The sequence below is a fragment of the Pteronotus mesoamericanus genome, unplaced genomic scaffold (genome assembly GCF_021234165.1).
Source record: "Pteronotus mesoamericanus isolate MK-2021 breed Mesoamerican mustached bat unplaced genomic scaffold, CSHL_Meso_final scaffold_174, whole genome shotgun sequence".
In the NCBI taxonomy this organism is placed as follows: Eukaryota; Metazoa; Chordata; class Mammalia; order Chiroptera; family Mormoopidae; genus Pteronotus; species Pteronotus mesoamericanus.
Genome location: NW_026555309.1, coordinates 15,466,526 through 15,538,614, shown reverse-complemented (window position 1 = coordinate 15,538,614; position 72,089 = coordinate 15,466,526). Strand labels below are relative to the sequence as shown.

At 41.9% G+C, this 72,089-nt stretch overlaps 1 protein-coding gene and 1 pseudogene across 3 annotated transcripts; one reads left to right on the top strand and one right to left on the bottom strand.

Annotated features, from left to right (window-relative positions):
• Window positions 1-30,225: 30,225 nt before the first annotated feature.
• On the top strand, window positions 30,226-31,060 carry LOC129084138 (mitotic spindle assembly checkpoint protein MAD2A-like; annotated as a pseudogene).
• Window positions 31,061-45,412: 14,352 nt separating this feature from the next.
• Window positions 45,413-65,751, bottom strand: PLEKHF2 (pleckstrin homology and FYVE domain containing 2). 3 transcript variants are annotated; one of them, XM_054590286.1, is made up of 3 exons: window positions 65,478-65,751; window positions 64,520-64,658; window positions 45,413-47,970 (listed from the first exon to the last, which is right to left on the bottom strand). In XM_054590286.1, the coding sequence occupies exon 3, from the start codon at window positions 47,954-47,956 to the stop codon at window positions 47,207-47,209; it is 750 nt and encodes a 249-aa protein (XP_054446261.1). In that variant the 5' UTR covers window positions 47,957-47,970; window positions 64,520-64,658; window positions 65,478-65,751; the 3' UTR covers window positions 45,413-47,206. The 3 variants fall into 3 exon arrangements, with proteins under 3 accessions (XP_054446261.1, XP_054446263.1, XP_054446260.1); XM_054590288.1 differs by having other exon boundaries at window positions 64,573-64,658; XM_054590285.1 differs by lacking the exon at window positions 64,520-64,658.
• Between the last annotated feature and the right edge of the window lie 6,338 nt (window positions 65,752-72,089).

The following is a 72,089-nucleotide window of genomic DNA, read 5'->3' as shown; positions in this document are numbered from 1 at the left end:
TACATCTGCAAAGACCCCTTTTCCAAATAAAGTCACATTCATAGGGGCTAGGGGTTAGGATTTGGATGTACTTTGGGAGCGCAGGGCACAATTAAACCCACTGCACTAGCCTTGTACTAAATAAATATCATTGATAATATTCCCCACCCCCTTTGTTCCCTACCTTCCCTACAGGCAAGGAGGAAGGCCACGGGAGACGCAGGCAGAGGTTGGACTTTTGCAGCCACAAGTTCAGGAACGGGGGCTACCAGAGGCTGGAAGAAGCAAGGCAGCCTTTGGAGGGAGCTCAGTCCTTGATATTGGCCCAGTCATGCTAATTTTGGACTTCCGGCCTCCAGAATAAATTCTACCACCATGCAGGGCAGGTATCAATAAACAAGTCCCTCCTCACAGGCTTACTCAGGGGGCCGAGTAGTAATTGTAACTGTGAAGGATTCAGGCCCACAGCTGGCATTTCATAACCTTAAGAATTTTTTCATTGATGAAAAGTGTCTGGCAACACAGCAGGTACATGACAATGTTCACCAAGTATGAGCACATTCCTATCTTTAACCAGCACCTGGGCATCGGTAACTTCTAAATCTCACCTTCCTTCTGCACATCTGATTGCCTGACCTGCATCTCAAAGCACCCACCTGCTTGCTCCTCTTGTAATCTTCATCTGCCCGAAAAACACCACCCAGTCCAAATGCCTAACATTCGTCTCTCCTTTTCCCCCAGATCAGCCTCTAAGGCTCCTGGTTCTTCTTTCTTAAAATTCCTCGACTCCCTCTCCACCTCTGTGTTCACTGGCCTTCACACAATTAAAACCACATCATCTCTCACCTGAAACATTGCCACAATTTCCCTTCTTAGTCTCTTCTTTGCCCAGTTTATGTTGACAAGGCTGATGTTTCTAAGACACAGATCTAATCCCATGCCAGGACTGCACAGAGACTTGGGCCAAAGACCAACCTCCTCGGCGTGGTTCCAGGACCCACATGACCGGCCCCAGCTCCCTCTCCCAGCTGCCTGCCGTGTTCTTACCCTCCCCTAAACCAGAGCCCTGCGGGGCTACTTGCAGTTCCCTACCACCTCCACCCCACCCTCTCTCACTTCTCCATGTCTCTGCATAAGCTGTTGCCTTTTTTGGAAACATGCTTTTACTTATTCCTCACACTTACTAACCCTACTGAACCTTAAGACTCAGCTCCGTAAGAAGGCCTTCCCGCTCCAGGCTCCCACAGCACCTTGTCCTATGTATGTCTCTCACGACGCTTACAAAGTATATCATAAATGACTATTACTTCTCTGTCTACTCCACATGCCGCGCACCCCTACACTCTGCCTCAGACTGTGAGCTCCTTAATGTCTGGGACTTTGTTTCTTTCCTCTGTAGTTCTAGCTAGCACCTGGCACAGTAGCTCTCCACAGTCAGTGTCTTGGCCAACGTTGGCTGCAATGCTGAACACCAAGGACAGAGCAGCATGGTATTAAGAGATCTATCTGGTTGATTCTTTTTAAAATATGATTCTTGTTTGTTTGTTTGTTTGTTTGCTTGTTTTTAGCATTCCACATTGGGAAAAGACATTTCTATGCATGAAAAATGTCATTGTTTTGTAAATCACACAAAAATCCAGAAGAAATCATAAGCTAAAAGAATAACATTAAATACACGTAAACCAAGACCTAAAACCAATGTAAAAGTTAATGGAGAAACCCATTTATGGTCTGTGGCATGCACATACCATCTCTATAAATACATTTAAATATTTTTTAGTTTTTTTCCAGAGAAAATACCAAATTATACAATGAAAAACATTGTGAACTGCATCCTTAATGTTTTATTGGAACATACCAAAGTGTTCTTCATGTGGCCATTTTTTCCAAAGGTTTAACATAAAATCCAATACAGTGAAGGTCTTTTTGCTAGGACAAGGGGCCAATGTAGTCATTTATAGAATTACATTACTTATGTATTTATGGCAGTTACCATAAATACAAGAATCACAGTTGAAGTTATCACACTCTCAGGGAGCCAAGATTTTGATCAGGTCTAGATCAATATCGGTTCAAGATTAAATTTCCTGAGCAGGGCCGACAGTACACACATCCTGTGTGGTTGATTAAAAAAGATACACTTTTGGGGGTAGCAGTAATATCTGTGGAAGGCTGAGCAGTCTATTGAAGAGATGAGGCCTGGCCCATCTCCACCCAGAGTTGGGTCACAACCTCCTCTACATAAACCCTGCTCTCCAGTTATGCTGGACATATTTACTTTCTCCAAATCTATCATATACCTTCCCACATCTCTGCTGTTTTCTCCACCTGCAATGCCTGCCCCCCTAACTCCCACCCAACAGCACTTTACCCATGTGCCAAGGCCAAGTCATTGTGATAGAAATAATGATCCCGTATTATCCTTTTATTCCACATTAAACTTTTGGCTGGACACCTGGCCGCTTGCCTATAGACCACATTTCCCAGCTTCCTTTGTAACTAGATGTGGCCAAAGACCAAGTTCTGGCCAACAGGATAGGTGAACCACTTCCGGGTCTGGGCTTTAAAGCATCTGTTGTATGTTCCTCCATCCTCTCTTCACCCTCCCCCCGCAGGAATGCCAGCACGGCAATGAGCATGCTTTAGCCACACAGATGAAGACAACACCTACTAGGATAGCGGAGCAAAGCAACGGGATAGAGCAGAACTGGATCCCTGAATGATCCTGTGGAGCTGAGCTATCCCACCAGCCTAGACCGCCCCCTACATCTGCGCTCCTACAGGAGAAATAAAATGGTATCTTGGGTTACTTTATATAAACCTCTCTATTTGGAGATCTCTGCGTTCTCAGTTTTGGGGGTTTTTTAGATTTTATTTATTTGTTTTTAGAGAGACAGGAAGGGAGGGAGAAGGAATACTTCTCTTGAAGAAACATACTTGTTTCTTCAACAAACATGACTTCCGTGTACAGGAAGGACACTGTGCTGATCACCCTGGGGGACGTCACAGATGAAATCTCTGTGGGCTTCACCTCAAGGATCTTATCGTTCATTAGTGACAATATGATATGCACAGAGGTTGCTGGAACGGCACAGAAATGCTGCATGAGCATTGCCACTAAAGTCATGACAGGACTTTAGACAGAGCTCTCAGGGAAGCTTCCACAGAGGATATGGTAGATAAATAAACACTTAGAATGCAGCCCTGGCTCTTGTGGCTCAGTGGATTGAGCACCAGCCTGTAAATCAAAGAGTTGCCAGTTCAAATCCTGGTCAGGGCACATGCTTGGGTTGGGGGCCAGGTCCCTGGTTAGGGATGGCGCAAGAGGCAACTTGTTGATGTATCTCTCATACATTAATGTTTCTCTCCCTTTCCTTCTCCCTCCCTTCCTGTCTCTCTAAAAACAAATAAATAAAATCTAAAAAACCCCCAAAACTGAGAACGCAGAGATCTCCAAATAGAGAGGTTTATATAAAGTAACCCAAGATACCATTTTATTTCTCCTGTAGGAGCGCAGATGTAGGGGGCGGTCTAGGCTGGTGGGATAGCTCAGCTCCACAGGATCATTCAGGGATCCAGTTCTGCTCTATCCCGTTGCTTTGCTCCGCTATCCTAGTAGGTGTTGTCTTCATCTGTGTGGCTAAAGCATGCTCATTGCCGTGCTGGCATTCCTGCGGGGGGAGGGTGAAGAGAGGATGGAGGAACATACAACAGATGCTTTAAAGCCCAGACCCGGAAGTGGTTCACCTATCCTGTTGGCCAGAACTTGGTCTTTGGCCACATCTAGTGGTCTCCATTCAAATTCTGTTTTTAGAAAGAAAGCAAACTATGATAACAGCACCAAAGTCGATATGCATCCAGAAACCAGAGAGAATATGACTGACACATAAGAGGTCTGGTGTGTCAAACTAGAAATAATAATTCTCCAAAAATAAATGTTTGTGGTAACAAAGCCTGAAGAGACCTCCCTGAAAAACAAAGATGGCCACAGAAGCCCTGGGGATGGCTCCTTCCAGGGACTGCTTACCCCAAAGGAGACCCTGGCGGAAATGGCTACATGCTCTCAGGACAATCACTTCTGAAGACTGGATCGCCTCCTGCTGACAACTTGTCCATAGAGCGAGGTTGGTAAATACAGAATCTCAGAGGGAGAGAGGCACCCACATTGTTTTCCCAGGCCATGGAAGTATAAGAATGGCACAGCATTTCCCAGGCCACCAGGAAAACACTGTCATAAGGACCTGAGGTCTCGGGCCAGACTGCTAGGTTTGAATCTCAGCCCTGCTGCTTAACAGCTCTGCAACCTTGGAAAAGCAACTCAACCTCTCTGAACCTCCATTTCCTCTCTTGTAAAACAGAATAGTTTTACAATAGTAATAGTAATAGATAATAGTACCTACCCATGAGGTTGTTGTAGGATTGAGTTTATATATTAAGGGACCTAGAACAGTACCTAGCGTGCAGTTTGTGACAGTTGCTGTCATCAGTATATCCTTGTCTTTGTTTTCATCACCTTAGAGGTAGCTTACACCACTGAAACTTTGGTCAATAGGTAGAGCAAATAAAATATCTATTGTCCCAATTAAAAATACTGAGGATCCAAAGGATTACATGACTTGCCAGAGGTGACCGGAAATAGAGGCAGGACTCAGATTCCCCCTCTGGTATCCCAGCTCTAAATCATATGCTAACAGGGAGCTCCACAGCTTTCACCTGGGCACACTTCTGCTCTTTAAGGACTCCTGGGCTTTGTGGTGGCGGGGTTGGGGGCAGGGACGGAGTAGCCCTGGGGCGCTAACAGCTGCGGGAAGGCTGTTACCTCCTCCTCCTGCTGAGTGGCTTTTCAGACTCCTGAGGGGCCGGGCGGGCCTGCCTGCTGACCACCCCCCCCCCACCCCCCACCCCCCCCACCCCGGCAGCCCCCTGATCGCTCTTGGGCCCCCAGGAGCTGAGCTTGGGCCCCCAGGAGCTGAGCTTGGGCCCCCAGGAGCTGAGCTGCCTCTGGCCAGCTCAAGAGATGGGGGAAGGGCACTAGGAAGGTGTTTGGGAGAGAAAAGTAGATGAAGATATGTGAGGGGGCCAGAAAAGCACAAAGTACCTTGAGAGCAAGTATTTATAAAAGGAAGGATGAATGAGAAAATATAAATGAGAAAACTTAAAAAGTGTGCTTGGGCCGTGTCAGAGCACAGGTGCTTCCTGTGACATCCTGGCCCTTTATCCACAGTGATTCAAAGAAAGCCAGGTTCTGTGTGTGTGTGTGTGAGCGTGTCAGAGAGAGAGGGGCACAGACGTGAGTGGTGAGCGGAAAGAGAGACCGGAAGAGTCCAGGGGACATACGCAGAGAACAGAAAGATGGAGGGAGAAGAGAAGAAGGAAGAGGATACAGGGAAGGGAAGAGGGAAAAAAGAAACTGAAAGAGGGGAGAGAGAGCCACACAAACACGCAGAAGCTGTGAGTACATTCACAGTGTCAGATTCTCAAAGTGTCCTCTCAAAAAAACAAACTGAACGGCAACTTTTCCACCAAGGGTTCTTTCAGGAAAGAGCTGGAATGTTCACATTGCTGGGTGCCAACAGCATCCCCAGCCCCCATTCCTAGCTAACTCTCCTCTTCCTTTCTCTCCTTTATTTGATAGGGTCCCCCCTCTCTCCTGAGCTCTGTTTCTTCCATAAAGTTAAGGAAAAGATGCTTCCATGGTCCCCTGTCCACTGACTCGATGAGTCAGGTAGATGGAGTTTTCTGGTCCAGAGTGACAAGAAGAGGTCACATGCATTTCCATCCTCAGGTTGGGAGTATCACCTGCAAACTGAGGGCCAGAAATCCTCAGGCCCAGAGTCAGGGCTGCCCAGCCTGCCCACCAGTAGAGGAGAGGCCCAGAGGCCCCCTGTCCTCCCAGCACATCACTCCGTCCCTTAGGCCGAGCGGGCACAGCTCCAGGTGAGGCCTGGCCCTGCCACTGCAGCAGGCCGGCCCTGAGCGCCCGCACCCGGCACAGCTCTCTGAGCTGCTGGTTCCAGTCCCACGCTCCACTCCAGCTGCAGGCCTCCCAGGCCCCTGGGAGCTTGGCAGCCCCTGCTTCACCCCGCGAACTTCCTTCCGTATCAGGACTCCAGGCTGCGTCCCTGCACCACCCTCGTGACTCCTGGAGAAACCTGAGCCAAACGCCCACCCTCGGGACCAGCGCCTTCCACACATTTGCTCTCTGGCAGGGATGATTTTAGATTCTAGTCCCTTCCTGCCCAGGTGCCTGACCCCTGAGCACAGCCAGCAGGATAGGCCTGGGAGTTTCTGCGTCCCTGAAGCTCCAGCCCACAACCCAGCCTAGAGGAGACTCACCTCAGACTTGACAATGTGAATCCACCCACACCCCATCCCAAGTTTTATTATAGCTATATTCCTAGTAGGTCTACCACACAGCAGGTACATAATAAGGATCCCTGGATGGGTGGCTTTCAACTTTTGATTCCTGGGAGTCTATAAACCATTTTATTAAAATCTTTCAGTTCAACCCCAGTGCAGCTCAGCCTCTCCCTCCATTTCTGCCTCAGGCATAAATACCCTTAGGATCCCCTCCTTGACCTCCCAGATGCAGAGGTCAGAGGACTTTCAGACTCTGAGCCTCCTGGGTCATCCCCCAAACCTGGTTGTGACAGTTTTCAGAGGCTGCCTAACAAGTTGCCATAAACTAGGGCACTTCAAACAGCAGAAATTTACGCTCTCTCACCGTTCTGAAGGCCACAAATCTGAAATCAGTATCCCTGGACCGAAATTGGGGAAGTGGGAGGGCTGCACTCCCTCCGGAGGCTCTGGGAAAGAGAAGAATCCATTTGCTTACCTCTTCCAGTTTCTGGCGGCTGCCGGCATTCCTTGGCTCCTGGCTGCATCACTCCAATCTCTGCTTCTGTAGTTATATCATCTCTTCTGTGTGGGTTATAGCTCCCTCTATCTTCCTTTTATAAGATATGTGTGATTGCTTTTAGGGCCCACGGGGATAATCCAGGATAATCTCCCCATTTGAGATTTTTTAACCACATCTGGTTTAAATTTAATTTAATCACATCTGGATTGTGGTGATGGCCTTTCTTGCCATATAAGATGATATTCACAGGTTCCGGGCATTAAGACTTAGATGCATTTGGGTGGGGGGCGGTGGCATTATTTACTCTAACACACCTGGCCATGTAGAGATTCTGGATCCAGGAAGATCTAAGTCCTCCCCAGCCCTAAATCCATACCCCACGTACCTGAGAGAATCTGTAGCAGCTGAGTGAATGGAGAAAAGGGATGGTAACATAGAAAACAGACAACTGGGTTGAGAGTCCTGGCCTTGAATGTTACTGTACACATTGCTAGATCTGCGACTTGAACAAGTTGCTTAGTTTATCCAAATTTTTTTTTTATTTTTTAAAGATTTTATTTATTTATTTTTAGAGAGAGGGGAAGGCAGGAAGAAAGAAAGGGAGAGAAACATCAATGTGTAAAAGAAACATCGATCAGTTGCCTCTTACACATGACCTAAATGGGTACTGGGCCACAACCCAGGCATGTGCCCTGACCGGGAATCAAACCTCTGAAGCAACTCCTTCTCCATTGGGTTGGCCCCTGCACAGCAGCTCATCTGCTGTAGTCACAGCAGGTCTTCACAGCAAATGTGCCTGGGAGTCAATTCCTCCCACTATCATGCCAATAGTAATCAAGGCTCAACTACAATAGGAGGGTGCACATAGCCCACATGGCGGGCACTCCTGGAGTGCCCAGCTCCAGTCACCAGGGAGGCTGTATCAATGGGACCTACAGCACACCATTCTACCAATGCAAGGAGACATAGCAGCTCTGTGAGTTGCTCATAGGAGCTCAGAGTTCAAAACACTTGATTATAAGGATGCTCAGTGAACTCAAGGGAAGAGTAGATGAACTTAGTAAGAACTTCAACAAAGAGGTAGGAAACATAATTTGTAGGTCAAAAAAATGAAAAAGAACCAGAAACGAAGAATTCATTAACTAAAATAAAGACTATTGATTAGAGAGAATCAACAGTAGATTAGAAGAAACAGAGGACTGAATCAGCAATTTGAAAGGGAAGGTAGCAAAAAACACCCAATCAGGAAAGAAAGAAAAAATTTTTTTAAAAAAATGAGGATAGTATAAGGGATTTCTGAGACAACATCAAGTGTACCAACATTTGCATCATGGGGGTACTGGAAGGCAAAGAACGAGAGCAAGAAATTAAAAATCTACTTGAAAAATTAGTAAGAGAAAAATTCCCTAACTTGGTGAAGGAAATAGATACACAAGGCCAGGAAACCCAAACAATAAGAAACCAAGGAGGCCTACACCAAAACGCATCATGATTAAAATGGCAAAGGTTTAAGGCAAAAAGAGAACCTTAATATCAGCAAGAGGGAAGCAGTTAGTTTACCTACAAGGGACCTCCCATAACTGTCAGCTGATTTCTCAACAGAAACTTTGCAGGCCAAGAGGGAATATTCAAAATGATTAAAAGCAAGGACCTAAAAGGAAGACTACTCTACCCAGCAAAGCTATGATTAGAACTGAAGGACAGATAAAGACTTTCCCAGATAAGAAAAAGCTAAAGGGGTTCATGACCACCAAACCAGTATTATAAAAAATGTTAAAGGGTCTTCTTTAAGAAGGGAAAAAAGATTAAAAATATGAATAATAAAATGGCAATAAGTACATATGAATAATTACTGTAAGTGCAAATAGATTAAATGCTTCAATCAAAAGACACAGGGTGGATGAATGGATGAAACAAAACCATTACATATGCTACCTACAAGAGACTCACCAGATTGAAAGACACACACAGATCATAAGTAAAGGGATGAAAAAAATACTTCATGAAAATTGAAACAAACAAACAAACAAAAAAATCTGGGTAGCAATACTTACACCAGACAAAATAGACTTTAAAACAAAGGTTATAACAAGAGACAAAAAAGGATCCAGAAATTCTATTTCTGGGTATTTATCCAAAGAAACCCAAAACACTCAATCAAAGAGACATGTATCTCTGGCTGGTGTGGCTCAGCAGATTGAGCGCAGATGTTCAAACCAAAAAGTTGCTGGTTCAATTCCCCATCGAGGTACATGCCTGGGTTGTGGACCAGGTCTCCAGCTGGGGGCATACGAGAGGCAACCGATAGGCAATACACAATGGAATATGACTCCACCCTAAAAAGGAACGATAACTTGCCACCCACAACAATATGGATAGACTAGAGGGTATTAGGCTGAGTGAAATAAGCCAGACAGAGAAATGATTTTATGATTTTACGTATGATTTTACTTATATTTGGAATCTGAAAAACAAAACAAACGAACAAGCAGAACAGAAACAGACTCAGATACAGAGAACATTTTGATGGTTGCAGATGAGAGGGATGCTGGGAGCAAGGGTGAAAGGTGAAGGGATTGAGAAGTACAAAATTAGTAGTTACACAATAGTCATGGGGATGTAAAGTACAGCATGGGAAATATAGTCAGTAATATTGTAGTAACTGTGTATGATGTCGGGGGTACTAGATTTATCAGGGTGATCACTTTGCAAGTTATATATATGTCTAACCACTGGGTTGGACACCTGAAACTAAAATAATATTGTCATCAACTGTAATTAAAAAATAAAAAATCATTTTCAAAAAAGACTCCAGAGATGATCTCTCTCCACCACATGAGGACACAGAGAGCAGGCCCTTTGCAGGTCAGGACGAGAGCTCTCAGCAGGACCTGACCAGGCTTGCACCTGACCTCACCTTCCAGCCTCCAGAACTGTGGGAAATAATCTTCTGTTTTTTAAAGCACCCAGTCTGTGATATTTAGGTATAGCAGCCACCTTCTGGTGTATCCCTTCAGGCTCTTCTCTGCAGCAAAAGAATGTGCAGATCCAGCCGCCAAGGGTGACTGCAGTAGAAGGGGAGGGTGAAGGCAGCCTTCCAACCACGACCTCGCCGCCTTCCTCAGCACCGCTGCCCGCCCCTCCTCCCTGAGTGTGTCCAGGAAGCCTGGTCCCCCTCTGAAAGTGCAAGCCCCAGGCCATCCTGCACTGGTGCTGGAACAAACAAAACACAGCTACAAAGTCAGACAGACATAAAGCCACGTGCCACTAAACTAGCTCACCCGGGCTCTTTCAAGAAAGCCACAGAGAGGGACAGAATAAAACCTAGGTTTGGAGATCCAGGCTGGGTCCTTGAGCCAATTCTAATAACCAGAGAGGCCCAGAGTAGCACCCCAGGAGAGGTCCTTGTTGATCAGCCCCTTTCACCCTGTTCCATTTTAGACCAGCAAACAAGCCCAGAGATGCTCTCCTGTCTGCAGACATTTAGGGACTCAGGACAGCAATACACCCGAGACTGCCTGATTCTCCACTAGTTCTTAGTGCTAACAGGGACCGAATCAAATAAAACAGAGCTATGCAAAAATGGATGGAGACTTTGCCCGGGTCTTATCAGAGGCAAAGCTCTGAGGCTCCCGGAGAGGGCGGCCCACCCAGGCAGACACAGCCGAGCCTTCCATGAAGGTAAACGTGAATCTGTGCCTGCCCTACCCCTCACTCCTGCTTCTTCCAGCCGGGTGGTAGCAAGGACCTGAGTGGAGAGGCCCTAGAATTACACTCTGCTTCGTTCTCACCTTTACCTGCAGACTTGCTCTGGGACGTCAGGAATATCTGGCCAAAACAAGGTGAGATGGGGCAATTCTAGAGAAAGTCTGAAGGATAGGGTATAAAATATTTCAATTACTAGAGTCCCTAGAATAATAGCTAAAAAAATTATTCAGAATCATTGGGGGCAGGGACATCTAACAAGAGGGTGACGTGGAGCAGGGGTGAGTATAGATAAACCTGCTAAATTCAGGCACCGTCCCCTGTCTATTTTCTTAGCCTCTTTCCTTCACAGCCTGTCTGGGCACATCTGCAGGAAGCACAGGCAGCAAACCTCACCACTCTGGCTGCACACTTAGTGGGGACAGCCTGGGAGGATTCCTTTTGACCTGACCTTTTTTACCTGGCCTCTGACCTTTCGAAAGAATTTACTATCCTTTATCTGCTTCCCTCACCTACCCACCCAGCAGGGCTGAGTAGCAATTGGGTTGTTGCCAAGAGGAAGTGTGACTAATCCGCACCAACGGAGAAGAGAAGGGCCCCCACAGAGACACCCCAGGAGCCCCAGGACAGGGCCCTCCTCCACTTTTCCAGGCACGTGCCATTGCCACCTGAGGTTCGGGTGCAGGAACCTGCTCTGGGGAGAGTAAGTGTGCGTCTGCTGAGAGCGAAAGGAGGTGGTTGTTCCCAGGTTCTGATGTTTTCCATAGCAGTATAGGCTCCCAAATATGGGCATGGTGACTCTCCTCATGAATTTGCACTGTTCAGGAGTGTGTGTCTCCGGGAGGGACTGCCCAAGCTTTCTTTGTGTTTATAGCCTCTGAACAATGATAGGCTGAGCAATGTCCCCAAAAAGATTTCCCTGTCCTAAGCCGTGTCCTAGTGAGAGCCGTTATGGGGGAGGAACAAACTTGTCTTCACCCTCAATGTTGTTCTGGCTGGTCTGATGATCAAATAGACATGAGGCAGATTAGCAAGGGAACATAACCAAATGTATACATACCTGTATATGGGAACCCCACGTAGGTGAGAAAGTCACAGACCCCACAGGCAGGAGAGATTCAGAGATAAAAAGGAGATCCAGGTATATAAGATGTTCTGAGCTAGAGATAAGATAAGATGTCTTGGGGGCTTCAATGAGTCATTGCAGGATGATAAGAAGAGCAGATGTTTAATAAATGTTTTCCCTGCCATATTAGGTGGGTATGGGCAAGGCCCCTAGTTCAAGTTCTTCTAGGTACTTAAAGGGAAGAGCAGAAGTTTTTGTTGAGCCTGAAGGTAAAATTACTTTTAGCTGAAAACAGTCCTCACACCACAAAAGCAAATCTTCGGGCAGGCGGTTTGTTCTGAGCCCCCACATTACCTTATGTAGAAAAGGGGGGAGGGGACGTTGCAGGTGTGATTAAGGATCTCCAGATGGGAAGATTGTCCTAGATTTCCCAGTGGGCTCCAAATGAATCACATGTGTCCTTATAAATGGGAGGCAGATGGAGGTTTGACACAGAGAGAAGAGGAGATGCAACTCCAGAGGCAGAGATTGAAATGATGTAGCCACAAATGTCCCGGCTCCCAGTGGCTGGAAGAAATAGGACCAGCTTTCCCTGGGGGCCCCCAGAGGGCGTGTGGCCCTGCCGGCACCTTGATTTCAGCCCAGTGATACTGACTTTGCGTTTCTGGCCTCCAGAATTGTGAGAGAACAATTTTTTTTTCCTTAAATTTAAATTTTATAATCCTCACACAAGGTCATGGTTATTGATTTTTAGAGAGGGGAAGGAAAGGAGGGAGAGAAAGAGGGAGAGAAACATCAGTGTGAGACAGAAACATGCATCGGTTGCCTCTGGCATGCACCCGACTGGGGACCAAACCTGCCAGCCAGGCATGCGCCCTGATGGGAATTGAACCCTTGACCTTTCAGTTTACTGGACAATGCTCCAATGGAGCCACCCTGACCAGGACAAGAGAACAAATTTCTGTTGTTTTAAGCCACTCGGCTTCTGGTAATTTGTTACAGAGGCCACAGGAAGTTAACACAGTGAATGACTTCACAGGATTCGTTTTTATCATGTATTCAATAAACAAGTGCTGAGAAGCAGTGCGCACAGGACAAGCAGGTGAGGCCCTGCTCTGCTGCGGTCAGCAGAGGGGAGAGGCCCAGGACATGTCGATGATCAACTGAAAGCGCTTGCTCTGATAATTACGATAGCATTGCAGGTGAGAAGGAGAGAATGGTTGTTTTAAATTATCCTTTTTGAAAGTAGCTTAAAAAACCCACACAGGCCTCCATAAAACAGTGGCAATTTCTGCACAAATTATATACAAGTAAACCTGGGAGCTTGGATGTGCTGTTCAGGACAAACACAAAACTCTCTAGATCCCAGCCACACCCTAGAAAGCCTTCCGTCCCCACAGGGACAGCGTGGATCTAGGGGCCTGGTAGGAGGCCAACGCTCCCTGCACTTACTCCTGCAAAGTAGGCCCACAGAACCAGCCTCGCCCTGGAAGACACTGTGGAAAGGGTCCCTGCGTGTAATTTACACTCAGCTTTAGGGTGAGGTCATGACTTGACTTGCTGCATTTCCATCTTTGCCTAGGGACTCGCTCGGGGAGGTTGGTACTGGCCAAAACAGCAAGGTGAGGGCTTTGGAGACTCCATACCCCAGCAGTGGCTGCTTTCCCACGTGGAATTGGTCACGTGGGGCAGGCAGGGCCCTCATGCAATCACTCCCTGTGGTGCACTCCAGGACAAGGCATCTACAAAGCTTGTTAAGCTCCTAACACCACCCTGGCATTACCAGATGCCTGATTCTGCAAAATTCTGCTGCATGGCCTCAGGACAAACCCAGGAGGAGGCGTGAGGCAGCTCCGGGTGAGGGCGGAGGCCCTAACAGTCCGTATTCTGCCCAACCTCCAGGCCTCCCGCATCTCAGAGGCTTAACAATACCTCTTCTTCCCACCTCTCTTGAGGAGTAAAATAAAACAGATGGAAATACATTTTCAAAAGTGTTAGATGTGAAGCCAAGACCCAGCAATGTGCTTAATCACTGGCATTATTCAGCTGACTCTGGAAATAATAAATCCTATGTTGTCTTTGCAAGGTACGAAAAAATCTCCCTTACACTGTGTTTCAGTAGCTACTACTGTTATGTGTTAGCTGATTCCCAGCCGCCTCCCATCCCACCTCCAAGTGTGAAGCTGCGTGGCTGGGAAGCATCCCACCTAGGGAGGGATCTGGCTTTGCCCTTGGCTCCTGCAAGGTATTCCTAAGCCCTTGGAATGTCCTGCCTGATAAGAGTTTCTCTGAGGGTCTTGAACCACAGTGGAGAGCCTAACAATGTGATTTCTGGTGGGGGCTTCGGCCACATGCTGTTAGCTTGACCTCCAGAAGACCTAAAGTCTAAGATTCAGCCAAGCTGGTGGTCCACTACAGCTACTTGATCAAGCTCCAGGTAAAACTGTGGATACCAAAGCTCAGGTGAGCTTTCCTGGTTGGCAGAACTCCATGTGTATTGTCACACAGCATTGCCGGGGACAGTTGGTGCTATCCACGACTCCCCCGGAAGAGGAGAGCCAGACACTTCACTCTTGGAACTTTGTGCGCCTTGTCTCTCCCTTGACTGATTCACTGCAATAAACTGTAACCGTACATATAACAACATTGAGTAAATTCTGTAAGTCCTTCTAGTAATTTGTCAAAACTGAAGGTGGTCTTGGGGACCCCCAAACTTGCGATTGGCATCAGAAATTAGAGCAGCCTTGAGGACTGCCCCCACACTCTAAGTTGCTACCCTTTTTGTGCTGTGGACCCCTCTGGCAGCTGGTGAGGCCTGTAGGCCTCTTCTCAGGATAATGTCCTTAAATGTATAAAGTAAAATAGAAAATATTCAGAGAAAACCGGTTATGTTGACATGTATCAAAATATGTGTTTCTTTGTTAATACACTAAATAACAAGCTCTAACTGCAGATTTAAAGTCTAGTTTGGAAGTCACAAGAAAGCTCATCCGAGGACCAGGATCCTTTGCAAAGGCAAAGGTGGCAGGGTAGGGCAGAGGCTGGGACAGAGGTAGGAAAAGTACTTAAAACAGGACAAGCCACATGACAGGAAACTGTGTGGCACTCGTGTCCTGTTAGTGAAAATAAAAAATCTAATTTTTTTTGTATCCAAGGTCACGGACCCCATGAATTCTGTCTACAGGCTATGAAAGGATCTGTGGGCCCCGATTAAGAAGCTTGGTCTCTGCCCTATTTTGTCACTGATGGCAGACCCCATGCTGATGGGACACATCTAAGTCCTTTGCTGAGATTGGGTGCAGCTTCAGAATCCTCCTCAACACAGCTACACAGGGAGCTGCAACCAACTGATGGAGCTTGACAGACAGGTTGAAACCTATTCTCCATCAGATCCAGGGATACCAGGAGGAAAGGGGAAATGTTATATACTTGAAATAATAACAAGAAACAAGAATAGCATTTATCTTGTGCCAGTCCCTGTTTTAAACACGTTACGTGTATTCACTCACATTTTCCTCCCTCACAACAATCATCCACCCCATTTTCCATATGAGAAACTTGAGGCACAGATGGGTTAAGTCCCTTCCCCAAGTCACCCAGGGAATAAGGGGTAAAGTTGGAATTTGAATTCAGGCAGTTTGGGCCCCAAACTCACATAATTAAATAATCACTACCTGTGCATGTGCTGGGGGTGTTTTCAGGTAATGATCATAACAAAAAACAGAGATGAAAACAGCTTTACAGTTTTGCACGTCGGATGTCAGTAAAGGTGAGTTACAGCATCTTATAAGATGACTATCTGAAGGCCTTAGGGAGCTGCTTCTGTCACTAAGTGCACCTGGCTCTGGTCCTGCTTCTTAATGTGGCTGATTTCCCCATTTCCACTTCCACAGAGCGGCTCATCCACAGACCCTGGCTGGCCACCTTTGGGACAGATAGCGAGCCCTGCAGGAAGCATGTCTAAGATTTCTGGCTGAGGCTGAGCCTCCTTCCTCACCTAGAGCCTTCCATAGCCTTCTCCCTATATTCCCTGACCCACCTGCTGGCCTAACTACAGATCCTACACAGCCCACCTAGACCTGGGAAGTCCCTGGAAGCCAGGCATTCTGTTAACATCAGGAGCTGAGGAGACCAGATGCAGAGGAAGCCAGCTCTACCTCTGCCCACAGAGGGTGATGAGTCAAATCTCCCTAGAAAACAAACCAGAATCCAAACACGTGACTCTGCCACCATGTCACACCCTCTCTTTGCACAAATGGAGCTGAAGGGAGCTTTAAAACAGTGGTACAACCCCAACCTCCGCCACGGAAAAGGCCCATACGTGTCCTCGTAGGGAGCTGTTCTCAGCAGCAGGAACAAGTGTGTCATCTGAGCTAAATCTGAGGTTACCATCAACACCCCCTCAAGGCCACACATTCAGTGACCGCTGACTAAGGCAGAGGCAGGTGGGCGCCATGGCAGAAACTGGTAGGGGGCTGCCCACTTTGCCACCATTTCCACTCAGCCCCAAAGGGTTCCCACATCTTCGTCAGTGGGTGCAGAGGTAGAAACAGAGACTTTCTCAGAGGCACTAGACAAGCAGCTCTCTGCTCAGTGGTGGCAGTTCTAGTGAACGCCCAGAGGAACCCAGCACCCACTGGGCTCCCACGCCCAAACCCTGACAGGGAGGCAGGTGGGAGAGGCTGGGCAGACGGGAGGGTCTCGGGCTCACCCAGCCGGTCCGAATGACATTAGCATCAGCCATCATTTAGGAGCGACTCTGCCTCCTCTCCTTCTACTCACGAAAAAGGGAAATTTTCAAGAACCTCGTTTAAAAATCTCCAACCACTTTCTTTATCTTTCTTTTACCTTTTTTTGTATTTTTCAATTACAGTCAACATATAATAATATATTAGTTTCAGCTGTATAACTTGTTGCCTGGATATTATATAACTTACTAAGTGATCACCCCGATAAGCCTATTACCCACTTGGCACCGTACATAGTTATTACAATATCATTGACTATTTCCTACGCTATACTTTACATCCTCGTGACTATTCTGTGACTTCCAATTTGCAAGCACTTTTAACAAATTTTGCAGAGCACTTTGCAGTATACAACATTCTTTTACAGGTAATATTTTATTTACTCTTATCTGAAGTCTGAGAGATTTGAAGGGCAGAGTGATCACTATGCCCATTTGGCAGGCAAGGAAACAGGTTGTGGAAGACAGGGTGGAAATCCAACATCACACAGCAAGGAAAACGGCGGGAAAAATCCAGACCCAGAGTTGAGCGTGAAGTCCCAAATCAACCCACTCCACCAAGCCAGCGCCCTGCTGTGCCGGTTCCTCATTGGCAGCCCACTTCATCCTTACACGGTTCCAAGAAGCAGGAGCAGAGTTGGAAAGGGATCCCGGGGGTCCTCATGGCCTCCCCCAGCCTGCCACTCTGGAACCTGCATCCCTCCCCCCCATGTTCTACCCCACTCCCACCTTCCTGCCAATCACTGCTGGAGCAAATAAGTTAGGCCATTAGACACTCACCAACATTTGGTTAGCATTCACCTACCGCTGGCAGGCAGGGAGCAGCTGAAATGAGAGGGTTAGACAGTCCTGTCTATGCCAGGATTACAATGTATAATTCTCTGTACTTTTCTCGAGCTTTTTTGTAGAGAAAGCATTTCACAAATAGGTCAGGCTCGGGGTGAGTCATACAGAAGCCATTTAGGTCTGCTCAGGTCAAGAAAACTCATGTGGAGAGAAATGTTTTGAGCAGATAACCGCAGACAACACAATTGTCGTTACGTGGAATTCTGGTGAGAACCTTGCTCTGGGAAATATAATCTCATCTGCAAAGACCCTTTTGCCATTAAGGTAACATACTCATGGGTTCCAAGATTTCGGATGTGGACATCTTTGAGAGATATTATTTAGCTATTGTCTATAGGGAGGCTCTTTCCCTATCCTTCAAGGAAGCCTTTATTGGGTTCTTTGAAGACGCCCGCCCCCACCCAGTGGGATTCCCCAGTGCTGTCCTTCCTCTGATCCAGGCAACACAGGTAATGCCCTTTTGATCTAACTTTCTATAAATATCCCTCAGCTCCTTCTAGAAGATACAGTCCATAGAGGTACCCTGACGGGGTCTCCTCTCCTGAGCAGGCAGACATCTTGGGTGGAATTCCTTCAGCTGGTCACCTTGGGCCCCAAGGAAATATTCCAGCCCCGGCCCCAACAAATTTTGGAAGTGTATGCCACTCCGAAGAAACAGTTCAATGTAACCACGTGCGGTGACCTGCACGTTCTTTCTCATTAAAGACATCCTTGACTTTCTGAGCAATCTTTACCATTTTCTTAGATATAGGCTGGAGGTAGGTGATATGCCAAGACCAGGAGTTGCAGGACCAGTTTGGATACTTTTTAGCAAGTTCTTCATGGGTGATCTAGCACCTCTCTTTAAAGTATGTGTGTTGGTGGAGGTAAGAGTGGGGGGCAGGGGGAGCTAGAGATTATCTGTTATTCTAAGCTTTGGGTTTCAGACAATATCGCCAGGTGACTTAGGAAAGTCTAGCCTATCCTTCAGACAAAGAAAAAAGTATCCAGAAAATAAGTTTGCAGCAAAATAAGGTGTCACCTATCCCAGAGGCGACGACATTTTAACAGAGGAGAGGGCAACAATTGATTCAAATATGTGCATTGCTAATGGAAAAATGCTCATCAATGGTAACCCTTCACAGGAAGCTTTTCATGCACATGACACTGTCTACCTGACCCCAGCATCAGCCTTCTGCAAGGGGATCTGGGCCCATACATCCACCACTGAAAAAAAGAGCCTGTTATTGTAACTGAACAGAAAGTGGGGTTCGGCTACCTGTCATCACCCATAGGCAAATTCCAGAGACAAAGATTAGGTGAGAAAAAGAAAGAGGTCTTTTATTCAAAAACTGCACATCCTGGGAGGGTGGAAGTCTCCTGCCTCAAAGTCCATCCCTTCTAGAGAACCCAGAGGAAAACCTAGCCACCCCCTGCCAGACCAGTCCTAGGCTGCACCTAGAGTTCCTTCTCCATTCAAAATACTGTCCTTTGGGAACTGCAGGCAACCATTGCACAATCCTCGAAGCAGCTCAGCTTCTTTCCCTGCCACTATTGGGCTTCAGGCTCCCTCTTTTTCAGAGCTGCGATGGGCCATGCGGCTCCCAGGACCGGCAAGGTCCGCAGGCCCCAACCCACATGTCCATGAAGTGGGGCAAGATGGAAAGAGCACATTTCTCCTTTCCTTCCACTTGTGCCTCCTGGCCCAAATTTCTGTGTGCTCCAGGGGGTCTAGTCTCCCCCAGACAATCCCATCCCTTTCCCAGGCTAGACTGACAGGTCAACACCTACCCCTGCAACCATGTTGATTTTTATGGTACACCTGTGGCTATGTATATACTCTGGTCTCACCTTCAGTCAGGGACCAGAGAGGGTAGAAGGGCTTTTCCCTTTGTCAATCACCCTCACTAGCTTCACCCAAGCTCAGCACAATGACTTTCTCCAGCAATGCACTAGCTTGGTTACCCAGATAACATGATGCTGTCCTAACCTCTCTGCTCCTATCGGCCAAGCCACCAGTATCATTATGGCCAATTGGAAAGCATTTTATATAGTTTGAATGCCCACCCAACAGGTTGGCAGTGGCCAGCTGTAGTTGGAAGAGTACTGAGGCCGTCCTAGATTTTCAGAAACAGTGTTACAATCAATGTACGGCATCAGCCATGGCCATGGGGGTTTAGAGCCCACTTGGAGACAGTGAGAAAGTAGCTGCAGAGTTGCTCCTGGGTGTGAATCCTGACTCCTCCACTTACCAATTGTGTAACATTGGGGTTTTTGCCTAACCTCTGGGTGCCCACTTCTATGAATTGATGAAACCTATATATGATATAGTGTTCTTATAAAGATTCAGCGAAGTGATGTTTGCAGATTACCTGGGACCTAGTTGCACCCAGTAAACGTTACTTCCCTTCTTTCCACTTCTAAGAAGCTCTCAGGTCAGCGTTTTTGCGTACCTTTTTTGTATCTATAAATTAGTGGGCACAGAGAAGAGGAGGAGTAGTTAATATTTAGTTCCCATGTCCCACAGATGCAAACCCATCAGGGACTAAGGACAGAGGCACAATTAAGTTAATCATCAGCCCATCCTGGGTATAGAAAAATTCCTTTGGCATTGTCTTCCCTGTGTGACTGCTAGTTGGTATTCTGTAAGGACAGGTTTTCAGTTTTTAAAGATCAGGTGGTTTTACTGTGAGCCCATGGGGTAACCTCACTCCCTCAACATTAAACACACACACACACACACACACACACACACACACACGCACGCATGCACGCACGCACGCACACACACACCTCTTTTCCTGAGGCCAGGGAGAGGGGAGGAGGAGCAGAAACCTACGACATCTGCACAAAGCAAGATGTCATGGAAACTTTTCAGCTTACTCAAGAGAAACCATTCCATCACAACTTCAGAAGGGCCTTCTTCTTCTCTTATTAACAGGAGGTGCTAGACTAAGCTCTTCAGTTGCATCTTTTCATTTTATTTCACAGCAAGTTCATGAGGTTGGCATTTTACTACATGTAATTTGTAGAGAGGGAGCCGGGGCACAAACGCGTGCTAATCTGAGGTGGCAGTGTTTGCACCAGAGCTCCCCTCAGGCCTATGCTACATGACTTCTGTTCTCCCTTCAAGTGTGAGAGCTGTCCAACCAGCCACCTGCAAGCCACCTGACCTGACACAAGTGAATAAAAACCTTCCAGCTTTGTATATTTCTCCTCTCCCTAAGATGACAGATATTTCTCCCTCTCTGTCACACCAAGGCCCCCAAAAGGCAGAAGGAAAGTCCACATACGGATCTGCCCACATCCCATTGTCCCCTGATTCTGGCAGGCAGGTCAACACTTTACCTGCCCTGCTGGGGACACAGCCACAGGGTGAGTATGTCTTTTGGCTTCAGCAGACCAGCAGGGCCCTGGAGGAGCCGGGTGGACAGCACGAGGCCTGGGTGCTGCAGTCTCTCTCCAGGGACACAGGGGACACAGCACAGCACTCAGGGGCACTGACGATAGGGACCAGGCTACCATCTCACCTCTCCCCATACAGTCGTGAAGAACCCAGAAAGGAAGCTTCACTGTAGCACAAGGAAGAGGGTGCCTGCCGTCAGGGGAGCCAAAATAGTTAAGTGCTGACTCAGGGACAGGTGTGAGCCCAGCTCTGGAGGAGTGGGGGAGGGGTGGCTTTCAGAGCCTGGAGGTGCTACTCCTGGCTGTTCCCCTGCCTTGCACAGTGACCCTGCTCTTCCTCTGCACCAGCTGACCTTCCTAGGGAGCCAGAGACAGGTGACAGATACCACAAGACGCTCCTGAAAGAGATCAAATGCCATTCTTTTGGAGTTTCCAGTGCAAAAGGAGCCTGGAAACTGAAGGGCCACTACAACACCAACAGCTCTTGTTTAACCGGAGCGTGACATTTTTCTGGGGCCTTTCACAATAAAAGCCCAACAAGAAGCCTCTGCCTTCACACACCTGTACCTACCCAAGAATACAAGAATAAACTGTGTTTCATGTAGGTTTACAGTTGTAAGTATGTGACACAGAGTTTATTCTTGTATTATTCTTTATTTATTAATTATCGTATTATTTATTATTATTATTAACTTATCTCTTCCCCACCCTGCATACCCCAAATATTTACAGGACACACTTATCTTAAAGCAACTGCTTGCTGCTTAGCTGAAATTCAGATTTAACTAGGATACACACACACACACACACACACACACGCACACGCACACACTCATACCACACACGTGTAGTACCTGCACAATGTATGGAACACTGATGCTTCCAAAAGTTTTTTTAATGATTCTCTTGGTAGTCAATCATACCATCTTCAAATGAAGATAATTTTGCCTTCTTCTCTCCAATATTTAGACATCTTGTTTAATTATTTTGCTCACTGTATTGACAAGCACTTTTAAACAAGGAGAAAACAGTACCACTTGTCTTTCTCTGACTTGAACAGAAATGTGTCCAATTAAGTTTGAGATTTTAAAATTACATTATGAGTTTTTCATGAGACAGATTATACTACTAGATTTCCCAATAATTTGTTATCTGTACATTCCTGGAATGAACTCCCCTTGGTCATGGTACATTCCTTAAAGTACAATTGCTGGATTTTATGTCCAATATTTTATTTGATACTTTCCATCAATGTTTATAAATAAGATTGAAATGTGGGATGTGTATGTGTTCTGTGTGCTCTCTTTTCTGTTTTGCACAATAAGCTTGTGCTGTTTTTTTGTTTGGGAAAATGCTTATATAGTGATGTATATGAAGTGTTTGCCTTTATATGCAGGGCAAAAAACCAAAGGACATCAATAATGGTGGCCCTGGTTATCTAAGTGGTGGGATTGTTAGGTAGGATAGACAGCAAACCAAGGCAGGAAGGAAGAAGGAGACAAGTCTCACCCACTGACTCGGCAGTCCTGAGCCTGGTCCGGTAATACTACCAGGTGTTCCAGCATCACGAGGAACACCATCCTAACACGGGAAGAGGGCAGCCCTTGAAATTCTGTGTATCTGGCCACTATGTGGGGAAGAAAGCCTTTAAAATTGTGCTTTCACCCCAAGACCTGAAAAGAGGGAGAGGGCCCACAGCACCCAAAGGTAGAAGCCTATAAAACAACTATGGTTAATTGCCTACCTCTGGTCGCTATCTGTTTTATGAAGGAGTTCCTAATGCCCATAAATAACTTTGGTTAACTGCCCCAACTTTAATTAACTGCCTCCTCTCATGTATCTGTTTTACAACAGGATGAACAAATGAAGTCTGGAGCAAGATAAGGATTTGGGCTAACAGATCCCCACATGTACCTAAGTTTGGGTAGTCACTTCCCTGCCAGGAAAGCTGGCACCACCTTTACCCATCTATCAATATGTAACTTTTTCACTCCCATCCCGCCAACTATATAAGCCCTCAGAACAAAGAACCCAGCATGTGCTTGTCATCCTGGCCTTTGGCCGCCCATACTTTCACTGCCTTTACCTTACTTTGCCTATGCCTTTCACGTCCCCTTCAACCTTAGCTAGGCCTGTTCTATTCCTTGAGAACATATCACCAATAAACCTTGCTTGCACACTAATAGATTTGCCGATCTGTAATTCTTTACTGTGTCGGCAAAAAGGACCGAGTTTCAATTGTAGCAGGATTGCAGGGTTTTTCCCCATCATTTTCTATAATAATTTAGTATTATTTTTATAACAGAATGTTTTAAATATATGCCATTAAAGGAGAGTGATGAGACTATATTCATATTTATCTCTGGAAGGGGATTGAGAAGTAACTTTTTTCTTCTCTATCCTGCAGTGAACACTCCAACCATCGCTGCCTCTCCCTTTTTGTCCTTGTCCCCCACCCTGATGACCAAGAAATACAAATACACATGTTTACAGAATTACTTTATTAAGTGGTACAAACCAAGACTTAAGTTATAATAAGCCAGTGCAAATAAATCTAAACTATTCTCGGGATAAAATGAACAGGAAATTCTGTGGCTATTAAGTGGGGACAGGATGAAGAAGGCTGCCAGCTGTGAACATCCTACTTTGGAAACTGGAGTCAGATATAAGTTGTTGCCTCTGCTTATACAGTATGAAAGCAGATACTTTGTCTAGGGATCTCAACAAAACTAGGAAGTCTTGCTCCTTTAGAAAGTTAACATTGTAGCTTTAGTGGGACAAGAGGGATTTTCAAAAACTTGCATCCTCACACAATACACCTGCAGCCTCACACGATACAGCAGTACCTCAATATTGGCATCTTTCCTCCAAAGATTTCTAAGCACTGCACCCACTTCCATGAACTTTCTTCAGCTATTAAAAAGAATTGCTGGTGTTGTGTCTTAAAAACATAAATATTACATATTATTTTATTGAATAATCAGGTAAGCCCTCAACTGAAGACAAGGGCAAGGTTTGGACCATCAGGGCTTTCTGGCTCCTGGGGATGTTTCATCAGCCCACTGTCGGGCTGCACTGACCATTAAGACACATTTATTATTTAGTCAGCAAAGGTATTCCTCTTCCTTCCCATCTCTAAAGGATGTCCTAGCTTATTGATTCTTTGTGGTTAGGTCAAATGCAAGCATTATAATACCACTGATAAATCCTGATCCTTAGATCTGCCCTTGTCTCCCTCAAAGATTTGAAGTCCAAGGGTTTAGTCATTGCCCTGAGCAGGAAAATAATAAAACATATTCTTCGTCTAAAAAGGTGGAAGTTCAGATTTTCCAAATCATGGTCACTGTAGAATTTTGAGTTGGCCAGATTAAGGAAGAAACTTGTCAAATTTTCTCTGCATTTTCCAGGCATTAAAAGTGATTTCAATGCCTTTATGAAACATGTTTATTCTTTAAGCATCAACTGCTCTGACATTCACTGAGTACTACCAAACATGGGACTCGGCCATGACAATGTAAAGAAATGAAGAGTTTTTCTTCCCAAGGAACTCAGTCAAAAGGAGAGACAGATGAAAACAAAAAACTACATTGCTATCAGGACCCACTGAAGACAAGCACAGGGCATGCTGGGAACACAGAGAAAGGGTACCTACTGGCCTCCAGGGAAGCTGGTGCTCAGGCTGAAGGGATAACACCGAGGCAGCCAGGCCAAGAAGACCCAAGAATGAGGCCAGGGCCCCCCCTCCTTGGGAGAACCAAGACCACTGTATTTCCTCAGTTCTTACATGTGGATTGTAAAGTAGACTATGGATTTCTCAGCTCTTTAGGAAGAAAAAGTAAACTATATTTAAAATCAGAATGAGTGAGTGAGGTTCCTAGGGCAGAAAATAAGAGGAGGCTTCACTCTCAGGATGCCCCCACACTTGAGTGAAGCTGCGTGAAGACCCTGAGACCGATCCTCTCCTTATATTTGTGTCCCAGGCACCTCACTCCTCACCCTGGTCCTGCTGCAATTATATAATTTTTTCAACTGTCAATAGCTTACATTTATCAAAACACACTTCCTTCTTAAGTATCATAATGAACACTTAAGTGTAAGCCTGCTTTGCATTCAGCATCTGAAGAGCCTTGGGAATCATTCTTGGCCATCAGCAGTGATGCACAGCATCCACAGTGGCATACTGTTTTCCATAACCAGGAATTATGGCCTTGACCTCTATGATACCTTTAAAGTTGACAGTATAATTCCAAGGCCGATGAAAGAAGCCTACGAGTGCTTGCGTTTTCTAGGTCCTCTTGAAGTTTCTTCTTTCCTTCAAGGGGTTCTACCTTATGGGAATTAGATGACTTCTCATGAAAGTCAAACCAGAAGTTTTGACAAACTATCCATGATTCTAACTTCTCTACATTTTGAAAATTCTGATACCTAGTCTAAGGGATTTGGCCATTTCTATTGCCTGGCATGCGCAAACTATCATCTGATCATTGTGTGATCTTCCTGAAGACACTGAGTAATAATTAAGAATCTAAATTTAAGCTAAAAATTGTCATGTGAGGTGCCATCTAAGCAAATAACTCACTGAAATGCATATCTGATAAACAGATGTGTCAGACCAAGTTCTCACATATACACAGAGGCCAAGACATTCATGACAGAGCTTGTCCTCAGCCTGACTGGAAAGTTTATTTTGATAGGATTAAAAGACACAGCCCAGGATTAGCAAACTAGGGCTGAATGCCTGCTCCTATATTGCCCAGGAACCATGAGTGGGCCTTACATTAATAAATGGTTGGAAAAAGTTAAAGAATAATACTTCAAGAACAAAATTTAACCCCAGTTGGGTCTGACTCTAAAGTCCCTTCTCCAGCTACTAGGCTGCCTGGCCTCGCTTGGGTCATGGTTACATGAATGCAGGATCAGACAGCCCAAGGTCCACAGGCAGTGTGGGAGTCAGAGGTCATAGCTATTTCGAGTCAAAAATCTGTTTATATACCACATCACTACCCTATTAAAACATACACCACCAATTCTGAAGTTTTTAGGTAGAGTTTTCAAACTTTTTTTGTGAAAAGTTTTCCTTAGGAAAGTTAGATTATATCCAAAGTACTTGCACAACCAAAATTGCATGATTCTAAGGAAATGTACAGGGACTCAGAATTCTAATAGCAGAGGGTATCCCTTTCATGTAATAAAAGAACAGACTAAGTGAGACTCCACAACTTGCTCAGGGTTGGCGAATGTATTCAATATTTAAAACTCACCAATAGGCCAAACCAGCAGAAAAGAAAAGCCAAGGATGCTGAGATGTACCCCAAACGTATCCATGAGTACAGCGTGGGCTCCTGCCCTGGCGCGTGACCCTAGACAAAGGCTGCAGCAGGCTAGCCCAGCCCTGGCTTCACTCAAAAGGATGATGCTTTGCTTCCTGTCCCCTCTGAGTGGCAGACTGAGTCACACGGAGGGGACTCACTCCGCTGCCCTGCATTACCACTTCCTCCTCCCTGGAACAGGCGTCCCCCACCAAATGGATGTATCTATAAATGCCTCCACCTGCAACTTGCCAGGATCCCCTGGACTGCACATTCTGGAATCACTCACCAAAGCTGGAGTGAGCATTTCCTCCTCAGGGCTCTGGCAGATGACAGGGAAACAATGGCACCCACATGAAATGCACTAAGTCCGAATGAATGACATGAAGAAATTCAACAGTGACAGATCGTGTCATAGTTACAACTCAAAAATAAAACAAGCTCCCTTCCCAGGGTGTCTCGTGCTCCACTTGCTGATGTGATTGCTTTGCAAAGAGAAGCTGGCTCAAGCCACGGAAAGAACACGTGCCACCCCACAAGGCTTCACAACTGGCATGAGGCTCTACATTTGAAGTATTTTGATTTGTCCCTTTTTTTCCTCCAAACAGGGACATCCCAGGGGTCACCAGGGAGCCAAAGTATGTGCAGAAAGAATAGAAGGATTCAAAACTCTTTCTCATTTTTCTCCTCCTTTGAGTGCAGAGTTGGTTCATGTATTGGCTCCAGCAACAAGTCTAAAATTACATTTGGGTAAATAGAGGAGGACTAAGCCAGTGCAGAAAACATATCTCAAACTTCTAGAAAAAGAACTAGCAGCTTGAACTTATTTCCAGCAATAAATCAATGGGAGAGGAACACCCCACATGCAGCCCTTCCACCCCTGAATGACCCTGTGCTACCGTGGGGCTTGGCCAGGTTAAGGGTCCAAAGCAGAGCCACTCAGCCCTGGCTAAATGTTAGCTTAACCAGGGAAGCTATTAAATTCTGATGTCTAAACTCACCAGCCAATTAAATCAGAATCTTGAGAGTAAGGGCTGGGCCCTGGTTATTTTTACAGAAGCTGTCCATCCCCACCCACCCCGATCCCTGGTGTGCAGTGGGGACTGAGAGCCTAAAGGCTAGGAGGGGGAGGCCCAGCAAACCAGAGCACCCACCGCAGCCACTGTAACGTTCAGACACAAAATACGTATCAGCATCCCCGAGCCACAGACCCCAGCCTATGAAATCGTGTTCCTAGCGTGTGGTTGGTTTCATGTTGCTTCGCTCCCCACCTGCCCCTTGAGGCTAGGTGCAGTGTGATGGTGGGCATCTGCTGCTTTTGGAGACAAATACCTGCATGCTTCTTTGGGGGCAGTCCTACTGGGACTATCCATCCAGGTCCCCACCTCCTGGCTGAGGGAGGGGGAGAGGACCCAAACTAAGCCCCCCATCCAACCCTCTCTCCCAGAAATCGGACTCTTGGGTGGAGCAACATAGGAGCACAAGATGGTTGAAGCTGAGATAGGCTAGAATCAGACCATGAATATCTAAGAGCCTTAGAGCTGCCCTGACATCTAAGACCTGGATGTTCCTGCAAGTCTGTGAGCTGACCAAGTATCCAGCCAGTCTCTTTTTGCTTGAATTCACCAGAATTGGTGTCTACTACTTGAAATCAAAGAGCTCTAAATGATAACTTTATTGATCAGAATAGGTCAGGTTATGGCAGCATAGTCCACTGGAGCTCGGCTCTGAGCTATCCCCTTGCCAAGGAGGCCCCAGGCGTACGGAACAGCCATCCCTGGGATATTGCCAGGCACTATGACAAAGGGGAGAAATCACCTTGGAGGGTCTCACACTGTCCATTAGATGCTCTGTCCTGGGTAACACAGGCCATTGCTTACAGCTCATTGGCCAGAATCAACCAGAATTCCCATGGCCCCGCCCAACTGTTAAGTGCAACCCTGCAGTGCAATACAGTTTGCCCTCTGTATCCATTGCTTTTGCATTGGAGGATTCAACCACCTGTGGAATGAAAATATTGAGGGAAAAAATCACGGATAGTTCCAAAAAGCGGAACTTGAATTTGCCACACACCTAGCACTGCGCTGGATCCACATGAATGAAATGTTGTAACCGAAACAGAGATCAGGCTGCTGGCCACTATGAAAGCCAATACTCGAGAAGCAAGTGGCGATGTGCAGGAAAGTGGTTTATTTGCAGATGCCAGCCATCCAGACGATGGGGACTCACGCCTCAAAACCCATCTCCCCATCTCAGTGGAGGCAGAGGTTTTTATAAGGAGAGAGGGGAACAGAACAAAGAGATCGAGGGGAGGGTTTTGAAAAGTCCTCTACTTGCAGACGAGCACGGTCCATTCCGATAAGGCAAGCGATGGTCCGGTGGGCGTCACCCTGGTTTCGTCATCCCGGCTTCACGTCATCCTGGTGCCATGGCTGAGGGTTAGCAAATCTCCCTTAACTGGGATGCTTGAAGGTCGGGGTCTGTATCTTTTGAAGTTAGTTCCTAGGATTCTTATACAAACATGCTGTTTGTCTGCAAGCTACATATTAGGGTCAACACTTAAAGAAAAAATGTGAAAAGAATGGTGGGGTGGGTTACAATTTCGCACCATTACAATTTTCCACTGTTACAATGTGTAGCCTGCTGTAGCCTATATGCAAATATAGGTTATATGTAAATACTGTGCCATTTTATCTAAGGAACTTGAGCATTTGGGTGTCTGAGGGGGTCATGGAACCAATCAATCCCCCCCCCCCCAGATTCTGAGGAATGGCTGTAGTTGGCAAACACCAACAGTCTTCAGCTACATTAATCCAACATTTAAATATACTGAAGACAATCACTATATTGTCATTTCAGTAAGTTTTTCAAGTGAGTAACTTGAAAACTCAATGGCTATTCAAAGCAGCGATCCTATAAGAAAACACGTGCCAAGCTTCAAGTAGCAGTCTTATAAAGTAAGGTGGAGTGCAATCTGTCCGTAAATTGGGCTTCCTAATAACTGTAGACACATGGCCCCAGACTCTGACAGGCGGGACTGACTCATTCAGCCATAGCCATGGCAACCACCGCTGGCTGCAGAGTTCTGCCGCCCAGCTGTGGGGCCCCTTATCCATAAGGCAAGAAAAAGGGGTCATAAAGGGTACCAAAATATAAAGCTTTTTCTTTTCTTCCATGGTTACTTGGTATTTAATATTGTTGTCACTAAAGAAAAAGTAAATTTCAAAGTAGTAGCATGAAATGTAGTGTTCATCTTTATATTATGCAACGCCGGTTTTAAATGCAAATATAAGAGTATTTTACAGGGGCGCCTACCGTTGGCACCTTGTCCTCTCTTTAATTAGGGCAGAGCTTCATTTGAAAGTTAATGCTTAGCCTAATCTTCCTGCTGGGTTCCCCAAGCCAGTCCCCGCAGGCTGGCCGGAGGAGTGGCTGGCGTTGGGCCGGGCCCGCGGAGGAAACAGTAACTGGAGACTGGGGCCTTGCACACCCCGCCAGGTTTAGTCCCAGATCATGCAGAATGAGGGCTGGCGGACCTCGCTACTAACTCACCCCTCCGCCGGAACCCGGTCTGAATGACCTCGGCTGTTACTATTTGTTGGCAGGTTCCGCCTGCGTCCCTTCAGCGTAAGCACTGGCATCTCTGAAGCTGGCTTTGTCTCCCACCCCATTGTTCCGGGCGGGCTGTGTTTCTGCATTTCGAGGCCCTTAAGGACTTCATGAAGTAGAAGGGACAAGAAAGGGGGCAGTCAGACAGGACACACTGGTTGTACTATGCTCACTAGCCCATCCCGTTCCAAGAAGCTCCTGCATCTTGAATAGATAATGAAAGGCTAAGGCGCAGCTGGGCCCCCTTGACCTGCTACCTTGTCCTAACAAGCTGGACAAAGGCAGTCCTTGGGCAGGCTCCCGGAACACAGGGACGAACCACTCTAAGGAACAATTTATACTTGCAAGTATTATGTTAAAAAAAAAAGAAAAAGAAAGAAAGAAAGAAAGAAAGAAAAGAAAAAACGTCAATGTAGGTTCATCGATAGTAACAAAGGTACCACTGTGGGGCTGGGCGTTGCTGCTGCGGGAGGTTTGCGTGGGAGGAGAAGGGGGCCTGTGCCAACTCTCCCTACTTCCCACTCAGTGTTACTGTGAACGTCAAATACTTTTAAAAATACGATTCATTAAAGACCAAGGAAATGTAAAGCTATGAGGAGAGCTCCCTATTCAAAGTCGTTTTCATAGTTCAACCATTACCGTGTTCACATCTCCTGTGGGGATGAAATAAACGAAAACTAACAATGAACATATTCTTTATCTTTCAGCTGCAGCTATTTGCATGTGTAATTTGAAAGATAAGTATTATATTAAAGAACTGGAAGCCAACGGAGGGCGGGGGGCGGGGGCGGGGAGCTGCTGTGGAGCCCCGAGGTCACGCTCTGCGGGGAGGCAGCGGAGGGGGCGTGCGCCGGGGCTGTGGGCCTGGCTGGCGCGATCTCCACGCGCCCCCAGCCGCCCGCCCCCAGCCGCCCGCCCCCAGCAGGCGTCTGCGCCGAGAGCCGAAGTTGTGGCCGAATTCTTCTCATTTGGCATCAACAGATCCACAGAATTTTATATCAGCGTGGCATATATCCGTTTGAAACCTTTACTCAAGTATGGAAACAGGGCCTCCCCTCGCTTGTAACTACTGGTCTAGAGCTCGTGAAATGCCTAATGGGACGGGTCGACTCCAAGTTCCGTTCAGAAACCGGCGGTAGTCATCCTGAATCCTGAAAGGGGTGAGGTCCTTCAAAGGTGGCCATGTCACGCTGCGTGTGGCAAGACTGCCAAAGGTGACAGTATACCCAGGAAAAGTCTCAGAAAGCTAGCCGCGGTGAAACCTGCTCGGTGGTCCGACAGGTCGCCCCTGCAGGGACACTTCTGGTGCTGCTGGAAGTTTCTCGGTCGTTTGATCTGCCGATTTATACAGACAAGGTTTGGGTGTACCTGAAAAGTGGGAAGAGCGGGAGCCACAGCTCATTACCAGTTCGGAGCAAGTCCGCCGGTGCGCTCCTGCACCGCTGCAGCCCGCAAAGGAGAGGGCAGGCGGCCTACAAACCCCCTGTCCACCACCGAAGACGCGAGCAATCATAGAGCTCTCAAACACACTTTTCCTGAAACCGAGTCAACTATAGTTCATATGTTTGACTTCACTCGTTAGTTTTTACGTGGGAAAAACTTTACATACTTTACAGAGTTGTGCGTGTTGTTGTTTCATTTTTGGTAACTGTTTGGTTTTCCACGGGTTGATGTAATGTTTTTGCATTCTGTTCAAAAGGAAACCAGCAGATTACATCAGCACCATAATAGCAATTCCTTTGAAGACGGTAACTGTAGTTTGAAAATCTTCTGCTATAAAACTAAGTGCCTTCCTGTATCAGCTGTTTTGCTCAAGTAGTTTGACTCAGAATATAGGTAGGGAGGTATTTAAATGTGAAACACAGCAAAAGAAATATGAATATTCAGAATCTTTGTTTAAGTCCTAAAATAACAGATAATCCACAAATGAAAAAATGTTGCTATTGGATCCTTTTATCATTTATTTCATTTGTATAGTTTCCAAGTTGAAAAAAATCTCCAATTATTTGATTTTATGTAATAACTTAGTGTTACTACTGTTTTGAGTGTTACAGAACTCTTAAAAATGTCTTTGTGTTTTATAAAATCAAACTTTAAATGACAATGATAAATAAAATTAAGTGTGTATGTTTAAAAAACTGAAACTCTTAGTAGTTAAAATTAATGAAACATATACTGTACCTGAGTTAAGCACTTTAATTATCTCATGGATTTGGGGAAAACAACTCTATCAGGAAAGTGCTATGATTATCCCTGTTTCACAGAAGAGGAAACAGGTTTAAGCAGGTTAAGAAAATTATATCAAGTCACAGCAGCCAGTAAATGACTGGCTGGGAGATTAGTAGCAACTGAAGAAAGAGGAAATTAGAGGAAAGAGGAAGTTATCAAATATTTTTTGCCTAAAAATAAACAAAATTAACCTGTAAAAAGCTTTTTTAATTGAAAGGAAAAAGAAAACAAACCCCTACTCAACCAGGGGAACAAACCTTAGTTGAGAAGCTTGGCAGCCCGGACAGACGAGAGTAAATAATGGGACACAGAATCATTTTCTAAGCAATACACAGTGGGGGAAGGGTTAAAAGAACTCTGCCAGGAAAAAAAAATAGAAGCTAAGTTTGGAGAAAGAATAAACTGGGGGGAAGGAAGGGTATAAGAAGAAAGAAAGGAGTATGTCAATGGGTGGGACAATTCCATTTATGTGACTTTCATGTTGGAATTAATTGATATCAACAAAATGATAGTTTATGATGCCATCAAACGTGCCAATATGCTTTTAAATTATTTAAATCCAATTACACGACTAAATTAAAAATATTTAAAGAGCTTTTAGTTTTTGTTTAGTTGCACACGCCACACCCGCCCTCTCCCCCTCAGTTGGAGTCTGCACCATCTCCTCAGCTAGTCCCACAGGGCTCTCACCTGGTGAGCATTCTACTTCTCACCACCTAAAGATAGGTGTTTGAGGTTCACCATGGCCCGCATGCAAGCCAGTGACCTCAGCTGGAGCTCCAATGAAGAAACAGTCACCTGTTCAGTGCTGGAGCAAACACAAGCTGTTTGTCTTACTGAGAGACCAGGCAGGCCTCTTCCTAAAGGGTTTTCAGAAGGAGCCATAGTTTGATTGGATTTTTGCTTCATGTGCTATTGTAGAAGGTAACCCCCATGTACGGATGGACACAAGAAACATCTGTCCTTCTACTCCTCACCCAGGTGTGCCCAAGCATTAGAACCATCCAGGACTGTGAGATGAGCCATTATGAGAAGCCACGGTCAATATCAATGAGTGCTCCCTTCCCTGTTCTCTTCCTTAGAACATTTATTTTAAAGGATACATCAACATTTCAGTAATGTTTATCAAAATTACACCACTGCCTCAGTTATGACGATTAATAAATGGCGCCGAGCAACTAGAAAAGGAGGAAACTTGGGTTCTTCGCAGGCCTCCGTCTCACGGCCCCTGCATGAGCTCAGGGAAGTCACCAGCCCCGGCCACGGATTCCTCACCAGGACAGGGAGAGTGGCTCAGAAGACCTATAGTCCATCCAGCTAAATACTTCTTTCGCCTCAAAGCAAGTGAAAGCTGGAGTTAAAAAGAACTTGAAATCTCAAATTCTGACCAGCGTATTAACCTTGGATATTCTCCCAAAGACTGACCATTCACGCTTACACATAAGAACATACACACTTGCTCACGTACACACATGTATTCAGCCACTACCCCATACTTCATATGCATGATGATCTAATCAACTGGGCTAATTGGCCAGGGCCAACCCCTTCCTGTTCTTACTTTTTCTATCAAATCCAGACTCCATGACATATCATGTCAATCACTGCCTTACAAACAACCTCAGCTCCACTGCAAAGTTCACTGTCTTGTCATTAGACTCACCTGACAAAAATCCCCAAATCTGGATAGCTCCAGCCCCACACCCCTATTCCCCCAACCCCACTTCTAAACCCAGGCTTCAAAGGGAACCTGCAGAAATGTCCCTTAACCTTGCGGTCGGGCCACTACAGCTCATGGTCTCCAATGGCAACTGGACCTCCAGGCCAGTCCAGCAATCCTTCCAGATTCTCTGCCAGTCTCCATGGCAGCCAATTCAACTTCTTCATTCCTTAAAACTCCTACCCAACCACTTCTCCCCAACCTCTACCCTTTCCAAAGAATAGCTCACCCTGAACTTCACAAAGAGAAGTCATCAGAAGAGAGTTGGCCAGGCCACCTACAAACTCATCTGCCTCTGCACCATGGTTTGCCTCCTCCCTCCAGGCCCAGTGGAAGGGTTTTCTGCCTCTTTGGCTAGAAAATCCATTAGTTACTCTGCATTTCAACCCCTCTCTTTCACTGGCTCCTTCCTGTCTGCAGTTAAACAGGCTCAACTGCTCCCAAGTTAGAGCAAAAATAGAACTCTCACCTCCAAGGTGTCCTCTGGCAAGTGCCCTTCCTTCTCTAGATGAAAAAGGGGCCCCATACTAAACCTGGCAAGGTCAGCAGAGGTCTGTGTAGCGACCTTGCACACTCAGAGACTTACAGTAACATGGGATTGTCTGAAATTAAAACTCCTTATTTAAAGTGAATGATGGCCAGTAGTCCTGGGCTAGACTGGTATCTTCCTTGACAAAAGTCCATTTTTACCATAACTGAGCCTGTGTATTGTCTTTTTGCATCTACTATAACATCTCTTTGTCATGTCAGAGTGATCGTCCTTTTTTTTAAAGATTTTATTTATTTTTAGGGAGGGGAAGAGAGGGAGAAAGAGAGGGAGAAAAACATCAATATGTGGTTGCATTTCCCGCACCCCCAGCTGGGGACCTGGCCTGCCACCCAGGCATGTGCCCTACACTGGGAATCGAACCGGCAACCCTTTTGTTCATAGGCCTGTGCTCAATCCACTGAGCCACAACAGCTAGGGTATCCTGTCAGAGTGATTCCCTTTTTTTCCAGACCCCTCAGGGCACAATCTCTCACCAGAACACAGGCCACAGAACCCTCTCATTGTTATCTTGTTCTTCCCCCTACCATCTTTCTGTGCTGTAAATGTTAACTATCCTGTACCTACCAATGTGAAAGATGTATTTGTTTTCTTCATTTTTTTATCCAATCTCAGAGATTTTCCCACTTTGCTTTCTCCCGCCTCCCTAATCTGCCACCTCCTTACGCCTCCTCCTATGAAACTAACATATAAAATAAGGTGCAAAACTGCCATTCTCCAAGCTTTTTCTCAATCTGTTGAGATTTTGCTTCCAGGAAGTCGTCTTCTGTTTGGCTCAACTAAACTCATAAAAACTCATAAAAATTTTGTACGGGTCTGTCCATTTCTTACGTTGACACTTCCTAGCCAAACCTGATGCAAGAGTTATTCACACGTCTGCTCGCCCTGCCCTCTCCAGCCCTGGCACCCAAGCGCTCCTTAAAGGAGCTCTGAACCAAGTGATTCGACGGGCACTTCTGATGCTGCCTCTCTTGACTGCTCACTTTCCCATCCATAAAATACTCTCCACCCTCGGCTTCAGGAACACTCTCATTTCCCTCCAAGAGTCTCCTCCTTTCTAGGACGTCTTTTGCCTTTCCCTTCAAAGTTCCCTTACAAGTGTTCTTGAGAGCCTCTGTTGGAATCTTCCCAGTCTCCCTCAATAATCTCATATACTCTGATTGGGTATTTCTGGCATTTAATTTCTTTTTCTACATAAGATGCTAAGTCATTTACTTTGCACCCCCCACCCCCAACAGGAGACTATACAGTCTATTTAATTTTTTTAACTAGATAATTAGTTTGACATGGATATAGGTATAAAATAATCCCAAAAGAACAAAATGAAATTTGTTTCTGATGCCATCAATGTTTATAGCATTATTACAATAGTTTCAAAATCATGGTAGCTGCAATGTTTTAAACAGTTACAATGTGTCGAGCATGGCTGTAAGAACTTCCTGGACTCGCACTGAACCTACCCAACAGTTCTGCAAGGTAGGTATTATTGACCCCAATTTTCAAATGAAGAAACTGAGCCTGAGCACGATTATATAACCCACATAACCCGTAGGGTCGTGCTGCTTCTCAGTAACAGGGCTGGAATGTTATCCTGGTTCTGACGGAAACTAAAGCCCATCTCCTTTTCACCCACGTTGCTTCTCCTACGTGGGCATTTCTGTTGCCGTCCAGTTTTGTGATGGGCTTCTTCACAGCGCCAACAGAGAAGTTTGTTATAGCATGCAAACAATATGCAACATTATAACCAACGGCCAACACACCAGAGATCTTTCCTAAAATCAACTTTATAGATGACATCCCTGGAAGAGATTATTCCATGCCTGTGCCATGTATTGTTTAATAGTATAAAGTTTCCTTTATTAAAATGTACTGTATCAAGATTTTGTTTATAAAGCTTTCTTGTTAGGAAATGCTATTAGAAAGTTAGTTCTCAACTTCCTTTTTTTGCCATTAGAAACAATTGTAATACCAAGCCTTATTTTCCTGATCACTATGTTTTGTGAAAAACTTCTAAGATCTTGAATTTTCCTCCAGCCATTGAGCCTGCAATGGAATACCAACGAAAACTTCGGTCGTCACTGGAAGATTGTGCTTCTCTCATGCATATCCCTATAATATGCACATTTTTTGAAGTTGCCAGGTGATCACAGTCCTGTCCTCTGCTGACCTAAAAACCGGCCACAGGCTTCATAGGAGGCAGCTTTGGGTTGTTCACGTCATAGGAAACATAGTAGTAAGTCCTGTAAATGTAAATAAACAGGTTCAAATTATTTCCAGAAGAAAGTTAGTAGAAAAGCTTTTCCTCCTGAGAGGTACTGGGAACGAGTTGGAAGTCTGCCAAAAGTTGAATGTTCTTCCACTAGTTTGAGAAAGGGGGACAAACTGAGCCTCTCGAACACATGGGAATGCTCTTCAGTCCCTTTTTAAAGCCTCTCCTCGATAAATTCAGTTTCCCCTCAGGCACTCCCCAAAGACTCCACTCGGCACCTGCACAGGCTGACACCGCTCACTGCGAGGACCTGGCAAGCCGAGAAACCTACCCCGTGCCTGCACTGAAAACCCAGGCCTGTACAAGCCAGACCCCCGCAGCAGTGGGGGGCATCCTTCCCATCAGCGTGTGTTCCCTTGGTGCATCAAGCATCCGCCCTTCCTCCTTTCCCTCCACTTTGTTTTCAGTAAACCCCTTCTTTTGAATTTGTTTCACCTTCTCTCTTGATTTCTACCCCCCTCACCGGTGACAAAAGGATTTTGAGTAACTAGAGTGGGTAGGAAAGAGATGAGGATGTGTAAAGAGGCATTTCTCACTTTACAAAGCTTTGAAAAGGAAAACCCAGCAGAACCTTTTTTTGCAGATACGTGAAAATCAAGAGAAAGTCCCTGCTGGGCAAAGGCAGAGCACAGAATAGCGATGCAGCATAGACACCTGTCCAAAGGGAAATCCCAGCCACAAACTTGTCCTTCTGGCCCTTGGAACAAGGAGGCAGGGCAAGCTACCCTCCAAGTTAAGTAGGAACGGGCGGCCTGGCGTTCCTGGGCACACTGCACTGCGTGATTTAATCAACAAGCAGCAGCGCTTCACTTAAGTTTTCAACACTTATAGAAAACAATGTGTGTATGCAGACCCAGAAGGCACTGATCTCTCTAAGAGAGGATGCTCACACACTTTGACCACATTCAATTCACATGTCACATGCTCTTGTGAGGTGCTGAGGATAAAAGAATAAACCTGCCCCTAGTGGGTCCCAAACTAGCCTAAGAAACAGGCTCAGATAAAGCAGCTCTAAGGCAACAGGAGCAGGTTAGACTAGCGGGTGGAGGTAGTTGTGTGGGAGGTGGGGTGTGGAGGCGGCCGGGGGCAGGAGGAGGAGAGTGTGGGAAAGTGTCTCAGAAGTGGTCACACTGAGCTGGGCTTTCTCCCTACTTCCAAAGCCAGGAAGCAAATCCCAGTCTTTCAACGTTCATTGGTCTAGGTAGAACTCACGACGACTTGGAAAGAGCTACATTCTTTAAATATGCAACATCCTAATTAGCGGCTGTCCTCTGAAGCCAAACAGGGCAACTGGGTAGCAGACTTCAAAGCCACTCATGCAATGACAGACTGGGACACAGAATGACTTTAAATGAGAGTTAACCCTGGCTGAGCTACATTTCCCTAGCATCCCAATCATCACCATTGCTGGCAAGCCTCATTTATTCCTTCATAAAGGCTTTTTCTCTTTGTCATCCCAAAGCAAGATAAATCTTTCTTCAGCAGTTCTAAAAGTATTCACAAATTCATTAATTAAAAGATGCATATAAACTTGACCCTGAAAACTACCATTCTGTTTGATTTCAGTCGGTGAGCCAGTTCTTGAATCCGAGTCAAATACAGGGTCCGGCAGAAGTATCGCCTGCTTGAATGTGGTTGGTAGGGTAATAATACGGATGTAATAAATTACAGTTTTGATTTGAATATTTCACCTGTCACATGGTGTGCTTGAGTGTGATATTGTTACAGAATTACATGCTTATGATTTTGTAATAAAAGATTTTGTAATGAATAAGGGGCATTATTTGTGCCAGCCCCTTATTTCTTAGCAGGGCGTACCTTCACCTAGGGCCAGAGGCCAACTTTATTTTTAAGCAGATGTTCATTTGCTTAAATATATTACTTAATAATAACAAAATATTAAACAAATGTTCTTCCTCCAGAATGGAATTATAACCTAATAATTGATTCTAGTTTCAAACACTAAATTTCCACCTTGAGCTTAATTTTCATTCATTCCAGCATTTGTGAAGCGCCCACTACCTGCACAATACGGATGGAAACTGAGCTTTCTGCACTATTTTCATCCCAGCACTGGTATACTGCCTGACATTGTATTACAATATACTAGAACAGGAGCTTCACGAGGGTGGGAACTCCAGACTGCTGTGATACCTACTTTAATCCCAGGGCCTAAAACATTGTCTGGTGGAAAGTACTTAATAAGATAGTGTTTGTTCACTCAGGTGAATGAAGGAGCCAGGTATTGGACCATGCAGTTGACATAAAGTTACAGAACACAGTGGCAGCTACATCACTGAAAGCACTGATGGGTGGAAAGCTAGGGATGGAAGGAAGGGATGTGCCTTAACCTGGTTTGTATAGGAAGCACAATGTTTCTATTTAGATTGTGTTGATTTGGGGTGATTTCGTGAGAATATTGATTATGGGAGAGCAGCTAAATTCCTGCCACTAAATGGATAAATGAATAAAAGAGTAAATGTGTTTGAATAAATATCAAAGTTCTAAAATAATACAGGAACCTTTCCCTCAAGAAGTCACATTTAGCAGGGTGGACGCACCACAACAAACATGGTGGATGCACACATACATAAAAAAAGTGTTAGAGAAGCCCCAGAAAACCAACGAAATGAGGAAGACAGGTGGGGACATGTGAGCTGAGGCTTACTCTAAGAGTGGGGACGTGCCAGCATGGCCCATTTGCAAAAAATTTCTGTAGTTCCCTCAAACACACATACAACTTCCCCAACTTTGCATAGCTTCTTAAGGTTAGACATAGGAGCACAAATTCTGAACCAGACTGCCTGGGTTCACCATCCTGAGCCTGCCACTTCCTTACATGTGTGACCTACCTCCTTCTTCCTCTAAGTTACAGATAATAATATTTATACCTACCTCGCAGGATTAACATGAGAATTTATTGACAATAAATGTAGTTAGAACAGGCCCTGTCATGTAGAGTAACATGAAATGTTAGTTGTAATTATTTTTGTCATTGCTTTTAATAAAATAACTATTGTTGTTATTGTCGTTATGAACAGAGGAGCATGCCTAAGGATGAAATAAATTACCAACTATGATTTAAAGGCAGTTTTAGTTTTCACCCTAGGCAGTGAGGTCAGCTCAGCCCATACCATATGGGTGCCAATAACCAGACAGGAGGCCAATTTTAACAGTCCACGTAAATCTTGCCCCAAAACCGCACAGCACAGCTTTTAATGTAAAGGAAAATCTAATTGAATTATTTACACATAGACACCATCAGCTCAGGTAATAGTCAGAATTCACAAAGAAGAGAGGTTCCTGGCAAAATAATAAATTACATTAATTTATAACTTCATCCCAGACTCTACAACTTGTTTTGGTTGGAATTAAGATAATTTAGCGTTTTAGCAACTGTTTAAGTGCAAGCTACTTTTAACATTTTGTCATTGATTCTTTCTGCTTTTAAGACCTTAAGTGCTACTACTAAATATTCTAAATCACAGAAGCTATTTCTAAACCACTAGATGTAAAAATTTCAAATTATCACTGTAAATTTAATGACAGTATTGAGGGTTCCCTATTATGAAATAAAAATTTCAGGAAGTCAGCAAAAATTGTACAAGTCATTTGCTTACATTTATAAATCAAGCATACTTTTTACTGTTTTATTCATGCAAAGCAACAAGGAAAAGTTTGACTTTTATTAGCATAGGTGTTCAGCTTCTATGCCCAGGGATTTAGATAAAATATCCCCCTAAAATGCTTTCCAAAGATAGTAGTCTATAAAATTAAAAGTCATGCCTTATTATACTAAGTTTTCAAAAAAAGAAAGGTATTAAAAAAATTTAATCTTTTAAACTCGTTGCCCTTACTCTAGCAGTTTTTTTTTTTAAAAAAAAGATATTTATTCTTAAAGAGAGAAGAGAGGGAGAGAAAGAAACATCAACGTGTAAGAAATACGTTGATCAGTCACCTCTCATACACCCTCAGTTGAGGACGTGGGCTGCAATCCACGCATGTGCCCTGACTGGGACTCAAACCAGTGACCTTTGGTTTGCAGGCTGGCACTCAATCTACTGAGCCGCACCAGCCAGGGCTACTCCACTTTTTCTATTTCTCAATGGCACATTACTCTATGTAATTAGTCATTTAATTAGCAATATTTCCTTTGTACATGTGAATATCAGTTTCTATTTACATATTTTATTTTTCTGAAATATACCATGATTTACCATATTGGCACAAACACAACTGTACAAGTGTATGTAATAGCTGTCACTTATTTTTCATATCACAGAAATAAATTCCATTTATGAATTCTTCATCCAAATTGAGGTCCTATGTCTCCTTCCTCCTGTTTAGTCTATGGCACTGCTAAAACAAGCTGATTTATTATTCTTAAGTTAGACTAAAGCTCTAAAAATAACACCTTTACTTTCAATCATTCAATAAGAACAACTGGAAATCACTTGAGTTATTTTTGGGCCACCTAGCCCTTGAGTGCTATGACAAATATTTGTCAACTGACTTGGTTTAAAAGCAGTGATTTTCAAATTCCTGTGGCCTTTAGCAAAGTGGAGTCAGGACAAGCACAGGTCTAGCCTGGTTCCTGGCTCTCCAGCCCTCCTTGCAGCCAGAGCAGCTCAGAGCTCTGGTTTTATCTGTCTTATTTGTACGTTACCAGGTGTTTGTTTTAAAAAGATATCTATCCCCTGGCCTTCCCCACCCACAACGTCTTTTTCTAGGAGTGTGTACAGTTCTTCCCTTCTCCACCTCAACAATTTAGTCCTAAAACCATTAGGTGGGCCAGAGCAAGACAAGGGCTCTGTGCATGGAGGTTTAGAACCACAGTGGGGATGCAGGCTAGGCAGCCTGGTGCAGTGCGCCAGGGCCCACAGAGGGCAAGGTGTTCCATTCACCTGGGTCAGTGGCCTGACGTGGGCAGTCGGAGCCTGGGCAGAGGGAGGGGAGGGCATCCTCCCATGTAGGTGGCTCAGCGCACAGTTCTGTATCACAAGCACCAGTGAGGACATCCACACGGGTAAGTTTCAGGGTCTGGTGTCAAAGCTCAAGCCACGTAAGGAGGGTGCTCAGGTACAGGGGTAACTCTGTGAGGAGTCAGAGACCAAGCAAGACAGTGTCCCTGTGTGCGGGTGGCCGAAGGGGTATCACAGGGCATCATCCCCAGAGAGGTGGCCCATTATCTAATGCTGGAGCCCAAGTGAGGTGTGGAGGGTAACCACATGTGAGGGCAGCCCAGAAGGTGCTGAAGGCCAAACAGGATGAGAACATACCAGGAAAAGGCCAGCATGGAGTGTTGGAGCCTAAGTGGGTACGCACGTTACTATTAGCCCAGTTTGAAGTGTCAGAGCCTACAGTGTTGTTGGAACTGGAGCTATCAGTATGAAGTCATAGATTTCAATAGAGACAGATGTAGAAGTTTGAATATGAATGGATGTATATATGTACCTACATATGTTCCCTAGATGTGTCTCTGGACAGGGCCTGGGACTGGTACTTTCCCCAAAGCAACAAGCCAACACCTAGTGCCCACATCTTTGCTTCTAAGTACCACTCTCCAGTAAAAGAAATAAGGGCTCTTTGGAGAAAAGGCTAATTCCTGGGTTGGAGCAGAATTTCAAAATGAGTCTAGAAAACCCTGTTGTAGCAAAGTAGCAAATAAAGGTATCAGTAGGCTACAGAAGCCAGCTTGCCAAAGGCCAAATTAGGGACGATTTGAACACCAAAGTAAATTATAATAACAACAGATAATGAAGTACGGTACCTGGGCCAGCAGCAACAGTATTACCTGAAAACCTGTTAGAAATACAAATCCTTATGTCCCCGGCCCAGTGCTACAGGATCAGAAACTCTGGAAATGAGCCCGCCAACAGATGCTCATGCACACTCACATTTGAGAAACACTGAACTAGAAAACCAAGAGTCCAAAAAAGAAAAAAACAAAAGTTTTATGAAGATTAAGATATCTATACAGTCTCCAAACTACCACCTCACAAAATACTCACTATAAAAAAAAAAATAACAACTTTACAATGAAAAAAGGTCTGGGACACTCCACATTAATCAAGTGATCAGTTACCTGATGTGCTAAGAGGCAAGAAAACATCTAACTTCTGTGATATTTGTGCTGCACATATGCATAACCTGAATTTAATAAGGAAACACCAGACAAACCACTATAGAGGGTCATTCTACAAAACCACTGGCGCACTGTCTTTAAAAATATCCAGGTCATTAAAATTAAGGAAAGAATGAGCTGCTGTTCCAACTCATTCTTCCCAATAGTAGCAGACACATTGAACGTACACAATAAACATGTAGGGAATAAAAAGTTTGCCTTAAGTAGCTCTGGAATTTTGTCGTAAGTCATTTGAATATACCTATAAGAAGGCACGATATACATAAAAAATCTACACTTACAATTTTACCCTATTATTTTGTAATAGATGATCTTAAGTCAAATAGTTTGAGTCATTCTTTCTGACAGTAATTGGACTAAAAAGCCAAGTTATATTAAGGCAGCTCCCAAAAACAATAAACGGTGTGTTCGGCCGATAGCAGAATGTTTGCTTTCTGAGCAGACCCGTGGTACAACCAAGACTATAGTTTTACCCTACTGACCTGAAAGAAAAGGCTGATGTGAACACACTGCTATTTTACTTGACTGGAAATCCACTAATGAACTGCCTAATTCATTAGGAAATAGTTCTGAATTCTAATTCTGGAGGTAATATCTGTTCTGCATAATCAATAACCAAGAGTCCTCAGACTCAGAAGAAAACATGAGTAAATCTTTGTGTTCTTCAGTTCAGAAATAGTTTTCTTAGATATAACAAAAGAAAAAAATTGAATAACTGGACTTCATCAAAATTAAACCTTTGTGCTTCAAACAATGCCATCAAGAAAGTGAAAAGATAATTCATAAAATGAGAGAAAATAGTTGTAAATCATGTATGTGATAAAGGTCTTGTATCTAGGCTAAACAAAGAACTCTTACAATTCAATGATTCAAAAAAACCTCATTTAAAAGTGGGCAAAGGATCATAGTAGACATTTCTCCAAAGACATGCAAATAACCAATTAGCACTTGAAATTATCCTTAATATCATTAGCCATAAGGAAAATGCAAATCAAAACAAGATACCTGACACGTCATAATTAAAAACAGTTAAGTGTTGGGAAAGACGTGGAGAAGTTGGAATCCTCCTACGCTGCTAGAAGAAAAGTAAAATCGTGCAGCCACTTTGAAAAAGCTTGGCAGTTCCCCAAAAGGTTAAGCATAGAGATAACGTAACCACGCAGCAAGTCCACTCCTAGGTGTATGCTCAAGAGAATGAAAACATATCCACACAAAAGTTGTACACAAATGTTTGTAACATTATTCATAATAGCCAAGAAGTGATGAATAAAATGTAGGACATCCATACAATAGAATATTGGCAATAAAAAGAAGTTCTCACACATGCTACATGAATGAACTTTAAAAGCATATTAAGAAGCCAGAAACCAAAGACCACATAGTGAATGATTTCATTTGTAAAATGTCCAGGTAAGGCATATCTATAGAGATAGAAAGTAGTGGATGCCTAGGTACTGGGGACTGGGAAGTGACTGCTGATGGGCGCAAGGTTTCTTCTGGGGTGATGAAAATGTTCTGGCAACAAAACAGTGGTAGTTTTAGGGACTATACTGAAAACCATTGAATTGTACATTTTATATAGGTGAGTTGTATGGTACATGAATTTTAGCTCAAGAAAGCTATTAAATATAAGTGCAAAAGCATGTATTACCTCTAAACATTAAGCTGACAAAAGCATGCAGACACAAAATCTGATTAGAGTGGTGCTTACTACTTTTTTCTTGACCAGCTGTTAAGCTGATACGATAAAACTTTATAGAAATCATTTTAAGTAATTTAAATAATTAAATACAATAATGACTTGGACGATGAAGGTTAAGTGTTAGCAATATTATCACCAACTTTCTCTACCTTTCTATTCTTGATATATTAAACTGATAAAATGATCAAGTCCAGCAATTCTACTGTTACCAATTTGTGTTTGCCTACTAATAAATTTGGAGTGGACACAAAGAGAAATACTGTTGGCTATATGGTTCAAATTCTACTTTCTACTGCTGAAATTTGGTATGTAAGATACATAGCTGTAAAAAATTTTTCAAATACAAAATACCTGAGAAATTTATTTTGATTTAATATTAAGGAATGCCATGGATGATAACCCCTGTAGAAATGTACCTTTAAAAAATTTTAAACACCCAACACCAAAACTATAGAGCCTGACATAACATACCTAATAAATGTCACATGAATCTAAAAGAATTTAGCTCTTTAAGAAAGACTTCAAAACAGCTTCATGCATTTTCATCCTGGACTAGTAATTTCATTTATCTTATACAACATATAGCAATCTAGTACATGGAATATGCTGATAATTGCTACTATACTGTTTAAAGCTACAACAACTATTTGAGATCAAAATTATCATATCCAAGTAAAAGAGACTGCAACTCAAATACTGAACCTTTCAAGAATCATAGGGTATATAATTTAATACTCCCTATTCATAACAATTTCAACATAAAGATGATAAAGATATATAAACAAATGACTTTTTATAACTTACCATTTTATGCACTTGACCCAAAGCATAAAATTCCTGTATTCATGATATACTCAAATGAATACTCTTCTTTGGCATTTACAAAATCTTACTTCCTTTAAACAAGTGGACACCAATTTGGATAAAGTACTGTGGTCCAGTACAGTCCAAGTAAATTCCATTAAGGAGAAAAGGCATGACAAATTGGAATCAAAATCATTTCAGGTATACCTAACTAAGATTTACAAAAGCTTTAAAAGTTACAGAAAAAAAGTCTGGAAGAACACACATCTTGGATTGTATCTGCATGTAAACTCCATAAAAATGAGGGAATTTTTGTTCACCACACTACTCCAAGGGCCAAGAACGATGCCAGCCATGATGAAGGCACTCACCACTGTTAAATGAAGCAGAAAATGCACAGCATTTCCATTACCTTAGTAAAGGGAAAAAATCTTCAGGTCACAATGTGCACAGAACAGAAGGTAAGTTGTAAAGTATTTTTTATTGTAAAAAAGAGTCAAGAGGTTGACAATGCAAATGTTATCACAGAACATTTCCCCTTGGTTCCTGAATCTGCTAAGCTCCAATGTACCAGCAAGTCTCCATTAGCATTTCTCAGGTTTCATGGTCCTATTCAGATGTGTTGATTATATCATATATTACTTGGAAACAAAAGTCCATCCGATATTCAAACAAACAAACAAACAAACATATTGTGCCTTTCTTTCACATTTCCTACAGGGAGATCTACATATCTCAGATGCTTTCACAATTTAAGAGTCAAGTTAGTGCCTTAAACCAACCAAAGAATCCTCTGTCACAAGTTACTGAATCAAATCTCTCATAACATATGTAATATATCCGGATTTAGAGGTTTAAAAACAAAAGAATTTAGAATTTAATACAATCTTTAGGCTGATTTTTCATTATTTGAAAGGCTACAGTTATTTGCAGCACATGAATGGAGAAAGTAGTGCAAGATGCGTCAAGTTTTATATGATAAATACACTTTCAACCTAATGGCTGCCTCAGAGTGAAAAATTACCACTTCTTAAAAGCAATCTAGACTGACTCAGTAAAGTTCACAATTTAGAAAGATCAATTGCTGCTCTAGTCCCATATATTGCAAAATGATTTCAGAAACAGATTAAAAATACAATTGTTTTACAAAAATAGAAATATTGTTTGGGATTTTACAAAACTTCATAAAATATAATACTATATTTGTAAATTCAAGATAGTTTCACACTGAAATAGACAATACTTCCATAAAAGTCTAGTCAAACTTAACTGGTCTGTCTTGACCATTCTTACATATTATTTCTTCCATATCTTAGCCTAAGTAGATCTGTGCTCTATCATAGGATTTTAATCTATTTCCAGGACTTTATGAGACTTTTCATTCTAGAAATGTTAAAACAGAAGAATTTATATCTATAAATGTCCTACTAAATAGAAACTAATGCAATATGACAATTCTATATTGGATAAATTTCAAACCAAAATGCTAAGAATGACCTATTATTTTAAAATTTATGTTTGACAATTACAATTTGGTGCCTATAAAACAAAAATATAATCATAACTATTTTATGGAAAAATATTTATTCACATAGAATGAAGAACCTCTAAATTTAGTTATTTGTAGCTGTCCAATGACAAGTATTTCTAATTACACCCATTCATAAACACTCATTTTATGACCCCAAAGAGCACCAGCGTATTTTTGAAACAAACTAAAAAGTGAGACGGTAGGGCTTTATTTCATGTAACAGTGCTATTATGATAAGGCACCACTTGGTATATGAAAAAGCCAAAGTATTTCCAAATCATGTATGTCTGTTACTGGTGTCTTAACCATTAGACAGAATGGTTAGGAAAAAGCTTGTAATATTATTAACTAACCACATGATATTGCTTTTTCCATCATTCTTTGCTTTTAGTTTTTCCATATAACATAACATATAATAAACACATGTAGAACATGATCTGTTAAACGCCTTTCCCCAATCTCCCAAGAAAATAATCTAAAATTAAACAAGAATAAGAAACCAAAAATTTATCTGCTGTATGTGCAATAGGCTATGTCTGAAGAACAGTGGGGAGTTGGGGAGATAGTGGTGGAGGAGCTGAGGGGAATGATGACAGGACCTATTTTCTATAGAATATATTGAGGCACATAGGTTAAAAGTTTCTCAGGCAAATTCATGGCTACAGCAAAATTGAGAGAGCGCTCAGAATTTTACATTCCCTCCAAAGCTGACTTCTCAGATAGTCATACCCAATTAAATATTTCAAAATATGCTCTCAGTCACTGCTATCATCATCGTCATCATCATCAGATACATCATTTAAAGTAGACTTCAATGACTGACTATAAGAGTCCGATCTAGTAGGCTGGCATGTGGCCATGTCCCCAGTAGAAAGCAGGTCATAGCAGAAGTCACAAATCCGCACAGGCTTAGAGGACTGGGTGGGAAGAAGAAATCTCTTTTCAGAGCAGGGCCCACAGACAACAAAACCACATTTGCGGCAATGGTGACGACGATTAACAGGTGTGAATTTTGCTTTCTGACATCGCATACATACAGTTGCCTCAGAGTCAGGAACCCAGACAGCAGCATGTTCATTACTGGGTGTCTTCCCACTTTTGGACAGTAAATCAGTAACACATTTATTTATGTGATTCATCCATTCTGATTTCTCAGTGGCAGTGGCAGCATAAACTGCAAATGATTTAGTTGGTGTCTTGATAAGCCATCCATTTCTCAAGTCTCCCTCGTCTTTGATGGAATCAATAGTGACATTTTCCAGGGGAATAATATGTTGCTTGTTATATTTTTTCTTCTGGATGACAATATTGCCATATACAAGAATATCATTAAATAAGAAAAACTGCCTTGCTTTGGGCTTTTTTCTGCACAACTTAGTCAATACTCCTTCTCCAATAAGAACCCGTCCGGGTATAGTTAAGGGTTGACCAGCTGCTCCAAAACAGTTTTCTACTATATTTATACGTCTAGTATTTGCTTCACTGTTTGCCAAGCGATCCACCATCTTTTGCTAATAGCCTTAAAAATAAAAAAAGAAAGAAAGAAATTAGCACATAGAGGTTATAAATTCATGTGAGTTAAGAAATTATATAACCTAAATTCATTCTAACAAGTCATTACTTTTACCCAAAAGGCAAAATGTTCCAAAATTATTTCCCTCTAAGATAACCACTAAGCATATCAAAAGGGCTAACATCTCCCAAATTTTATAATCATCAAAAAAGGTAAATAATAATCCCCATATAGCATACCAGTTAGCCAGGTATTTATAAAAATATAAACTTCTGACAGACTTGAAGGAACAGCAAACAATTGGACAACTGTTAGTCATCTCTGCAAAATAATAAACCCAGTTTCATGAAATTTAATCTCAGGGGGATTCTGAATAAGAGGGTCAAATATTATATAAACTAAGAGAAATGACTAACTTTTCCAGTAAAAAATTACCATTGAGCTAAGGCCTTAATTCTCTCACATGGATCATCAGAACTATTTCCCAACAGGTTCCTAAATCAATCTTCAGTTTGTGCCCTGAAAGTTGTTCCGAAGATTAATGTGATAATGCATGACTCCAAACTGTGATGTCTTCTCTTCGTAATTAAGGCAAATCTGCTAGCCAAATACAGGTCTATTATCCTATGCATAAATGCATCACAGAAGAGCAAATAATAATGAAAAGAAGCTCAATTTCATAATTAAAGAAAACATTAGGACATTTTTCACTTATCAGATTAAATTTTTTTTTAAATTTCCAAAACTACACTACTACTGAGGACATAGGGCAACAGGCATCCTCATACACTAGAAAATATGTGTACCCCTGATCTAGGTATTTAATCAAAAGAAATTTCACTCAAGGGCTTAAAAATATATACGAGGATAATCAACACAGTACTGTTTTCACAAACAAAAATTAGAAAAGCTCCAAATGTCCATTAAGAAGAATTGACTGAACAATTTATGACACACCCTTAATAATATGCTAGATAGCTGTTAAGAGTGATAATGAGGAAATGCTCACGATATTTAGGCAGGGAAAGAATTGAACATTATGATCTCACATTTGTTTAGAATATACTCGGATACCAAATCTAAGATGCTATAGATTTTAAGACACAACCTCATTTTATGTGACACCGAAAAAGAAAAATGTTGCCAATTCAATCATGATGCACCCTTGATTATGTAAATCCCAATTTCAGACATAAAGTATAATAAAATAATGTTCATCTTTAGACTCACTAAAATATGGTGTAAATACATAATCACAGAAACTTGTAAATATGTAATCACACAGAGGAAAAAAAATTAGAAAACTATATATAACAATATCGACAATGGTACTTTATCTCTGAGAAGTACAATTATGGATATTTTTTATACTTTATATTACATTCAAACATTCAGGAAAAAAATATGACACAGGCAAGGTCCCTGCTCTTCAAGGGAAAAAGAGAAAACAAAATCTAGAACCAAGTATTAATTAATGTTGTGATTTTTTAAATGATTTTTAAAAAATCAACTGGAAGCTATTCAGATTGGGTGGTCAGAGAAGGTCTTTCTAAAGTGGTATTATTTTATTTTTTAAACCTCACCCAAGTGTATGTTTTATTGATTATAGAAAGGGAGGGAGGAAGAGGGGGAGGAAAGAAAAAGAGAGAAACATCAATAGGTTGCCTCCTGCATGTACCCTATGTATGTATCCCTGAGAGTTGAACCCACAACCTTTTCGGTGTACAAGATGATAATTCAACGAACTGAGCCACCCAGCCAGGGCAAAGGTGGTATTATTTTCACTGATAAGGAAGAACTAAATAAGTAAGCATTGGGAGTGGGGACAGGGGGAATATTCCAGGCAAAAAGAGTAACTGCAAAAGTCCAAAGGCAGAAAAGAAGGCTAGCACCTTTAAAGAACTGAAAGTATCTATTACCGTTACAATCAACTGCTGATTCTATTTATTTGGACCTAGAGTTACTAATAATTTCATATGCAACGCAAATAGGTTTCCTATTATTGCTATTACTAGAATTAATATCACCACAAATTTATGCAGTACTTTTCACATTTATTATCTTCTGATTTTAACGGTCTCAAACACTTGTGAAGTAACTAGAGAAGTTTTTATTATCTCCCGAAGAAGTACTTAATAATATTAACTGAAATGTGAGCTTAAGGAGAAACTAAGACACAGAAAGATTCCACAATGTAAAAGGTAAACAGCTTGAAATTGACTCACTGGGAGTCAAAGCAAGGAGCTGAGTACTTTGCATTCATTATCGTATTTCCTACAGGGGTAACCTTACTATAATATGGTCTTTACCTCCATTTTATAGATGAGTAAACAGAGACAAAGGAGCTAAGTACCCTGCCCAAGGCTGTCACAGAACTGGGACTCAAATCTGATTCCTCTGCTGTTACCAGTATATTACGGTATGCTAATCATTCCTTAAAGCTCCACTGACTCTACAAAGAACTAAGAAAGCTATTGCTAATCTCTGGACCTTCACTGCAAACCCTAAAAATACTGAAGAAAGGTAAGAGAATACTATCTGGAGTAAATAGCCCTGAAAGAATGGGCTGTCATCACTTATTTAGCCAGTCTCGTGATGTTTCATTGTTCAAATTTTGCAAAAGAGTAAGCTTGACTCTGTTCATGTGTTCATAGATCTTTAAGAATGATGCAACAGAAGTTTGGGGTATTAATTCGTATTTGGCTAGAAAAAGTAGCTTTCAAAGGTTGAGAGTGACCAATAAGAAATGCATCCTACCTGCAAGGAGTTCTTTGGTAAACTGGATTACAATGCTACCCGTCAAGAAGGGTCTCTGCCTTCCCCCAAAGCCCAAATCCAAATTTACCACCAGTACACTGAGGTGCCCCAAGCACTAAGAACCCTTCGAGACTTTGTGAGAGTGTAAGAATACAAGATTACCAGGCCCAGCCAAAAATTTAAGTCCTCTGCATACCTTACTCACTGGAGGACAAAAAAGAACAAGTAGAAGACAACTACAAAACATGGCCCAATAGGAGCTGCCTACTTTTCTGAGGAAGGAATACCAGTAAACATAGGAAGAGCTAGGAAGAACGCTTCCCCATCTGTTGGCAGAGATGACTTCTTTAGGACTGATTCCAAGAAGTAAAATTACTGGGTCAAAAGACATGAATGTTTAAGGCTTTTGCTACCTTTTACAGAAGTTCCATTCTGAAAGGTAACACCACTTTACCAAGCAGCACAATGACTGTACCCATCCTATTTTGTCTCACAGAGAGTTTTCTATTTTTCTTTAAAAATTTTAGCAACTAGGGTTTTAAAAATGGTATCTCATTTTACTTATTTCATTCATTCTGTTTATTCATTCAACAATTATTTATTGAACACTTTCCACACGTCAGTTATTATTCTTTTCCTTTTAGAGCTTAGAGTCTAGTGGAGGAGAAAGTACAGAAAACAAACAATCAGGTGATTCTGAAAGGTTAAGTGCAAAGAAGAAAATCATCAGGGTGCCAAGATACAGGGGGAAACAAATTTATTGAGTACAGTAAGCCCTCATCTCACATCATTAGGTTCTCCAACTTTAAGCAAAACGAAATATATATATCAAAAGCAATTTTACCATACGCTAACTGATATAAATAAGAGTTTGTTTCCTGTGGCATCTCACTGACCTTATAACAAAATGTTATTCAAGCAGCTGCTGTAGTTCAAAAAGGCCTCACTGAGGTGGTTCTGTACACTGGGTCTTCAAGGATGCGGAGTCAGCCATGCAAAAGAACTACTACTACAGAAAAAGGTCCTAAGACAGTAAAAAAACAGTACTTTTAACTTAATTGAGTGATTTATTTGATAGCTACCTAGTGAGACCAACCACTTTCTAATATGTTAATAACAACTTATATTTCTAAGATCATATACGTAGGGGGCATTTTTACACATAAAGGCTATTAACCCATTTCTTTGCTTTTCCTTGTCTATTGATCTATAATTTTGTTTATGATATTTGACACAGAGGCAGTTTTATTTCTTAAGTAGTTAAACTTACTGATCTTTTCCTTTGTGATTTTCTTCCATTACTCCTAAACTTCCCCTATCCAGATAGCAGGTATACCTATTCATTATCTATATCCTATGATATGGATTTTATATTTCTTTTATCCACCTGAAATTTACTTTCACATAGGTAAAAACTCCTTTTTTTTCTCATCAAATATTTGCATTCCAAAAGAGCTAACTGCTCCAGAATCACCAAATACCATGTGTGACAGGTTTCCTCACTTGTAAACAGGAGTAGCAGCTATGTAAGGGAAATGATTAAATGAGATAATGCATATAAATGTTCAGCAAGAGAACAAGTGGTGGCTCTTATCAATGATCTTAATAATCTAACCTACTGATAATACCACTTTCTTGATCATATTAAATTGTTATATATTCTAACATCTGCTCTGGGCTGTCTGCTGTAATACATTCATCAGTTTTATAACTGTGTCAGTACCATGCATCTGGTATAACTAGCTAGACTATGCCCCATTACTTAACCTTTCAAAAATGTTTTACCTAACCCCCTGTTTATTTGTCCAGATGAAGTATAGTAAGACAGTGGTTCTCAACCTCAGCTGAACACTGGGACTACACAGAAGCATCAGCCTTCAGTATACCAGAAAAAAACAGTTGTCCCAATTTGCCATCTAGATCCAAAATACCCTTGTTTTTACTATTTTATGACTAATTTATAGAAATAAAATAGACAATAAAAAACAACTTTAAAAGCAATCTAGATATAAAAGTTTAAACATGACAAATGTCTCATTCCATATTTCTCTGGTATTGAAGGTACATTTATCCAAATTAGCAGCACTCTTTGAATTTAACTAACTGCTCATAAGCTCTCATGCATGAATCTGTAATAGAGCTGAGCCTTGAATAAGGACTCTGGGGCACCAACCCCCTGTGAAGTCGAGAATCTGTGTTTAACTTTTTACTCCCCAAAGCTTAAATTGTCACTCAGTATCTGTGGGGGACTGGTCTCAGCCCCAGCCGCCACCCCCGCAGATACCAAAATCTGTGAATGCCCAACTCCTCCGTATGCCCTAGACTGATGCATAAATTGACCCTCTGCATCTGCAGACTCCCAAACTCAGGTCAAAACAGTACAGGTATTTATTGAAAAAGAGTCTGCATATAAAAGACCCATGCCAATTCAAACCCACACAGTTCAAGGATCAGCTATATTTTCATTTTTATCTTTAGGAATATTGTTTACTCCTTAATGCTAAGTTTGAGAAAACTCATCTAGAAAAATCATCTGAAGACTCACAGTCCAAGATTTCATTTACAATAATTTACCAACATTGAATGAACTGTTTCCATTCAATGGAAACAGTGTTGCTGTTTCTTTGCACTCTTCTAACTTGTCTAACAGGGCTGAAATGTCTACCTTTCCCAATTTTTTTTCTTTCCCATTAAAGATGGAAAATGAAAAATGAAGAAATCTAAATTTTCAAATATGTTAAATGAAAGCTTAAACCAACCAAACAAAAAAACTAACAAAAATATCTCCAAACTACTTTTATATCTTCTTGAAGATGATGTAATACTTTGGGCAATGCAATAATTAAAGTGAAAGATGGTACAAAAGTGATGACTGATTTCTTCACTGCGTCATCATCTAGGCAATCTCATTACCCTTCCATTATCTTCTTTCTGGCGAAATAATTCCTAGGATAATGAACTAGCAAAACACCTCGAGGCATAAGAAAAACAAGATCACGAAGATCCCATAATATCAGATTCACACATGTCCAATGAACACATGGTAACTGCAAGCTAGAATGAGTTTTATTCTATTCTTTAAAAGTTTTTAAATTTCCTTTTTGTTTTCAAGATCTCTAAGAAATAATAAAAGTTAAAAAATATCAATTACTATAAATAATTAGAACTTAAAATAGCAATTCAAACCAAAATTGAGACTAATGAACTATGATGATAATCATAAAGAGTTAAGAACTGCTGACACTAGATGCCGCCCCCAGATATTCTGGTTTTACTGGTCTAGGGTATGTGGAGCATGATCTGGGCACTGGAATATTTTAAACTTCCCCAGGTAATTCTAATGTGCAGCTTAGGTGTAGGACCATTTTTCAATTAAAATAAATGAAAAAATAAACAAGCAAAACCCACTGAAATTTTGATAGACTCATATTATACCCATGAATTATTCCGGAATAAGTTAACATCTATAGCTCTCAGTGTTCCTGGCCAGGATGAGAGTGCCTCTTCCCAAGGTTTCAAATATTCAAATAAAACTACTGTGGGCCAGTAGTTTTGCAGGTTTCTTCTCACAAGATTGCTGCATTTCTTAAGTAGGTCCCCAGGTATTTTATAGATTTTGTTGCTATTTTGAAGCTGATCTCTTTTCTACATTGTATTTTTTAATTTGTTACTACTGTGGATAAGAAAACAGTATTTCTGGGTTGCTCCCCAGCTCCCCCATCCAGCCACTTTACAGAACTTTATAAATTCTTAAAAGTTTTCTAATTGACTTCTTCTTCTTTTCCAGCAAATAGTGTCTATAAGTCTTAATTCATAGTTAAAAATATAAGAACCATAGCAAAAGCATACTCCCTCCCTCCACCATATCCCTTTAACTTTCATTAAAGCCAGCTTTCTAAACCAATTATAAAAAAATTAAATAATTCAAACTTTCAAGTTATCTCCTTCACAAATGTAGACAAGAACTACATTTGAGTCCAACTTCCACCCTAGACTTTTGGTAACATCTTGTTTCTAAAGTAACACATTCTTCAGTGGTGTGTCTACCACCTGTTAAAAATGTAATACTAGAACAGGTAAAAACTCTTTTAAAAAAGAGAAAGAATACTACTTACAATTGAGAAGAGGGCCCAACTGTCACAAAATACTATGGCCCAGTTCTTACTGAAAATCGATACTACTTATCTCATCCTTGAAAGTGAGTTAAAAAAAAAATCATCATATAATTAATTTCTTACATGTACCCATAGTGAGCTTCAGTATTCAACTGTACATTATACTGAAAAAACCAAGGACCTATGAACCAAAAGACCTGGACTCTAACCTTAGCTCAGGAACCGAATAAGAGATTTCACACATATGACAGAGAAGGAAGGAGGAGGTGGCTGCGGCTGCAGTGCAGCAGCAACAAGCCTTACTTGCCTACAAATTAATTTTTAATCAAACTTTTTAAAATTGACTTGAGAGAGAGAGATCAATCTGTTGTTCCACTTATTTATCAATTCATTTGGTTGATTCTTATATGTTCCCTGAGCAGGGATCAAACCCGCAACCCAGGCATACAGGGAGGACACTCAAATCAACTGAGCTACTGGCCAGGGCCTAATCAAACTTTTGACTGTCTTCATATTAATCAAGATTTTAAAATCTGTGTTACTGCTAAATTGAGACTTTACCAAAAGGGAGGAACAAACAGGAAAGGAGAGGCAAAAACAGCAACAAACTAGGCACATTCTCCTTGTGTATTAGAACAAACTACACCCTCTACTAATGCATCTAAGTCAAAATGAACAACTATTCTGAGTGCCTACCATATGCAAAGAACATGACAGTTTTTAATTGCAAAAGTTTTATAGTGTAGTAATAAACAAGAATAATCAAGGAATTATAGCTAAGACTTTCAATAAAATATTGGGATGATAAAGAAAAAAATACTTAAAAGTTCAGCTAATTAAATTTATAATTCTAGTAAGTTTTACTTATTCCACCAGTAAGAGAAAAAGTTCTTCTCTGCTCTTTACACTAGGATTTCTGCCACTGTGGTAAACCAACTACAATACATGTAGAAATTAACAGTGATAAAGGAAACAGATTCACTTCTTAGGGGGAGAAAACAAGCTTTTATACTTTAACTTCAAACTCATGTAAAGCTGGATTGAAGAGAACTAAAACTTCAAAATTCTGAATCACATTTAGGGCGAAGCAACAGTAATTTTAAAATCTCTCCTAGACACCAATAAGCTTATTACTGAAAAGGATAATCAAATACATTAGTCTACAATCTTAGCCAAGAAAGAATTTAACTTTTACTCAATGCCTACCTATGTGCTAATAAGCACATTCACATTTTCTATTTTGTTAAATAATTTCAATTTTGTTAAGTGATCCATGTCACAAAAAAAGTAAACTGAGGCATGGGCTAGTTAAGCAAGTATTCCATAGTCTCACAACTAGTTTTTGTAACAATCTGTGTTCTTTCCATTATATTTTGCTTCCTTCAGAAATAAATATTCTAAGAATAATTCACTCAGGTGGACTTTATTACATACTTGGGGAAAGCCACTGATAAATGAGAGAAAAAAATTAAAGCATATTGTAGTAAGTATAAAATATGCTCAAAATTATCCTCCAAATACTAAAGGAAGTGACGAGTAAAGCTGAGACTAATTTAGGGCTTCAGCACAGGCAGTTTCAAATAGTTTAAGCGTGATAGAAGTCTACTATGGTACATAAGAACAACTAAGTCATACTTGAGGATCTTAGAAAGTTAATTTGGAAAACCAGAACAGCCCCATTAGTAATTACAAATGTTTTTTCTTTAGAAAGGTAGGAGAGAGGTTAAGAATATGGACCTCAAGCTTTAAACAAGTCCCCTCTCTAGTCTTTAGCATTTTAACCATACCACATAAGGCACGATTAATATTCTTTAACTACAACTATGATCAGGTAACTCTATTCAAACACCAAAGGTTCCCTGGCCAATCAAATTAAATCCAAAATCCTTAACCCAGTGTTCAATGACCTTCATAGTCAAGCACCAGCCTGTCCCAGACTCCCTTTCCAGTTTTACCTCTTTCTATATGTTCTCTTTGTTACAGTCAAACAAGACTACTAGCTATTACCCAGAATATGCTCTAGGCTTCCTCCTCTATACCTCTGGGCTAATATATCCTCCCTTCCTTTCTATTCTGAAATCTTACCACTCCAAGATGCAGTCAGTTCAGTAGCCTCGCAATCAGATACTGTTTCATCTTTAAATTCTCATACCATTTTGTCTGTTCTACTTTATGGCATTTACATTCTATTATGTTTTATAAAGATTTGTGTACCTACTTATTCCCAGCAGATCTGAAGATTCCTGAAAACAAAACTATTTCCTACAACTTTGTATTCCTAACAGCACCTACAAAAATGCTTGCACCTTCATGCCATTAATGTGCGCTGAGGTGAATATGACCAGCAGTTAAAAGTGGCAGCAGCTTCTCCACCTGGAGCTTGACAAAGATCAAAGACTTTATTTTTGATGTCTATACTAATTTTCATAGAAAACAGGAACCACACCCCATACATCAACTGCTTCACTAGACCCACAGATTTTACATTTACAGCAAAATATTCTGGCCCATTTAACCATAGTATCTAATTATGAATTTTAAATATTGAGCAAAACAGATCTTGTTTTTAAGAAAATCTCAATCCCATGATAATCTATAAAAATGATTTCTTCCTTCTCTCGCCAAAAAGCACAGCTGTTTAGCTAGCAAATAAAAAATGTGTGCATATTTTCATCATCAACAAAATTCAGATAAAAAGACTGCATCATTTCAAAATGTATTTGTACAGGGGCAGCTGTACAGTGCTGACAGCTACTAGAATCCACTGTATAATATTTAAAAAGTAAAGCTGGCAAAGCTCAACTGAACTACTACTGTGGAACTGGTTATCCCATCACATCCTTAACAAATTTTCATTAGTATTTTTTCAAAGCAGTTACAATCGGTTCACTACATTTTTAAGGCTGTATGCTTTGTGTTAGAAAGAAAAGAGAACGAACCAGGCACTGGGAATTAAGACCTGTACCACAAGGTTTTAATACAAAGAACAGTGAGATAAGTACTCTAATAAAAAAATCAACAATGTGATAAGCAAGCTAAAAAGAGTAAAGGCATGGCTTGGAGAAGGTAGCATTTGAATACTTGAAAAAGGTTGTGAACAATAAGTGGAATTTCAAACAGCAAAAAATGGTGAAGTAAAGGCACAAAGCTCTGCAAGTAAAAATGTGAGTTTGTCACATGTACAGCTGCAGTAGATGCTGGAGGGAATTATTTAATAGACAAACTGGAGAGAGAAAAATTAGACAAGAGATCTTGTTGGTTCCTGAGAGCTCTTTCTGAATCTTTTGGAAGGGTGGCCTGATGTGATCTGGAGTTTTCTAAAATAACTGTAGACAAAATGAAAGATATACTGAGAAGGAAGAGTTTGAAAGTAGAACCCAGTTGAAAAATTATTGGAAGAGTAGAGGGGAAAGTTGATGAGAGTCTGAAGTTTGCAACAGTAGAATGGGTTAGATTTAGAATTGCCCTAACTAGATGTGGAAGAGTAAGGCTGAAATTAAACCCCCAGGTTTTTAGTCTAAGCTATATGGAAGCTAATAAAACCAGTATTAATTTTCAATGACTTTCAAATAAAAAACTTATTGGCCACTTACTCTTTACAAAGAAGTATTAAAAAAATAGAAGCACTCAAAACTAACAATCTTTGTGAAGAAGATAGCTATATTCCCAAGTTTATATACATATACACAAGTATATGTAATTCATGTATTATACATTAGGGTGTGTTTCTATAGGAAAGAGGATTATGGAAGTAACTGACTGATAAGGAAGGGAAAAACAAAACAAGGAAGAAGTTTTGGTACCCATGTAGTGTGCTATGGACTGAGGAATACAATTCACTCAAATGTGTGAACTCAAAGTCTAAAGGAGTATAGAAAAACAAACCAAAAACATAATTTTTTGAAATTAAAAAAAAAGTGATGAAGTCTAGGACCAAAAGGTTTGGTTGGAGGTAATTCTGGAGAAAGAATCTAGGAAGAACATTTAAATGACTAGAAATTCAAGCTGGCCTTAAAGCAAGAGTAGTAGGTGAAGGGATGACGGTACATAAATATATTTTCCAGAGAGGAAATAGTTGAGCCCAGGCTGTAGGAGGCAGAGCCAGGAGAAAGTATAGCAGAAGAACAGAAATCTGGTAAGATGGGGAAAAGCCAAACTGCAAAGGAAAGTAAGCATCAGACTGAAGAGTTTAGACTTTATGACACAGGCAACAGAAAAACAAAGGTTTTTAAATAGGAAAATATTAATCAGTACACAGAAACAATAATCAGGATGGAATGGCGAGACTACTGAAGAATCAAAATGGAAGAAAAAAATAGAAGTGTATTACAACAGTCTCTAAGTCAAAGGTAGTAAAAAGCCTGAGCCACAATAATTGACACAGAAATAAAAACGAGACGATGAAAGTACAATTACTGAGACAGAAGAGTTAGGACTTAGGAACCAACTCAGTATGTGGATGAAAAGTGAGTGTAACATGACTTCAAAGGTTTAAGCATAAGCCCTTAGTCAGATGCTAGTTTTGTTTCAGGAGGAAGAATAAGTTTGGGGCATATTTATCTTGAAGTACCTCCAGGGTATACATAAGACAAACATCTGTTAAACAAAAAGAAATACCAGGATGAGCGGGGATCTCCAGGACAGAAAGAGATTAGTAGACATCCACATAGCTGGTTGAGCTATGGAGAAAAAAAGAGGGTCAAGGACCAAACTGTGGGGGAACACCTAGTTTAGAAAGTAGAAGGAGAAGCAAGAGAGAAGTGAACAGGACAAAACACTTTTCAAAATCTTTCACACGTTTCACAAATCTCAGAGACTAAATAACCTTACTGTGCTAAAAGGTCACAATAAGCAGTGAAACACATGGAAAAACAGAAGTTACGATAATGTAGTATACAAAATATTTCAGAAAGCACTGCCCTTTGACCTTTCAATTTTCTTTTTTTCTAAATCCTTCCCCAAGGACATCTGTTGTTGTTGTTGTTGTTGTTTTAATAGAGAGAGGGGGAGGGAGGGAGGGAGGGAGGGAGAGAGGAAAACATCAATCAGTTGCCTCTTGTATATGCCCAGATCAGGGACCAAACCCATAACCTAAGTATGTGCCCTGACAGGGAATCGAATCTGCCACCTTTCGGTTTACAGGCCGATGCTCCAACAGAGCTACACTGGCCAGGGCTGACCTTTCAATTTTTAACCACATAAATTTACCCTGAGAAATAAACTACTGGGGCCAGGGTAGGAGTCGGGAGCGGCAGGGAAGACTGTTGTATATAAAAAGTTTTCCCTCTGGCATTAACTCTAAAAGTGAAAAACAGAACCTAAATTTCTAATCATAGAGAGGAATGGTTAAATATAACATGAAAAAGCCAAATATCATAAAAGAAAACATTTTACCACACATAAGATTTTTAAAACTCAACAATGAGGGAAAAGCATTAACTTTCCCTCATTCAAAAAATGAAAAACATTTGCAAAATTTGACAAAGGGTTTGAAGGGTTCCTTTAAATAAGAAAAAATGAAAATATCCCAAAAGAAAAATGAGTGAGATACAAATGGCAATTCCAAAAGAACAAATGAAAATGACTAGTAAATAGAAAATTGTTGGCTCTCCCCCTTAATCAAAAGAAATAAATTAAAATGATGCATTATTCACCTAAACTGTAGGGAAAATGGGCACTCATAATTTTAAAGAGTATACACTGGACCAACTTTTCTAAACACCATTTTTAGTAATATAAACACTTCAGGAAGTTCACACAACAATTTATTTCCAAGAATACATGCAAAAAATTAGACTACTGTACAAAGTTGTTCACATAAAGTTCACTATAGCTTTCTCTATGCTGCTAAAAAGTCATAAACATCATAAACATTCAACAATATAAGACAGGTTAAGTAAATCATGGCATAGCAATATAATGGATGTTTAACTGCTTTAGAGAGAACACAGGTTAATATTTAGTGTGGAAAATGTTAAATAAGGAAATATATTAAGTAAAGATTTTAAAACAGAACATATAGGATATAGCACAAATAACACTCCTTGTTTATTACGGTATCTTTTATTACAAAATCATAAGCACATAATTCTGTAACATAACAATGTCACACTCAAGCACACCATCTGCCTTTTTAGGTGACATGCTCAAATCAAAACTATTAATTATTACACCCATATTATCCTACCTACCACACTCACGTAGGCATTATTTGTCATACTCTATTTAAAACATTTTTTTAAAATCTGGAAAAATACATCCCAAAAATTAAGTACTGGTTATATGTACTAAGGTGAAATATTTTGATACTATTTTACAATGAAACAGATATTCCCTCATAAACAAAGAAAAAGCTTTTTAAATAAATAACAAAATGCGAAGAAAAAAGTGTAGGAAAATGTGTAATTAGCACATATAAAGTTATAGATACAATTAAAATATGAACAAAAAATACAAAAATCATTTTGATTTTTCCCTAACTACTTACCATTTAAATGAAACAAGTATAAATTAAGGATAGTTCCACTTATAAAAGTGGAGAGAAAAGGCTGATGCAAAGAAGAAAATGGAAAATTCACACCACAAAATCTTAATTTTAGAAGAAAGCCAGTTTCAAAATTGGGGTTAGCAAACCTGAATTACGGTGCAAAAGCAATAGAGAAAATGAGTCAACTTTGGGATGAGAAAAGGATTCAAAAGCAACTCATAGACAGGTAGTTGGAAAACAGCATTTAACAGTCACCACAGCTGTGACTTTTTTCAGGGGTGCTAGGCAGGGACAGAAGTAGGAAAAGAAACCGTGACATTTACAGTTGAGAACTGACCAGTTGCGAACAGCAAAGGTCAAGGCGAGGAGGACTCGAAGTGCTAGTGAGTTCACAGAACAGGAACTACAGAGTTCAGGATTGGAAAGAAGGAAAAAAACTAACTACCTGGGAGGGACTAGAGGTGAGAATGAAGACCTAAAGCTTGTTCGTCAAGTATGACAGAAGAGAGAAATACATAGAAAGGCTCTGAATCACCATCTCCAGCTACAGAGCTTAAGACTAGAAGTAGTAGTTCTAGAAGTAGTTCTGAATGATGGGTTAAAAAACACCATCATCCATGTAGCATGCTGATGCAAAGTGAAGTGAACGTCACTGGAGTTAGTGAACTGTAGTTCCAAATGTGGCCTTTCTGGTCTGAAATAAATTCCACTATTACTTTAACCTGTATGTCCTTCATTTTTCCCCACTGCAATATATCCCACTGCAAATATATCTTTTCTGGCCTGGCTGAGAGGAATGTGGCTGGCACTTAACCTCTCTCTACACTTTATTCCACCACAAAATAAAGAAAATAAGGAGATAGGTGACTGAATTAAATCAATGATTCTCAAATCCAATTGCACATTAAAATCATGGGTCCAGAAAAAAAAAAAGGTAATACTCTCTATTATCCAAACCCCATAATTCTCATTTATTTGTACTAGGGTGGGGTTCAGATGGCAGTATTGTTAAGAAGCGCCTCAGGAAATTCTCATGAACAGCCAAGCTTGAGAACTGAACTAAGTATTTCTAAAGGCTACCTCCCTTTTAAAATTTTTAAATTCTGATTTGAAATAATTCACTGTCACTGTCAGCTTGTGAGTGTAACTTGCTGAATACTATACACCTGGCACTCCACAAACTTCTTAGTAAATCCTCACAACACTGTGAGGCAAGTATTTCTGTGTCCCTTTCACAAATGAGTCCAGTAAAGCTTAGAGAAGTAAAGGAACTTGTTCATGTGTGACAGACTAATACAGAGCAGAGCAAGGATCCAGGTTTGCTCTTTTGTTCCAGTCCACCTTACATGCAACTTGCTCTCTCTAGCACTCAACAGAAATGACTTCCATGGCCTCTCTTCCCAAAACCTACCAAATTGAGCACCACGGTTTGTGATTTATGGATTCACCGCAGAGAAAATTACGATGGGTGGGGGCACAGAAATAACCTCAAATTCTACACTAATTTCATTACAGAGCTGTAGAATATCTTCACCTACACGGGTCTCGCAACTTACCTGGGAAGCACCTTTTATTCAGTTAGGTGAACATGCATACTGCTATTAAGCATGCAGCTGGTGTACAAAGCTGTTTCTCAAAAATTATCAATAGAAAAGCGATTTTTATATGCTTCCTATTAAGCAAGGCATTCTAAAATAAAATCCTAAGACAATTCTGTCACAGCAATAGCTGGTAGAAAAATGAGATCTGCTCTATCAAAGAGCTTAAAGTATAAACATGACTCAAAATATTTAGGCATTAACTCTGTTTCCATATAGTGCAAATAAATTCAATTACACTTTAAAATTATGATTATTATCCTTTTGTTGACCCAGGGCTTTTCCTTTGTTGCTTATATTTCAGTCTATCATGTACTTGGAAATTTCATAAACATTCAAGCTCTGTATCCCCAAACCAAAACTACTATGCCCAAGGGAACTGAAATTTAGTAAGAAATTCGTGAAGTATATTTACAAGGAGTCTATGTGTACCCATCCACTCAAACCTTTCCTGAGTGTCTGTGCTATATTCTCTGCACTCTGGGGAGGGAGAGGCAAATCAAGCTGGCAAAGCGCGCTGTCAAGGAGGTGCCATGACAGGTCAATGTAAAATGTACTGGGACAAGTGAATTACTCTTGGAGAGAGAAAGGGGTTGGGGTTAAGGAGAACAGGGCAGAAAGGCTCCAAAGATTACACAGGCTTAAGTGAGTTTTTTAAAAATTTTATATTTAGAGAGAGGGAAAGGGAGGGAGAAAAAAAGGGAGAGAAACATCAGTGGGTTGTCTCTCATACTCACGCCTACGGTGAAACCAAACCCACACCCCAGTCATCTGCCCTGACCCGGAGGAATCCAACCCAAGACCTTCCCTCGGCCAGACTATGCCCAATCAACACCGGTAAGGGCTTAAGTAAGTCTTTTTAAGAGGAAAACTTTCAGTACAAAAACCCTTTTAAGTCAGCTCTCTAGAAAATAAGTATACTAAGTATATCAAAATCAGAAAGAGCAGCAAGACACAGGAAACAAGGTGAACAGAGGCTGTTCCACAGGGATGAGTTATACATCCTACAGAATTATGCTATAGAAAAAGTGAGAAAGCTTCAGAGTCATAGACCTGAGTTAATACTAGTTTGGCTGCTTGATTTATGAAGTTAGTTAAGTCACCCTCAATTCCACATACTTCTTCATCCAGAAAAACAAATGCACTTATTTGCCAGTGAAGCAAAACAAAAAGGGGGGAAAAAAAGTTTTAAGAAATAAGAAATCAGCAATCAAATCTGAGCATAAGCTGTATTTTTACCTATAGATTAAGAGAAAGTCTTCCAGACACGTTTTAACGTTTATCACATATGTTGGTCAAGCAAGGACGCCAGTTAATTTAACAGAATTTTAAAGCTAAGATGGCTTCATTTAAAAATAGCGATTCATATTCATTTACTGAATTTCTTTTAATGCCTTGGTCAGTACACCAGTTTTTATTTTTTGAGGCGATTATATGTGCTTTCCAAATAAGTAACTTAATACCATTCACCTCCAGTGCTGTCAGGACCTGAAGAGATTAAAAATAGAAGCCTTGGTTAATACTGAATTAACCTGAGGTCCCCATAAGCTACCAGAGCACAGAAAAAGGTAAATGCTCAAAACATGGCAGGCACGCACCTTTAAAGAACTAAAGGGGGGTGGGGGGAATCGCGAAGTCAGGATCACTTCACCTTGTTTTTAAGAGAACACATGCCTTTAAGCCTCTCAGTCACGTTCCTGTCTAAATCTTTCTTTCATGAGCCTCTTCAGTCACGTACTGAAACACAACAGGAAGGCATTTATCGACTTACATACTTTGTGAATTTATGAATTACAGAGAAGAGCTTAGTTACCTGTAACCTTAATACTACCCATTCCCAGCGCATACACAAGTTATTGCTATCATGTACCAAGAGCACACAAGGGTATTCAAGAAACTTGAACAGCGAGCAGGCGGCCTTCGATAAAATTTTTAAAAGAAAAAACAAATTTGGCAAAAAATCACAAAACTTGTAAATTCCAATTAAAAATGTGTAAGAGCCATCGCTTCTATCAGAGCAAATCCTGAGGTGCCATTTTTGCCACAAGTCACTTAAAACATGCTGTTCAAATTAGAAAGCCCCTGATGCCCTGACTCTGCAAACTTTTGGACCGAAAGATATTGGGACCCTAAGATTCCCTGGCCATATATGGGGCCCTGACCACGACTGGGACCCTAGTCCTCAAGCCCGTAACTTCTATCTAGCCCGACCCAGGGGCCCCATCAGCGCGTCCGCCTAATCCTCGCCCCGCGGACCCGCCGACCCGCGGACCCTCCGGACGGCTGGCGAGCCCGCCCGCGGATCCGCGGCGGTGTCCTGCAGGCTGCGCGACTGGTTCCAGGAGCCGCGGGCCAAACCCAGCGTAAGGGGAGCGGCCCGGGAGCGCCCCGTTTCTCACAGACCCCAACATGGCGTCGGCCGCTGCCGCCCGCAACGACGACACCTCCCCGCGCCGCGGACGGCCCGGGAACCACGGGGAAAAGCCCCGGAAAGTTTCGCTTCCCCTCTCCCGTCCCGCCAGAGGCCGGCGGACAACCAACCCAGGCTTCACCTACCCGGCCGGGCGCGGGCAGCGGCAGCGGCGGCGACGGCGGCCAAGGTCCGACTCCTCCTAGTCCCGAGCGCGGGCGCGGACTCTGCCCGCTCCCCCGCCTCGGCCTCCAAGGGTATGGGCCAGCGGTCCCGCGCACCCGGCTTGCTTTCGACTCGACGGGTGACGGGTGTAGCCGCTCGCAGGTGACTCTCCCGCCCCTCTAGTCGAACCCCACTACGGCCTCCTGGGCTGGCCTCTCCCCTGCGCGCGCACGGGCGCGCCGCCGCCCACACGCCCGGCGCGAGTGCGCGCGCACCAGCACACCCACATCGCTAGCTCCCCGCCCTTTCCTTCGGGTTCCCTCGCCCCGCCCGAGCGGTCCCGCGCGACGCGCTCGAGGGGGCGGAGCCACCTCGGGGTCACACCCACCTAGGCAGCCAGGCCTGGGATTGGTTCCTCCGCTCAGTGTAGGGAGGGCTCCTGGGAGCAGTTTGGCTGCACGTGGGACATCCTACCTGGGCTGCCTGGCTCCAACAAACCTTTGAAGACGACCGTTCGTCTTTAAGAAGTTTTAGGTAAACTAGAAGAGTGGGAGAGGGGCTGCGCCCTTCTTTCCCACCACCAAACTGCCCTCCCGAGGAACTCAAGAACTTTCTTCAGCCTGTAAAGAAAGTCTTTAAATTTAGATGCACCAAAGCGGCTGGATGGACTTGTGTTTGCTACTGACACTTTGCAGAACGTCTTCCATTTCCTTTCCCTAAAACTCCTAGGACTTGAAACCGAGAGAGCCGCCAACAACGCACATAAGAGTATCTATGTACTTTGCATGGCCCACGTAACCCACCGCCCCGCGCCCCCCCCCCTTTTAAAGTGCGTGGCTTTATTCCCTGCATTGTATCTCTGGTCTCCAGAACTCTTCTGATGATGCAAAACCTCATTTAGTACTTCATGTACCTGGAAACTGTAAAGATAGTATGTAAAGTTAAACCGGCCCTTCTTTCATTTTTACAACACAACTGTTTGCTAAGCACGCTGGTTGGTACGTGAAGAGATGCGGGACATTTCTAGGATAGACATGGAACTGGAGGTGGGGGAATGGTATACCCACTTAAAGTGTGTAGGTGGAAATTTGGTTTGGGTGAACTTATCTTCCCCATGGATCTCTTTCAGGAAATGATTATACTTGGATTAGAGCCACCAGCAACAAAGGCGCGCGTAACTGAGCACCCACCTAGGGAACGTGAGCAGGTCTTGATTTCGGACCTCCTTTCTTTCCACCTGCTCTTCAGCCTGGGATTCTACTCCCTCCGGGTCTTCAGCTTCCCATCCTCCCACACTTCAGTGTCTCAGAAACATGCAACTATTTTTTAAAAAATTAATAACTAGAACAAAATTAGCAAGGGTAAACTTTTTTAAATGGGGAAACTTAAAGGATTACGGTCACACAAATCTTCACGTGTTATAGTTGTCTCTGTAGATGACCATCACCCTACCCCATCTTCATCCATCCTCATACCCCTCTACCGGCAGAGCAACAGTGGAAAAAAAGATGGACTTGATTATCTCCAAAACACCTTTAAAACTTGAGATGAGGAATCGTTGTGCTTCATTGGTTGTTAAAGTCTGCTATAGAACATTAATCACCAAACATTTTTGGTTCCTCACCTGCTAGTAGAAATGTTTGCCTTCTCCCCCCCAACCCCCTTCCAATGTACTTATCTCGTTTACCCTAAAAAGCTCAGACTTTGCAATTAAAATATACTCAAATCTTGTCTTTGCCACCAACTACCTGCGTCCTTAGCCACATCCAAGTAGCCATTGGCTTACTTTCTTCACTTGTAAAATGAGGAAAATAAAAGTATCAACTCAACAATGTCATTATGAAGATTAAATGAGTTACTATTTGCAAAGCAAAGTGCTAAGTGCTATATAAAAATTATATACAATATATTAATTACATATTATATACCTAATATGTTAGGTACATTACAGAACATACAGAAAAAAACCTAATAATGATTTAAAATGTGTGTGTTCTCTTTCTGCATTCTATAAAGTCTGTACCCTCCCCTGGCTATTCGGAGCCCATTAATTTAGAGCTGTGCTGCAAATACAGTAGTCACTAGCCACATGTAATTACCTAAAGTAAAAATTCAGTTCCTCAGTCATGCTGACCACATTTCAAGTACTTGATAGCCACATGATTACTGGAAAGTGCATATATAAAATATTTCATCATTGCAGAAAGTTCTGTAGTTCTGTACAGCACTGACAGCTGAAAAAAACAAGGGACTCAGGCAGCTCACGGATGGCTGAGTGAAGAAAGTGGGAAAAGGTGCATAAATCTCTGGCAGAGTACCTAAAACAGAGAGGAACTTGGAAATGTTAATAAAATTTGAATTTAAATTAACCCAATTCTAAAAGCCTGAAAGGCAAAGATCTTGCTATTCTCCTTGATTTTAATGGGTAAGTTTATCAAGGATACTGATTTGAGAAAAGACAAGAGTTTGGTTAAGTTTTAGTTGAAAACAGAGCATTCGAGGGAAAATAGAAAATACCTGAATTTTAAGTACTTGTGATTTCTTTGTCTCCCCCACCCCTAGACGCTGGTCTTTTCCCAGTCATGCCCATCTCGGTGAAATGGCATCGCCATCCACAAACCTCATGAGTCATTGCCATCTCATCCTGTTTCCCATCTCCTCATCCAATCCATTTGCCTCCAAAATATTGTAGGATTGACCTCCAAAACACTCCCCCTCTCCTCTGCTCCCTCTGCACAGGCCCACCCAGAAACTGTGCCACTCCTCTGCAGAAACCCTTCTGTATATGGCTCCCCACTGAGGCTGCCATATACAATGATACAGGTTGTAGTAGAACAACCCTGTGCAAAAGTGCCTCTCACATTGGAACATTGTAAATTTAACATTTATTACAAGTATTCCCTGGGAGGTTTTAGTGAAGTGCCTTGTTCTAATAAAAGTATTTTACTACAATTTTCAAAAAAAAATGGAACAGTCTTGAGGAGTGGCTGCCTTTTTCTGACCTGCCCAAAGGTGCCACATAGGGTAGGAACATTTCTATTTTACTTAGACAAAGAATGCCAGCTCGTCACTAGGTCCTATAAGGCCCAGCACAATCCAGCATCTGCCATCCTCTCCACCTAAAAATGATGCCAAGCTCCACCAAATTCTAGTCACGTAGACCTTTGGTTTTTTAAAAATATATACCAAGCTCTCTTCTGCTCTGGGTTCCACTGCTCTGGCCACTTCTCTACCTAGACAACTGCAGGCCCACCCCTCCCTGACCTTCACAGAGCTGTGGCCTCCTGTCATCTTTCAGGCTTCTGTGCCCCGAGAGAGTGCCTTTGGTATTCTCAGTCAGAGCCCTATGTATTCCCTGCACGGGACTTACAGATCTCTCTGAAGATCATAAGCTCCGCGAGGGCAGGCAGCTCACTGTCTTCTCCTTTCTACCTGGAAGTCCTAATAGGACAGGAGTGTGTGCCAGCTAGTCAGAGATCCACTCAGCATTACGGCCTCCCCTTTCTACATTCTCCTCTGCACTGTGGGGAGAAAGCCTAGAACTTTATTTTCCAGAGGACTTTTCCGAATGGTTCCAAGTTAAATTCTGCCAGTGAAGACACATGTGAGATTTAAAAGAAAGAAGAAAAGGGGAAATCATTATTATCTAGTACCACTTCAAACAGGCAGCTCAGATCACAGGGGACTGTTTCCCTAGAGTTCTGGGTAAATATCACACAAACCTGAAAAAATGAATATTTTATTTTTAAAAAGGGTGCAGGAGTATATTCTTTAAAATGTCCTGGATTAAGAGAGGCAAGCAAAAGAGACATGACACTAAATGCAATACTTGACCCTAGACTGAGTTCTGTATTGGAAGGGGAGAATGCAACAAGAGGCATTACTGACAAAATTGAAATATGAAGAGAAAATAAAAGTGTTGTACCAAAGTTAACTTTACTGTTCTGGTTATATAAAAGAATATCTCTATTCTTGGACTATCCACACTAAAGTATTTAGGGCAAAGGATCATCATGTATATAATTTAACCACAAATGATTCAGGAAAAAAATTCACCTATAACATATATTTTAAATATTATATAGAAAAGAGAGAAAACACCTACATAAATGAAAAAGCAAATGGTGTAAAATATTAGTAGGTAAATCTGAGTAAAGAGTGTATAGGTGTTCTTGGTACTATTTCTATTCTTGAAAACTATGTATCAGTTTGAAATTATTTCCAAAAAAGTTTAAATATATATATAAAATAAAGCACTAAATAAATTATACTGAATACTACAAAACAATGTTAGTTGTCTTAAATATCCAGTCTCAAAATAGGCCCAGATTGACAGCTAAATGATTAAAAAAACAATACAGTTTAAGCTTTTTTCCTAAACAAAAAGTGATTTGAAGACAAAAATGCTCCCTGTGCATGGGAAAACAACCTATAATACACAAAACTTGCCTTTCTAAAATAAACATTTAATTACGGACATTTGTGGTTTTGCTAGCCACTGTGTGTCCGACAAACCAATTCGGCACAATTTCATTTGCTGCAGATCCTGGGCCGCAGGAAGTGGGAACAGATGCTATGGACCTTATAAAAAATATATTATGTAAAGAGAATAATCTAAGTTATAACCACATCCCAAAACTGCAGCACTGCACACCTTTTGCTTTGAAGCAGGGAGGCCCTGAGACTCATGGAAATACAGTCCAGCGCTGTTTTAGCAGAGAGCCTTATAGTCACCAATTCGAAAATTATTTAGAAAAGTTTCCCAATTAACATAAAAGATTCCTTTTAAAATACTGCAAGACAGTAAACTGATCAGTAGTAGTTGCCAGGTGTTAGGAGAGGAGGCAAAGATAAACAGGCAGAGCACAGAGGATATTTACGGCAGTGAAATTATTCTGTATGATACTAAATAATGGTTAAAACTCATAGAATGTACAACACAAGGGAACCCTAATGTAAGCTGTAGACTTTAGGTAATGTTGACACGTCGCTGTAGGTTCCTGGGTTGTAACGACTGTGCCACGCTGAAGAGGACGGTGACAGTGGGGGAGGCTGGGCATATGTGGGGACAGGCTGTGTAGGAACTCTGTACTTTCCTCTCAGTTTTGCTATGAACCTAAAACTTCTCTTAAAAAGTAAAATATACTCAAAAAAATTATTGCATACATCTCTTAGAGAGGTCAGGGAATTACTTGGAAAGCTTTATGGCAGGCATTTTAATTCATTTCTTGGAAAATTTATTGTAAATCACATTTCTCAGCCTACTGCTCTTCTAACCATCTTTCAGGCTATCTTATCTTAGAATCAAAACGTGGTATGTAAGTTTGAACAGAGAAGCTAGCCATATTTTGAAAACATATTTTTTTTAGCAAAAATCTGATTTTCATCTTGGGGGGTTTAACATATAAACCTAGCATTCATCAAGAATCTTGTGAATTTTCCCGAAAATGGCTATAAATTGATCAGGATTTATCTCATTCCAAACTGAGTTTATGTATTTCTCACAAGAACATAATTTATTTGTCATATTGGAAACTAAAGGAACCAGTTTCATGCTCATTATCTCTGTCTTATCCTAAACATAAGGCTTATAAGAGAGTCCAGGTAGATTAGTGAAATGCATTTTTTAAATAAAAACATTTATAGTTTAGAGCCAGATAGACCTGGGTTCAAATTATAATTCTGCAGTTTATTAGCTGCATAACTTTGCGTAAATGGCTAAATTGTTCTGCGCCTCAATATTCTTGCTAGTAAAATTTGAAAAATGAAAAAAATAATTACTATTCCCTAGAATTATAATGATTAAGGATAATAAATCTAAAGCAAGTAAACATAAGTAAATAGTAAGTAACTGGCGAATAGTAGGTGCTCAAGAAACAGTGGATGTGATGGTAATAGTTGTAGTAGTAAATGGGTTTGCTACTGAAATTATTCATAGAATATAATGTTTTATCACTTATGTGAAAAGGCAGGAAACAGTAAATGAAATCTCGACATGCCTGAGTCACAGATTCCTGGCCAATTCTAACAAAAGTCCTTCCTCCATATTCGTGCCTCTCTATTGACTCTTCATACACTTTAAGTTGAGATAAACAGAACTGTTCACAAGCAGGACAAACCCTATGTAAACAAGCTGCCATTCAGTAGCAACCACCCAACTGGTCTCCTTCTCTCTCTCTGTGGAGCAGCCCCTGACAGCTCTCTGCGTCCCATCTGCAGATTTCTACCCAAACCCACCCACATATTTCTTCACTTCTTAGCTCAAGCTCAGCCACCAGGGCTGGTGGCTCCAGGACAGGCAGGCATGGTCAGACAGAACAAGGTCCCTAATCCTAGAAGAGGGACAAGGTGGGTGGACCAAAAGCACCTGGGGAAAATGTTCAAACTTGCAGAGCAGTTGCCCTGTGCCACCTCAGCTGGGCCTCAGCACACACAATCATTATTTATCTTCTATATCTCACACATAAGGAAACCCAAATTTGGAAATGAAACTGAGTGGCTGGCAAGGCAGCCAAAGCCCCCAAGAAACAGGGAACAGAGGCAAGAGACCTGGGCTCACAGCCAGAGACCATAGGATTTCGTGCAGAGGACTG

What these genes read in the sequence shown, in the direction of transcription:
- PLEKHF2 (XM_054590286.1), bottom strand. Translation starts at nt 47,956, where the DNA reads ATGGTGGATCGCTTGGCAAACAGTGAAGCAAATACTAGACGTATAAAT.